This window comes from Canis lupus, chromosome X (genome assembly GCF_011100685.1).
Source record: "Canis lupus familiaris isolate Mischka breed German Shepherd chromosome X, alternate assembly UU_Cfam_GSD_1.0, whole genome shotgun sequence".
Lineage (NCBI taxonomy): Eukaryota > Metazoa > Chordata > Mammalia > Carnivora > Canidae > Canis > Canis lupus.
The window spans coordinates 41,613,068-41,685,156 of NC_049260.1; the positions used below are offsets into that span (position 1 = coordinate 41,613,068).

Below are 72,089 nucleotides of genomic sequence, written 5' to 3' on the forward strand. Positions count from 1 at the left end.
TTAGAATATCTGTCATTTGCAGAAAGCACCGTGTTGAATTCTCCCAGTATAAGTGTATTATTATCTAAGTATGTCTTTACTTTGGTTATTAATTGATTGATATACTTGGCAGCTCCCACATTAGGGACATAAATATTCATGATTGTTAGGTTTTCTTGTTGGATAGATCCTTTAAGTATGATATAGTGTCCCTCCTCATCTCTTACTACAGTCTTTGGGATAAAGTTTAATTTATCTGATATGAGGATGGCTACCCCTGCTTTGTTTTGAGGACCATTTGGATGGTAAATGGTTGTCCAACCTTTCATTTTCAGGCTATAGGTGCCCTTAGGTCTGAAATGAGTCTCTTGTAGAGAGCAAATAGATGGGTCTTGCTTTTTTATCCAGTCTGAAACCCTGTATCATTTGATGGGATCATTTAGCCCATTCGTGTTCAGAGTTACTATTGAAAGATATGAATTTAATGTCATCATAATACCTATTCAGTCCCTGTTTTTGTGGATTGCTTCTTTGGACTACCTCTTGCTTTTACAGAGTCCCTCTTAATATTTCTTGCAGAGCTGGTTTGGTGGTCACATATTCTTTCAGTTTTTGCCTATCTTAGAAGCTCTTTATCTCTCCTTCTATTGTGAATGAGAGCCTTGCTGGATAAAGTATTCTTGGCTGCAGGTTCTTATTTAGGACCCTGAATATATCCTGCCAGCCCTGTCTGGCCTGCCAGGTCTCTGTGGAGAGGTCTGCTGTTAACCTAATACTTCTCCCCATATAGGTTAGGGATCTCTTGTCTCTTGCTGCTTTAAGGATTTTCTCTTTATCTTTGGAATTTGCAAGTTTCACTATTAAATGTTGGGGTGTTGAGCGGTTTTTATTGATTTTAGGGGGATCTCTCTATTTCCTGTATCTGAATGCCTGTTTCCCTCCCCAAATTAGGGAAGTTCTCAGCTATGATTTGTTCAAATACACTTTCTGGTCCTCTGTCCCTTTTGGCGCCCTCTGGAACCCCAATTAAACATAGATTTTTCCTTCTGAGGCTGTCATTTATTTCCCTTAACCTATCCTCATTGTCTTTTAATTGTTTTTCTCGTTTTTCCTCAGCTTCCTTCCTTGCCATCACCTTGTCTTCTGTGTCACTCACTCTTTCTTCTACCTCATTAACCCTCGTCATTAGGACCTCCAGTTTGGATTGCATCTCATTTAATTGATTTTTATTTTCGGCCTGATTAGATCTAAATTCTGCAGTCATGAAGTCTCTTGATTCCTTTATGCTTTTTTTCCAGAGCCACCAGTAGCTTTTTAACTGTGCTTCTGTTTTTTTTTTAATTTATTTTTTATTGGTGTTCAATTTACTAACATACAGAATAACACCCAGTGCCCGTCACCCATTCACTCCCACCCCCCGCCCTCCTCCCCTTCCACCACCCCTAGTTCGTTTCCCAGAGTTAGCAGTCTTTACGTTCTGTCTCCCTTTCTGACACTTCCCACACATTTCTTCTCCCTTCCCTTATATTCCCTTTCACTATTATTTATATTCCCCAAATGAATGAGAACATATAATGTTTGTCCTTCACCGACTGACTTACTTCACTCAGCATAATACCCTCCAGTTCCATCCACGTTGAAGCAAATGGTGGGTATTTGTCATTTCTAATAGCTGAGTAATATTCCATTGTATACATAAACCACATCTTCTTTATCCATTCATCTTTCGTTGGACACCGAGGCTCCTTCCACAGTTTAACTGTGCTTCTGAATTGGCTTTCTGACACCGAATTGTAATCCAAATTCTGTAACTCTGTAGCAGAACGTACTGTTTCTGATTTTTCTTTTGTGGTGAGTTCTTCTTTCTCGTCACTTTGCTCAGTGCAGAGTGGCTAAAAACAAGTTGTACTGGATAAAGGAAGGAAAAGAAAGAGAGAAAAAAAGCAAAAAAAAAAAAAAAAAAACGAAACAAAAAACAAGGAGGGGTATCCTCTGGTTCTATATACTGTAAATCCCTTGACTTCCCCTGGAGGTTTCCAGTGCTGCTCAGTCAAGAACTTGCTCTTCCCCTATCCTTCCAGCTGGTCTTCTGGGGGAGGGCCCTGCTGTGCTGATTCTCAGGTGTGTGCACCTGGGGGAGCTGCCCCCCCACCACCACCAGGTGCCCAGCTCAGTGGGAGCTGTTTATCCTGTGAGGCCCCTGCACCCTGGCAGCCCCGACCCTCCCAGGCACAGGGTGACAGGAGGAGGAACAACAAGACTGGCAGCGGCCAGCCTTCCAGCCCTGTAATCACCTCCCACAGTGACTACCGCAGTCTCCCAGTCCACACTGGCCTGGATGCTCTGGGGGCGGGGGGTGCTGGTCTGCACAGCTCCTTCCTGTTTGGCAGCAGGAGCGTCCTCGGTGTCCTGTGCCCTCCCGGGCTCCTCCTGTCTTGTGGGGAGTGCAGGATCCTGGGCTGTGTCCCCCGGCGCCCTGGGATCTGGGGCCTGCACCCCTGGACTCGCGTTCCTGCGGCTGCGCAGTCCCCTCTGTCTGGAGCCACCGCCTGAGCTGCCCCCGAGGCCCCGCGGGCACGCTTTGCTTTCCAGCCCTTTACGGTGCTCGACCTGCGGGTTGCCACACACTCTCCCCAGGGGCACATTTCCTCTGTTAGTGACCCCGGGAACCTGGAGGCACCAGTGCCCCTCCTGGGATCTTGCCCGAGTTCCCTGCGAGTGCCTTTCCATCCGGGAAGATTGTTAAAGTTCCTGCTTTTCTGAGACTGGGCTTTTGTGTCATGGAGGCTCTTGCTGCCTGGCCTTAGCCCGGCTCCTCGTGGGGGGCCCCTCCGCCACTGGATTCTTTTTTTTTTTTTTTTTTCCGTCTTCTACCTTGTTAGAAGCGCGAACTCTTTTCTCTGTAGCATTCCAGCTGTTCTCTCTTTAAATCTCAGGCTGAATTCGTAGGTTTTTAGGATGATTTGAAAGTTATCTAGGTAAGTTGGTAGGGACAGGTGAGTGGGGACCCTACTCTTCTGCCATCTTCTGCTTCCTTGTGTTTTTTAAATTTCTTCTTTAATTTCTGGGTTAACTCATTCATTCTTTAGTAGGATGTTCTTTAACCTTCATGTATTTGAGGTCTTTCCAAATTTTTTCTTGTGGTTAACTTAAAGTTTCATAGTATTGTGGTCTGAAAATATTCATGGTATGATCTCAGTCTTTTTGTGCTGATTAAGGCCTGATCTGTGACCCAGTACGTGATCTATTCTGGAGAATGTTCATGTGCACTCAAAAAGAATGTGTATTCTGCTGCTTTAGGATGGAATTTTCTGAATATATCTGTTAAGTCCATCTGGTCCAGTGTATCATTCAAATCCATAGTTTCTGTGCAGCCTGGGTGGCTCAGCAGTTTAGCGCCTCCTTCAGCCCAGGGCCTTATCCTGGAGACCCAGGATCGAGTTCCACATCAGGCTCCCTGCATGGAGCCTGCTTCTCCCTCTGCCTGTGTCTCTGCCCCCCCCCCCTCTCTCTCTCTGTGTCTCTCATGAATAAATAAATAAAAGCTTTTTTAAAAAACCCTCAAAGCCATAGTTTCCTTGTTGATTTTCTGCTTAGATGATCTGTCCATTGCTGTAAGTGGGATGTTGAAGTCTCCTACTATTATTAAATTATTATCAACGAGTTTATGTTTATTATTAATTGATTTATATATTTGGGCGCTCCCAAATTAGGAGCATAAATATTTACAGTTGGTAGATCTCCTTGGTGGGTAGATCCCTTATCTTCTTAATGGGTAGACCCCTTAATAATGATATAATGCTCTTCTTCATCTCTTATCACAGTCTTTGTTTTAAAATCTAGTTTGTCTGATATGGCTACCTGGCTTTCTTTTGATGTCCATTAGCGTGATAGATGGTTCTCCATCCCCTCACTTTCAATCTGCAGGTGTGTTTAGTTCTAAAATTAGTTTCTTCTAGGCAGCATATAGATGGATTTTGGGTTTTTTTAATGCATTCTGATACTCTGTGTCTTTTGATTGGAGCATTTAGTCCATTTACATTCAGAGTGATTACTGAAAGAAAAGAATTTAGTGCCAGGGGTCTACTTATATCTCTGCCTATGTGTCTTGCCTTTTCCTGCGTGTGTCTCATGAATGAATGAATAAATAAATAAATAAATAAATAAATAAATAAATAAATAAATAAATAAAATCTTTAAGAAAAAAGAACCCTGTGTTCACCCTGCCTGTGCCCAAGCTTTTTTTTTTTTTTTTTTCCTTTTTTTTTTTTATCTCTGGCAGGTAACTGAGTTTCGAAACTCCAAATTTTAGGGACTCCTGCAGTGCAGACCCGTACATTCGGCAGGGTGGGTCTCGCCAAACTTTTGCTGTTTGCTGACCCCTTCCAGGAAAGCAGTCACACATGGTTTGCAGTGGTTTGCATTTTATGGCAAAAACAGCAGAAAGCCAGTACCACGACTCAGTGCTCTCAGCTGGCATTCCTGCTACAGTGCCTGGGAACAGTACAGCACATTGGTGCCACCCATTCTTCTTGTGACCCAGGTGATCCTCAGACCATAGTGTCATACCTGGAATCCTGCCACACTTCACCCCCTGAGCACCTTTAAGCCAGGCATGTCCCCCACTGTATTGGACTTCTAAAAGTTTAGATTTTTGTGATTCACTGCTTATAATACTTTGCGGTAGCCTCTATAAGTTGGGCTCACTCCCCTCTGCCCATACCCATAGTTGTATCTCCCTCAAGTCAACTGTCCACACCTCCTACCTTCCAAAAGGTGGTCGCTTTTCTACTTGTACACTTGTAGTTTTTGTTCTCCCAATGTCATGACAGCCTGTCTTTCTTGAGACACTTTTATGTAGATGAAATCTGATTGGTAGAGGTGGCAGTCTTCTTTCAAGAGGTCCTTCTAGGTTTTCATGACCTTTTGTCCGAGGTCTTCTAGGGAAGAGAGAAACCCCTTTTAAGTATTGAATATGATTATGAGAGAATTCAGCTAAATTAGGTACAGGACATCGTCTCAGACCAAAATTCATAGGCCTGCCAACCCTAAGTTCAAAGAGAGATTTTGCCTTTGCTAGCAGGGATTCTAATTTTTAACAAAGCCTGTGATAAAGCTGTAGGTAATTTTTATCCTAATTGGTCACTGAATTTTGGCCAGTGAGTCTTTTTAGAGTTTGATTCATTTGCTTTGTATGTCTACAGAACAAAGAATGATAGGGTATATAATAGCTTATAGAAATCATTTGCATAGTTTCTGAACGAGAGTATAAATAAATTGACTTACTCTGTCTGATTCAATATGCTCTGGTATTCCCAAAGTGGGAATTCTGTTTATTAAAAGAATGTTTACAGGGCACCTGGGTGGCTCAATTGGTTAAGCATCTGCCTTCAGCCCAGGTCATGATCCCAGGGTCCTGAGATCAAGCCCTACACTGGGCTCTCTGCTCAGCAGGGAGTCTGCTTCTCCTCCCTCTGTGTATTCACTCTCTCTGTCTCTCTCTTTCTCTCTCTCTCTTTCATGCATAACTCCCCCAAGTAAATAAATAAATAAATCTTTAAAAGTAAAATAAAATAATGTTTACCATTGCCTTAGCATTGGCTTTTTAAAAAGATTTTTATTTATTTATTCATGAGAGACACAGAGAGAGAGGCAGAGACACAGGCAGAGGGAGAAGCAGGCTCCATGCAGGGAGCCCAATGTGGGACTCTATCCTGGGACTCCAGGATCATGCCCTGAGCCAAAGGCAGACGTTCAACCGCTGAGCCACCTAGGCATCCTTAGCGTTGACTTTTGAAGAAAGGAAAAATTCAGGCCCTCCTGACATTATATATACCATACCTAGACAAAACTTCTTACCTTTTTTCTGCAAGCATTAATTTTGTGAAATCCGACTACCACCAGGTCCTGGTAAAGTTGGCTGGGGAAGACTTCTTGCACTTACCTTGGGAATGGCCTGGAAGAAACTTATGGCACTTACCTTGGGAATGGCCTGATGAATAGCACAGCTCTTTAATATGTTTTGAATAAATTTGTCTTTTTGGTGAGCATAGTAAGAATCTAATGTCTTTAAAATCCCTCACTGACTTGGCTGATTTTGTTGGTGAGTCAACAATAGCAAGCAGGTTTGTAGAGACTGTGGACCAGGAATTATATTGTTAGGTAATAATCATGGTACAGTTGAATTTCTTTTCAGTGCCTTAATCTGTTTGTACATTTCCTTTTGGAAGGCATCTGTTTAAAAAAGAATGAAAGTTTCCTGTTGTATTAGAAGTGGGGCTTCTAAAGTGAGTGTATCACATTTTAACAGTGGCTTTTGCAGCTCTGTCGGCAAAATCCTTTCCTTTGGAAGTTCAGTCATTCAATTCTATATGCGCTCTGCAATGGATTGCTGATACCTGAGCAGGCAGTTGGGAAGCTACTAACAACTCGGATGTTATTTTTCCATGAAATATTTTAGTTCCCATTGAAGTCAAGAATCCCCTATTTTTTCACATTTTCCCTATTACATAACAGACACCACATACATATTTACTATCAGCATATAGATTCACTTTAAGTCCTAAACCTAGAACTACAGCCCTAAAGCTGCTATTAACTTGGCTGTTACTGCCGATTTGATTCTAGGCAAAACGTAAGCTTCCAAGATTTCCTGAGCAGTTGCCACAATGCATGAAGCCTCAAGATGGCCCTTTGCCTCTCCTGTAAATGGTCCATCAGTAAGCATTATCAAATACGCATTTTGAACAGGAATTACCAGAAAAATCAGATTGCTGTCTAGTGTCTTCTATTACTGTTATACACTCATGATCATCCATTTGGTCAAGACCTGGTAAAAGAGTAGCAGGGTTTAGGAGATTACATCTTCTAAGCACAGGATTAGGACTGGATAATAATGTTTATTCATAATTAGATGGGGTACAAATAAATACTAGTCTTATGTACTTGTAAGATAGCTGTCATAGCATGTGGGACATGCAAATAAATCATGTGATCCAAAGTAAGGGCTTGAGTCTTTTCACTAAGTATGGTGGCTGCTTCCACCACTCCAAAGCATCTGGAACCTAAAAATTGCCACTGGTGTATAGTTTAACCCCATCTTTTGAGTTAAAGCTCCACAAAACAAGTGGAAAGGTTTTTCAAGGTTTGGAATCTCCAAAGGTGGAGGAAGGAGAGACTACCCATTTTCAGTTGTTTACAAGCCTCTGCAGGTTCTAGGGACCAAGTCAGAGAGTCTGTAGATTCACTTTGCCAGTGCTCCACTGGAGGTTCTGCTCCCTCCACAGAAACTGGGATCCACTGTGTACGGTACCCCACCAGTCCCTTTGATTGTCTGAGTGTCTTATTGTAATAGAGTCTTGATTTTTTTTTTTGGAAGATTGTATTTATTTGTTCGGGAGAAACACAGAGAGAAAAGCAGAGACATAGGCAGAGGGAAAAGCAGGCTCCCTGCAGGAAGCCTGATGTGGGACTTGATCCCGGGACCCTGGGATCACGCCCTGAGCCAGAGGTAGACACTCACCTGTTGAGCCACCCAGACGTCCCATAATAGAGCCTTTCATCTACTAAATTACAGCCTTTACCTAATAACAGAGACCCTAAATATTTTACTTCAGCATGGCAATATTAGAATTTGTCCAGAGAGGCCATATGGCCTAGTGAAGCAAGGAATTGTAACAAAGCCAAAGTACCAGTTTTGCATTGCTCTTCAGTTTCAGAAGCCACTAGCAAATAATCTACATATTGAATAATTATCACTTCCTCTAGTGGAATAGACTTCACTAAGCTTTCCTGCAAATGGCTGGAGTGAGTAGTAGGAGACCCCCTTGCCATAAAACTGGAGTGCTTAAGAAGTAAAAATCCTTGGGTGCCTGGGTGGTTCAGTGGTTCATCTGCCTCTGACTCAGGTCATGATCCCGGGGTCCTAGGATCAGTCCTGTGTCGGGCTCCCCAGGGGAGCATACTTCTCCCTTTGCTTATGTCTCTGCTTCTCTCTCTCTCTCTCTCTCTCTCTCTCTCTCTGTGTGTGTGTGTGTATGTGTGTCTCACATGAATAAATAAATAAAATCTTAAAAAGAAGGAAGTAAAATCCTTAAGAATTTAGACTCATAAGCTAGAGGAACAGAAAAAAAAAAGCAGAGCACAGATTATTTACAGAGACAAACTTTGCTGACTTTGGTACTAACATCAGAATAGTTGCTAAGTTAGGAACTATAGGGGCTAATAGGACAACAAATTTATGTCTCTAAAATCTTGTTACAGATCTATGTACATTGTCTATCTTCATCAAATTTACCTTCTTTCCTGGAATTATGGGAGTATTAGAGGGTGAACTCCCTTTTTAAATTATCCCTGGTTTTTCTAATTCTCTTATAATCAATTTTATTCTAATTCGGCTCTCAACAAAGGATATTGTTTTACACATGGCCAGAGCTTATCTTTTTGGTAAGTTTCTTTTATTGATTCTAGGTCTTTAATCAAACTAATATCATTTTCCAGGGCCCAAAGCAATGCATTGATTTGTCTCAGTTTGGGATATTTTTATAGCACAGAGTGAGACTGCCACTCTCTCCCACACCTCTTTTCTTTTTAAAGGCACAGAGCCACCAAATCAGGTGTCTTTTCTGTAGGGAAGCACCATAGAACTCCGTTCAGAGTACAGAATATGGTGGTTCTTATTTTGCACAACAAATTTGGAAGCTAATCTCTTGCCAGTAGGTTGGCAGGAGAAAGTAAGAAAGCATGTTCTTCATCAGATGATTTATCTGTATGGAAACCTTGAAAGAAAGGGAGCAAGTAGAAGGCTGACCTGAAATGTCAGCAGCATGTGTGGACCTACCACTAGATCAAAGTGACACATTTCTGAGGGAATTGCAGAATAAGTAGCATTAGTATTTACCAGAAAAGACAAACATAGTTTAGCCTGAGGGAAAGTTCTTGAACTTGTGGTTCACCAGTTCCCACCTCCAGGAATTCCTAGAGCTGTCAATTTTGAGCCATTTGCCTATTATTACCTGGCTGAGGGCTTTCTCCTGGGCTTTCCTGGTTCCCTCGTTCCTTGTTCTTATCACTGTCCTCTGGAGTCTCTATAAATCTTCTTCCGGTGTCTTGGCTTCTTGCAATAATGACATACACTTTTCCCATCTGCCTTGGCTCCCTTCATGTTGTCCAGAGTAGAAATATTCCCTTAGAAAATGGTTGTAACTGAGCAGTTAACACAGTGGTTTTTAGTTGCTTCTCTTCTTCGTCATCTTTCTCTAGATTGTCTTCAAATTCAGCAGCTGATGCTAGGATTTGAACAATGGTCTGTCCTAGGCTGAGACAAAGGTGGGTAGTACCAGCAGGTGACTTTGATCTGCCCCTGGATCCCTTGCAGTAAATTTTGAGAAAGCCTCAACAAACTGCTGATGGACATCAACAGGGAACTCACTCATCTCCTGGGTACACTGCTTTAATTTCTCTCAACTTACTTTTAGCAGAATGGATTCAAGTATGGCCATTTGCAGGCCCTTTAAGTGGGTCCCCCCCCCCAAAAAAAAAAGTGGGTCCCCAAAGCCCTAGGTTCTTCCGCAGTTATGGTAGGGGGGCAGTAGATAGTTAGAGTCTTTTGGCCATGATACCCCTTGATGCAGCAGCTTAATTCCGGTCCTGATAGGCTTGCTCCACCAAACAAGCAAAGCCTGCTGGTTGCAGAATTCTGCACATCCTCATGTGTGGGGTTGTAAGCTGAAAAAACCCTTGCCACGTACTTGTGCAAACCTCTATGGGTCTTCCCTGGGCACAGGAAGAACAGGCCTTTGGTGAGTAACATTGGCAGAGTAGAAGGGCATTCTTCCTTTTTCAAGGCTTTCTGGGGAACCCAGGTAGCTTCCTAATGACATCAGCTTTATGAGCTTAGGAAGGGCTTCCCGTCTTCTCACCAAATCAGGAAAAATGTAGAATTAGATGACACTTTGATGTCATGCATGGGAGATTTGGTATCCCGTGTTGGTATTTTTCAGCCTGCCACCTTTTTTACTGTGTCTTTTCCAAGTGACTGCTCTTGCTACTCTCTTAGCCTGTTGCCTTCACGTGAGGACATGGTCTTTTATCCAGGTTCCAAATTATTCCTTCATGGTGTTGCTTTATCATCTCTGTTTTCCTAGCTATGTGGTATGTGGTAAGAATGGACTCTTGGAGGTGGAATCTAGCTTCTAGGTTAATCATGAAATAGGAACGGAGCTAGGACATGAGGCACACAAGCCTCTCACAGGGCAAATAATTCATTACTGGCTCAAGAAAGTTGTGCCCTTGTCCCTCTTTGCAGGGAAATCTACTAATTAACAAAACTGCCTAGCTCAGAGATCATAGCTTCCCTCTTAGCAGGAGTTAGTTTGAGACAGGAAGGGATAAAGACATCTAAGGGAAGGGGAGCAAGGAAATGGGGACAGCAGAGAAAGGAGGAGAGTTTGGTAAAGAAAAAATGACTTTAATTATTTCATTTCTTCTTCTGTTTTGCTCATTGTTTCCAGGTAATTTTTACCTTTTCCCTGGAATGATAGTCATCCCATGAACACAAGTAATTCATTTGCTGAGGCTAGGTCCTTCTAAAAACTACCACAGATAGTCAATTCACTCAAACCAAAGGTATTGTCCTCAAGCCACTGTAATACTGGATTCTCATTCCAAACAGATCCCATTCCAAATGTTATATGGTGATACATTAGCTCTTTACAAGAAAGACCTGCAGGCAACATTCTTGGCTTACCATATTTTCCACCATCAAAGCTAGTGGTAATCCTGATGGATGTTAGGTCCTGTATTACACGTTTCCTCAAGGGTAAAATCTAGGATTTGGAGGGCATGATTTATCCAGCTAGTATTTTTTTTTTTAGAGAGCGAGATTGTGCCTGGGAGAGAGAGCAGAGGGCAGGGGAACGGGGAGAAGCTGAGAGGGAAGGATAGGGAGGGGGAAAGATCTCAAGCAGACTCTAAGCTGAGTGTGGAGCCTAATGCTGGTATTGATTTCAAAACCCTGAGATCATGACATGAGCCGAAACCAAGAGTCAGATGCTTAACTGACTGAGCCACCCAGGTGCCCCTCAGGTCAGGAACTTTAAGGCCATCCCATCCTTATCAGTAGATTGTTGGGGGAAATTAAAAATAAAATCTCCTGGCAACCTAGGAAATTCTTTCTACAAATGTAAAAAAAAAAATAAGGTAAAGAATTTTATTACTGAGTGTTAAACCAGACTGTGATTTGCCTTATGAGTAATCTGCTAAAGAGATTGTAAGGACAGAAAGAAATCTCACTCTCTTTCATAGCTGAGCAGTTACAGTCCATTATATGCATGTTTTCAAGATAAATGGTAACTAGTCCTCATGGAGAGGACTTGACAGCACCATTTGCTCTACATTCTTTCATAGTTCCTCCTAACTTCCCCTGGTAAGTGGAATGGCCATTTGTGCTAGTTAATTGTCTTTATCTAAAAGGCAAAATCAAATTTCCTCTGTGATAAGTAGATAGTACAGTTTAAAGCCAGGTGCCCAGGCTAAATTCCCAACGTGACAGGAACCATCTTCCTTGATGTTTACATTTCAAAGCGATGGCTTCTAGGCCCCTAAGAAAAACATTCGTGGGTTGTAATGCTGACAGAAGGCTTATTTCTGTCTACATACGTATGGCCAATAGACACACGAAAAAAGTGCTCAACATCACCCGACATCCGGGAAATACAAGTTAAAATCACAATGAGATACCACCTCACACAGGTCAGAGCAGCCAAAATTAACAACTCAAGAAACAGATGTTGATGAGGATATGGAGAAAGGGGAACCCTTTTACACTGTTGGTGGGAATGTAAGCTGATAAAAGCCACTCTGGAAAACAGTGTGGAGGTTCCTCAAAAAGTTGAAAATAGAACACCATTCAACCCAGCAATTACACGACTAGGTATTTACCCTAAAGATACAAATGTAGTGATCCAGAGGAGCACCTGCACCCCAATGTTTATAGCAGCAATGTCCACAATAGCTAAAGTATAGAAAGAGCCCATATGTCTATCGACAGATGAATGGATAAATAAGTTGTGAGATATATATATATATGCCATAAAAAAGCATGAAATCTTGCCAGCAGAGTCTGCTTCTTCCTCTCCCTCTGCCCTTTGCCCAGCTCATGCATGTGCTCTATCTCAAATAAATAAATAAAATCTTTAAAAACAGAAAAGACAGTTCAGAACAAAAGACAGTCAGTGAGGCTGCTTGCAAGGCATGCAGAAATGTGAGACCCCTTGAGAATTGTCCTTTAATAGTCTCTCGAATCCCCCTCCCTTTTTAAAAGATTTTATTTATTTATTCATGAGCAATGGAGAAGCAGAGACATAGGCAGAGGGAGAAGCAGGCTCCCTGAAGTGAGCCTGAGGCAGGATTCGATTCTAGGATGCCAAGATCACAACCTGAGCCAAAGGCAGATGCTCAACCACTGAGCCACCTAGGTGACCCTCTTGAGTTCCTTTTAATTTGTAACAGATCTGACACATTCTCTTCCCTTGTATTTTTCCCCTTACTATTTATTTGTTGAAGAAACTGGGCCATATGCCCTGACTTTGGTCCCATGTTTTTGAAATTTGCTAATTGTATTCTCGTGGTTGTTTATATAATAAATAGTTCCTGTATCTCCGTTTTAATTTGAACTGATGAATCTAGAGGCTTGATCAATTCGGATTTAATTTTTTGGCAAGAATACTTCATAGTGGGGCACCTGGGTGGCTCACTGGTTGAGCATCTGCCTTTGGCTCAGGTCATGATCCTGGGTCTTGGGATGGAGTCCCACATCTGGCTCCATTCAGGGAGCCTGCTTCTCTCTCTACCTATGTCTCTGCCTCTCTCTGTGTCTCTCATGAATAAATAAATAAAATCTTAAAAAAAGAAAAGAATACTTCATAGGTAATGGTGAATGCTTGCTGATTCACACCTCTAGGAGGCACAAAATGCCTGGTTATCTCTCTCAGTGTATTCAGGAGTCGTCATCCCCAGCCAGATTGTAAAGTTCCTTTAGTCTTTTACCTAATAGTTTTCCACTTTTTGAAGATCTCTGCTTTTATTAGCACCTATTAGCTGGAATACTTCTGCAAAGAATAAAGTTCCATAATCAACTATTTATCCTAAAGTACAGCCTTAGAGGAAAGATAGTCATTTTAAAAAATTTTTTAAAGATTTTATTTATTTGAGAGAGAAAGAGAGCACAAGCAGAATGTGGGCAGAGGGAGAGAGACAAGCAGAGTCCCCACTGAGTGGGGAGCCCAATGGGGGGCTCAATTCCAGGACCGAGATAATGACCTGAGCCAAAGGCAGATGCTTAATTGAGCAAGCTACCCAGGCACCCCAGAAAGATAAACATTTTAATATGAAACTCAAGTCATATCTCTTTCCTGGTATATAAAACACTTCAGTGGTGATCTACAGGCATATGCTGGAGGTATCTCAGGTTCAAATCCAAACCATTGCAATAAAATGAATATTGTATTAAAGCAAGTCAAATGAATTTTTTTAATTCCCTGTGCATATAAAAGTTATGCTAAACTATACTGTGGTTGGGCAGCTCCGGTGGCTTAGCGGTTTAGCGCTGCCTTCAGCCCCGGGGTGTGATCCTGGAGACACGGGATCGAGTCCCACGTCAGGCTCCCTGCATGGAGTCTGCTTCTCCCTCTGCCTGTGTCTCTGCCTCTCTCTCTCTCTCTCTCTGTGTCTCTCATGAATAAATAAAATCTTTTTAAAAAACCTATACTGTAGTTTATAGAGTGTGCAATACCATTCTGTCTAAAAAAAAAAAGTACCTTAATTAAAAAATACTTTATTGCTCAAAAATGCTAACCATCACCTGAGCTTTCAGCAAGTCATAATCTTTTTGTTCGTGGAGGATCTTGCCTCAGTGTTGATGGCTTTTGACTGATCTGGGTGGTAGATGCAGAAGTCTGTGGTGGCTGTGGCAATTTCTTAAAATAAGACAACAGTGAAGTTTGCTGTGTCGATTGACTCTTACTTTCATGAATGATTTCTCTGCAGTGTGTGATGCTGTTTGATAGCATTTTACCCACAGTAGAATTCCTTTCAAAATTGGGAGTCAGTCCTCTCAAACTCTGCCACTACTTTAGCAACTAAATTTATTTATTCTAAACCCTTTGTTGTCATTTCAGTAATCACAGCATCTTCACCAGGAGTAGATTCCATCTCAAGAATCCACTTTTTGGTGCACCTGGCTAGCTCAGCCAGTAGAGCATGTTATTCCAGATCTCGAGGTCGTGAATTCAAGCCCTATGTTGGGTGTAGAGCTTACTTAAAAAAAAAAAAGAAGCCATTTTCTTTGCTTATCCATAAGAATCAACTCCTCATCCATTAAAGTTTCATTGTGAGACTCTCACATCTTCAGACTCCCCTTCTAATTCTAGTTCTCTTGCTATTTCTCAGCATCTGCAGTTACTTCCTCCACTGAAGTCTTGAACCCTTCAAAGTCATCCATGAGGGTTGATTGGAATCAACTTCCTCTAAACTCCTGTTAATGTTGATGTTTTGACCTCTTCCCATGAATCATAAATGTTCTTAATGGCGAATGGTGAATCTAGAATGGTGAATGGTGAATCTAGAATGGTGAATCCTTTCCAGGTTTTCAGTTTACTTGCCCAGATCCATCAGAAGAATCACTATCTATGACAGCTGTAGTCTTACAAAAAAGGATTTCTTAAATACTAAGACTTGAAAGTTAAAGTTACTCCTATATCCATGGGCTGCAGAATGAATATTATGTTAGTAGGCATGAGAACAACATTCATTCATTGTACATCTCAATCAGAGCTCTTGGGTGACCAGGTGCCATTGTCAATGAGCAGTAATGTTTTGAAAAGAATCTTCTATTCTGAGCAGCAGGTCTCAAAAGTGGGATTAAAATATTCAGTTGACCATGTTATAAACAGGCTGTAATCCAGGCTTTGTTGTTCCATTTATAGAGCACTGGCAGAGTAGATTTAGCATCATTAAGAGCCCTAGGATTTTCAGAATGATAAATGAACATTGGCTTCAACTTTTAAGTCTCTAGCTTCATCAGCCCCTAACAAGAGACTCAGCCTGTCATTTGAAGCTTTGAAGCCAGGCACTGACTTCTTTTTAGCTATGAAAGTCTTAGATGGCATCTGCTTTCAACAGAAGGCTGTTTCGTATACATTAAAATATGTTTTTTAATGTAGCCATCTTCATTAATTCTGTGAGCTGGGTCTTCTGGATACCTTGCTGCAGCTTCTCCATCAGCACTTGCTGCTTCACCCTGCACTTTTATTATGTTAAGGAAATGGCTTCTTTCCTCATGAAGCAACCTCTGCTAGCTTCAGACTTCTCTTTTTTGTATGAATTTATTTTTTATTGGTGTTCAATTTGCCAACATATAGAATAACACCCAGTGCTCATCCCATCAAGTGCCCCCCTCAGTGCCCACCACCCAGTCACCCCCACCCCCCCACCTCCCCTTCCCCCACCCCTAGTTTGTTTCCCAAACAAAGTTAGGGAGTTAGGAGTTTCTCATGTTCTCCCTTTCTGATATTTCCCACTCATTTTTCTCCTTTCCCCTTTATTCCCTTTCACGATTTTTTATATTCCCCAAATGAATGAGACCATAAAATGTTTGTCCTTCTCCCATTGACTTATTTCACTCAGCATAATACCCTCCAGTTCCATCCACGTTGAAGCAAATGGTGAGTATTTGTCGTTTCTAATGGCTGAGGAATATTCCATTGTATACATAAACCACATCTTCTTTATCCATTCATCTTTCGATGGACACCGAGGCTCCTTCCACAGTTTGGCTACTGTGGACATTGCTGCTATAAACATCGGGGTGCAGGTGTCCCGGTGTTTCATTGCATCTGTATCTTTGGGATAAATCCCCAGCAGTGCAATTGCTGGGTCGTAGGGCAGATCTATTTTTTAACTCTTGGAGGAACCTCCACACAGTTTTCCAGAGTGGCTGCACCAGTTCACATTCCCACCAACAGTGCAGGAGGGTTCCCCTTTCTCCACATCCTCTCCAACATTTGTGGTTTCCTGCCCTGTTAATGTTCCCCATTCTCACTGGTATCTCATTGTGTTTTTTTTTTAATTTTTATTTATTTATGATATTCACACAGAGAGAGAGAGAGAGGGGGGCAGAGACACAGGCAGAGGAAGAAGCAGGCTCCGTGCACCGGGAGCCCGATGTGGGACTTGATCCCGCGGGTCTCCAGGTTCGCGCCCTGGGCCAAAGGCAGGCGCTAAACCGCTGCGCCACCCAGGGATCCCCTCATTGTGGTTTTGATTTGTATTTCCCTGATGGCAGGTGATGCGGAGCATTTTCTCATGTGCATGTTGGCCATGTCTATGTCTTCCTCTGTGAGATTTCTGTTCATGTCTTTTGCCCATTTCATGATTGGATTGTTTGTTTCTTTGCTGTTGAGTTTTCAGACTTTTCTTCTGCACCCTCCTCACCTCTCTCAGCTTTCACAGAATTAAATAGAGTTAGAGCCTTGCTCTGGATTATTAGGCTTTGGCTAAAGGGAATGTTTTTGCTGATTTGGTCTTCTGTCGAGACCATTAAAATTTTCTCCATATCAGCAAGAAAGCTGTTTCACTTTCTTATCATCCATGTGTGCACTGAAGGAACACTTTAAATTTCCTCTAAGAACTTTTCTTTGTATTCACAACTTGGCTAACTGGTGCAAGAGGCCTAACTTTTGGTTTTATCTCCAGTTTTGACATGTCTTCACTAAGCTCAGTTTTTTCTAGCTTTTGGTTTAAAGTGAAAAACATGTGACTTTTCCTTTCACTTGAATACTTGAAGGCCATTGTAGGATTATCAATTGGTCTAATTTCAATATTGTTGTGTCTCAAGGAATAGGGAGGCATAAGGAGAGGGAGAGAGATGGGGCAGTTAGATCACACACATTTAGGGACTCCTGGGTGGCTCAGCAGTTGGCCATCTGCCTTTGGCTCAGGGCGTAATCCCCGGATCTGGGATCAAGTCCCACATTGGGCTCCCTGCATGGAGCCTGCTTCTCCCTCTGCCTGTCTCTGCTTCTCCCTCTGCCTGTCTCTGCCTCTCTCTCTCTCTCATGAATAAATAAAATCTTTAAAAAAAGAGAGCACATACATTTATCAGTTAAGTTCACTGTCTTATATGGATGTATATCATGGTACTCCAAAACAACTACAATAGTAACATCAAAGATCGCTGATATCAGATCACCAAAAGAAATAAAATAATAATTAAGTGTGAAATACTGCAAGAATTACCAAAATGTGACATATAGATGCAAAATGAGTAAATGTTGGACAAACAGCACTGATAGATTTGCTCAATGCAGGGTCGCAACAAGCCTAAAATTTGTAAAAAAATGCAGTATCTGCAAAATGCAATAAAGTGAAGCCCAATATAACAAGATATACTTGTATTACGAAAAGAATTTGCACTGTTTTCATGATCAGACTCTAACATACTTCCTTGGATTTTTCTCTTAAAATCACCTGCCTCACATATTTTATAGTCTTCTCTCCTTTTTACAGAGCTATTCGTTCTTTCTTTAATTACCATGTATTTTCCTTTCTCCATACCTTTCTCTTTGTCTTTTCTAGAAAATATTTCCCCCATTTATCTCCATCATACTTAATGTTTCCCCTCAAGATTCTATTTAAACTATCCAAGTCTAAAGACCCTAAACCTATACCCCCAGTAGAACTATTTTCTCTTTGGGGCCCACAGTGTACCCTAAATATATTTCTAATTTGCACTTTTGTTTTCTGTGTTTTTTGAAACTGAGTTATATTAGAAAGACATTGGATTATGTATAGTTTGATGAGTTTTGACGAATATATATGTGTAACCATCATTCAAACTAAAATACGGAATAGGTCCATCACCCTTTTGACCAGTCAGTATCCTACCTCTGAGACAACCATTTTTAAGATTTTTAATCACTATATATTAGCTCTGCTTATTCTTTTTTAAAAAGATTTTATTTATTTATTCATGAGGGACACAGAGAGAGAGAGGCAGAGACACAGGCAGAGGGAGAAGCAGGCTCCATGCAGGGGGCCTGACGTGGGACTCAATCCTGGGTCTCCAGGATCATGCCCTGGGCTGAAGGTGGTGCTAAACCCCTGAGCCACCCAGGCTGCCCCTGCTGGTTCTTTTTTTAAAAAAGATTTTATTTATTAGAGAGAGAGCACAAGCAGGGAGAGTGGCAGAGGGAGAAGGAGAAGCAGACTCCCCGCTGAGCAGGGAGCCCAATATGGGACTCCATCCCAGGACCCTGGGATTATGACTTGAGCCAAAGGCAGAGGGTTAACCAACTGAGCCACCCAGGCACCCAGCTCTGCTTGTTCTTGATTGTCATATAAATAGAATCATTTGGTCTGTGTTTGGCTTCTATTTCTAAAATAACAAAATATTTTGGAGAGTAATTCAGGTTGTGTCTGTCACCAGCTCTTTCCTTTTTATTGCTGAATATTTCATTGTATGAATCTACCACAATTTGTTTATGCAGTCATCTGCCTTTGAACATTTTGAATGTTTTAGTGTTTGGCTATCATGCATAAAGCCTGCTATGAACATTATTGTAGAATTTTTCTGAGTGAATATGTTTGCAACTTATTTTAGTAACTACCAAGGAATGTAAACACTAGATTATAGGGTGGTTGTATATTTAACTTTATTAGAAACTGCTACACAAGGTTCTCCAGTGATGATTCAGTTTACATGACTATCAGCAATTTTTAAATTCTTTTTTTAAAAGATGTATTTATTTATTCATGAGAGACACAGACTGAGAGAGAGAGGCAGAGACACAGGCAGAGGGAGAAGCAGGTTCCTCACAGGGAGCCCAATGTGGGACTCGATCCTGGATTCTGGGATCGTGACCTGAGCTGAAGGCAGGCACCCAATTGTGGAGCCACCCAGGCGTCCCAATTTTTTAATTCATTACTAATTTTAGCTTGTCTAGTGAGCATATAGTGCTATTTTCAGTGTAGTTTAAATTGAATTTTCCTCATATTCTTTGAGTAAATACCAATTAGTGCAATTTCTAAGTCATATAATTCAATTTTTAATTTTTTGAGGAACCTCCATACTTTTTTCCAGTTATACACCTTTATGTTTATGGAAGTATTATTTACAATAGTCAAATTATAGAAGCAGCCCATTGTCCATCAATAGATGAATGGACAAGAATGTGCTATATACATAGAATATTACTCAGCCACAAAAAAGAATGAAATCATGCCATTTGCAGCAACATGGATGGATCTAGAGAGTATAATGATAAGCAGAATGAGTCAGAGAAAGACAAATACCATATTATTTCATTCCTCTGTGGAATTTAAGAAACAAGCAAAAAAAATAGAGATAAACAGAAAAATAGACTCTTAACTAGAGAACAAGCTGCTGGTTACCAGAGGGGAGGTGGGTGGGAGGATGGATGAAATAGGTAATGGGGATTAAGAAGTGCACTTGTCATGATGAGAACTGGATGATGTATGGAGTTGTTGTATCACTATATTGTACACCTCGAACTAATATAATAATGTATGTTAAATGTACCAGAATTAAATTTTTTACAAAATAAATACATTGCATTTTCTTCATAAATAATGATGTTGAACATCTTTTCATATGCTTTATTGGCCATTTGTAGATCTTTTTTGGTGTCTGTTCAAGTATTTTACCCATTTTAAAAAGTTGGGTTATGTTTCTTTTATTACTTTGTAGGAGTTCTTTCTACATTCTTACTATGGGTGTTTTATATATATATTACAAATATTTTCTCTGTGTCTTGATTTTTCATTTTCTTAATGGCATCTTTTGATGAGCAGAAGTTTTAATTTTGGTAAAGTCCCATTTATCAAAATTTTCTTTTACATTTGTTTTTTGTCCTATGTCAAGAATTCCTTGCTTGACCCAGTGTTGCAAAGATATTCCCTTGTTTTCTTATAGGGCACTTTTAGTTTTAGGGTTTTTTTCCTTTTTTTGATTAAAATATTTCTAACGTAAAATGTCATCTTAGTTTCAGGTGTGCACCATCTTGATTCAACAATTCTATATATTAGCTCTCAGTACAATAAATGTAGTCACCATACGTTATTACAGTATCATGGACTATATTTCCTATTCTGTACTTTTCATCTCATGATTTATTTATTTTAAAACTGTAAATTTGTATCTCTTAATCCTCTTTATCTGTTTCACCTATCCCCTCTCACCTCCCCTCTGGTAGGGAACAAACACCAGTTTGTTCTCTGTATTTAAGAGCTTGTCTTTTCATTTCTTCGTTCATTTGTTTTGTTTTTTAGATTCCACATGTAAGTGAAATCATATGGTATTTGTCTTCTCTGACTTATTTTACATAGCATAATACCCTCTAGGTCCATCCATGTTGTCACAAATGGCAAGATCTCATTATTTATTATGGCTAAATAATATTTCATTTTATATATCCCACATCTTCTTTATCCATTTATCTATCAATGGACACTTGGATTGCTTCCATATCTTGGCTATTGTAAATAATGCTGCAATAAACATAGGGGTACATGTATCTTCAAATTAGTGTTTTCATTTTCTTTGGGTAAATACTCAATAGCGGAATTGCTGAATCATATGATATTTTATTTTTAAATTTTTGAGGAACCTCCACACTGTTTTCCACAGTGGCTACACCAATTTCCATTCCCACTAACAGTGTACAAGAGTTCCTATTTCTCCACATCCTCACCAACACTTATTATTTCTTTTTGATTCTAGCTATTCTGACAAGTATAAGGTGATATCTCACTGGTTTTGATTTGCATTTCCCTGTTTATCAGTGATGTTGAGCATCTTTTCATGTATATCTTTTTTGGAAAAATTTGTATTCGGGTGTTCTGCCTATTGTTAAATAAGATTATTTGGGGGTGTTCTTTTGGTGTTTAAGTTCTTCATATGTTTTGGATATTAACCCCTTATCAGATATATCATTTGCAAATATCTTCTCCCATTCACTAGGCTGCCTTTTTGTTTTGTTGATGGTTTTCTTTGCTGTGCAAAAGTGTATTTTGGTGTATTCCCAATAGTTTATCTTTGCTTTTGTTTCCCTTGCCTGAGGAGACATAACTACAAAAATGTTGCTAAGACTGATATCAAAGAGATTACTGCCTATGTTTTCTTCTAGGAGTTTTATGGTTTCAGGTCTCACATTTAAGTCTTTACTCCATTTTGAATTGATTTTTGTGTATGGTATAAGAAGGTGATCCAGTTTCATGTTTTGCATATAGTTGTTCACTCTTCCCAACACCATTTATTAAAGAGATTTTCAGGATGCATGGGTGACTCAGTGGTTGAGCCTCTGCCTTTGGCTCAGGTCGTGATCCCGGGGTCCTGGGATCGAGTTCCACATCAGGCTTCCCTCAGTGTCTGCTTTTCCCTCTGCCTGTGTCTCTGCCTCTCTCTCTTTCTGTGTCTCTCATGAATAAATAAATAAAACCTTTAAAAAAGGAGAGAGTTTCCTTTCTCCATTGTATATTTTTTGTCTCTTTTGTTGTAAATTAATTGACCATATGGGTCATTTTATTTCTGGGCTCTCTCTTCTGTTCTGTTGAGCTATGCATCTGTTTTTATCCTAATAACATACTGTTTTGATTATCATAGCTTTGTAATATAGTTTGAAATCTAGGTTATGATACCTCCAGCTTTGTTCTTTCTGAAGATTGCTTTGGCTACTTAGGGTCTTTTGTGATTCCTAAATGTTTTAGGTTTGTTCTGTTTCTATGAAAAATGCCATTGGAATTTTGATAGGGATTGCAGGGAGTCTGTGGTTTGGTTTTGGTAATATGGACATTTTAACAATATTAATTCTTCCTATCCATGAGCCAGAATATCTCTCTATTTTCTTGTCTTTCTTAGTTTTCTTCATCAATGCTTTATAATTTTCAATATATAGTTCTTTTATCTCCTTGGGTAATTTATTCCTAGGCATTTTATTCTTTTTTCTTTTTCTTTTTTTTAACCTAGGTATTTTTCTTAGTGCAATTATAAATGGAATTGTTTTCTTAATTTCTTTTTCTGGTACTTCATTATTAGTGTATAGAAATACAACAGGTTTTTATATATTGATTTTTATGTCCTACAACTTTATTGAATTCATTTTTTAGTTCTAACATGTTTTTTAGTGGAGTCTTTAGGGTTTTCTATATGTAATATGATGTCATCTGCACATAGTGACAGTTTTTCTTCCTTTTTGATTCAGATGCCTTTTATTTCTTTTTCTTGCCTAATTGCTCTGGCTAGGACTTTCAGTACTCTGTTGAATAAAAGTGGCAAGAGTGGACATCTTTGTCTTGTTTTTGATCTTAGAAAAGCTTTCAGTTTTCCACCATTGATTATGTTGTTAGCGGTGGGCTTGTCATATGTGGTTTTTACTGTGTTGAGATATCTTTTCTCTATACCTGCTTTATTGAGTTTTTATCATAAATGGATGTTGAACTTCATTAAATGTTTTTTCTACATCTATTGAGATGATCATACAATTTTTATCCTTTATTTTGTTAATGTAGTGTGTCACATTGATTGATTTGCAGATGTTGAACCATCCTTGTATCACTGGAATAAATCCCACTTGTTCATTTTGTATGGTTCTTTTAACGTATTGTTGAATTCATTTTGGTAATATTTTGTTGAGGATTTTTGCATCTGTATTCATCAGGGATATTGACCTGTAATTTTCTTTTCTTGTGGTATCCTTCTCTAATTTTGGTATCAGGATAATTTTGACCTCATTAGATGAATTTCGAAGTGTTTCCTACTCTTCTGTTTTTTGGAAGATTTTGAGAAGGATTTGTATTCTTCGAATGTTTGGTAGAATTCATTGGTGAAGCTGTTTGGTCCTGGACTTTTCTTTGTTGGGAGGTTTTTGATTACTGATTCAGTCTCCTTATTAGTATTTGGTCTGTTTAGATTTTCTATTTCTTCATGATTCAGGCTTGGTAGGTTGTGTGTTTCTAGGAATTTATCCATTTCTTCTAGGTTGTCCAATTTGTTCACACATAATTGTTTATAGAATTCTAATTGGTTATTTTTATAGTTCTTCTCAGTTGAACTATCCTATTATTCTTTCACTGTGAACATATTTTTCTTTATGTTCTTGAGCATACTTATAGATAACTGGTTTAAAATCCTTTACTGCTGATTCCAGCATTTGAATCAGTTCAGGGTCATTCTGATTGCTTTTCCTCTTGAGCCTCTTTTATTTCTCTTGATACCTTTCTCTCTCTTTCTATGTTGATTATTTTCAGTTGTATCTTGGTTATTGTGAATAATATATTGTAGACCTTTTGAATTCTGTTTTAGTTCCCCTGAGGATCGCTGAGTTTTTGTTTCATTTGGTTTAGCAAGCACTTAATTTGGCTGGACTCAAACTGGAAACTGTCTCCTCTGTGATGTGATAAATCAAATTTTAGTTAATCTGTGTAGTCAACCAGAGATTAGGAAGAGTTAACACACAGAATTTATGTACCTTTTTCTGTCTAAATTCTCCCTTGACTTTCTGATGGTCATGATGACTGCAAAACTCCCTGATTCTTCAAGTAGTAAGAGTGAAGTTTTTCTATTGGAATTTCAGTTAGCCTGCATAGCAGTGACTAGGTCTATTTACAAGTAAAAGGCTGTAAATTTGGTAATCACATCCAGTTCCATCTCTTCTTCTAATTATCAGTTCTCTTCCAGTAAATAGCTGATTTTTGTTGCTATTCAGCATCTCCAGATAGTTTTTTAAAAATACTTTGTTCAGAGTATAGTTATTATCTATATGAAAGTTGGCCTGATAAAATTAATCCAGTCATACTGGAACTTAATTATTGTTAATTTTTTATGTGGTGTAAAGTATTGGTCAAGGTTTGTTTGTTTTTTTTCCTCCAAAACTTCTGTCCATTGTTCCAGCATAATTTTTTGAAAAGACTTTCCTTTCCCCATTGAATTACTTTGGTGCCTTTGTCAAAAACAGTTGTCTATATGTGTGTGGTTCTGTTTCTGGACTCTACCCTGCTCCATTGATATATCTGTCCGTACTTAGGTCAATACAACACTGTCTGAAGTATTGTAGCTTTATAGTAAGACTTAACATTACATGTAAATCCTCCATACTATTCCTTGCTTTGGGTATTCTAGGTCCTTTGCATAGCCATGTAAACCTTAACATTTCCTTGCCTGTTTTTACCAAAAAGTTGACAAATAATTGAAGAAATAGAAGACAAATGAGTATGGTGATAGAAAATTTCAGCAACACTCAGCTGCTTTGATTTATATATTATAGAATACTACAGCCATCCACAGTTGAATATAGTTCTTTTCTAGGGACACATGAAACATTCTCCTAGATAGACCATATGTTAAAATCATACAGAGCATATTTTCTGACCACTATAGGATTAAATTAGAAATAAGCAATAAAAAAGCATCAAGAGAAAATGCCATATTTTTAAAGAATTAATTAAAGCAACAGTAGAGGGAGCTATGTAAAGTTAAAAGAAAAAAAGTATGCATGCTTCCTTCTAGAAGTTATAGAACACAGACAGATGGAGTCTTAGCTGCTGCCTTGGTCCTCCGCACCCCCGCCACTGCTGCCTACCACCAGCCAGCATGTTCTCTGCTCACTTCAACCAGGGCCCTGCCTATAGGTTGTCTGTTGAGGCCAAGAACAAGCTGGCCCCAGAAGTATGACCACCAGTGTGAGCAGGAGATTCGAGAGTGCATCGAGGAGGTGACAGGGCACTGCATCAGCAACAACTTGATGGACAGCCTCAAAGATGGCATCATTCTTTGCAAATGCATCAGTAAGCTCCAAGCCAGGCCCCATGAAGAAGGTCAGTGAGTCCACCCAAAATGGGCATCAGCTGGAAAACATCGGCAACTTCAAGGCATCACCAAGTATAGGGTGAAGCCCCATGACATTTTTGAGGCCAGTGACCTGTTTGAGAACACCAGCCACACCCAAGTGCAGTTCATCCTGACAGCCCTGGCTAGCATGGCCAAGATGAAAGGGAATAAGGTAAACATAGGGGTCAAGTATGCAGAGGAGCAGGAACTAAAATTTGAACTAGGGAAGCTAAGAGAAGGACAGAGCATCATTGGGCTACAGATGGGCACCAACAAGTTTGCTAGCCAGCAGGGAACGATGGCCTATGGCTCCCAGCACTACCTTTGTGACCCCAGGCTGGGCCAACACCAGCCTCTGGAGTAGGCCGCCATCACCAGCAAGGGAGCCAGCCAGGCCAGCCTGACTGTACTTGGGACCAAGTGACAATCTTCAAGTCAGGGTTAGGCATGGAGCATTGTGACATATTCAACACCAGTCTGCAGATGGGCAGCAACAAGGGGGCCTCGCAGCAGGGCATGACAGCGTATAGGCTGCTGTGCCAGGTCTATGACCCCTATGGCTGCCTGACACCTGAATACTTAGACCTGGGTGAGCCTGCCCACAACCACCACCCACCAACTACTACAATTCTGCCTGGGGCCCTGGGCCCTGGGCCCCCTATTCTGTCTTTCCTCCAGGGAGGCTGGCTGCTGCTCTCAGCAGGGCTGAGCAGGCCCCACCAACCCCCTCCCCCTGCATGGCATCCTCCAGCCCCCTGGCACCTGCCTACAGGGTTATCACTGGGAGGCCCCCTGGCACCTCCCTACAGGCTTAATACTAAGGGGCCCTCCTCCTTAGAATGCTTCAGAGTCCAACATCCAGCCAGGTATTCCCAGCAGCACCCAAAGGACTCACTGAGCAAAACTACCCCTAGCTGTCCCCTGACTCCCTCACAGGTGGGTACCCAGGACAGGAAGTTCCCCCTAAGCAAAACCCTCAGAACCCAGGCTCAGCCTGCCCCCACCCCATTCCTGCAGTGAAAGCAAACTGCATGCTCAGACACCCTACAGACACACATGGTTTGGTTTGCAATGACTGGCATTTGTGGATGTGACAGTGGCATTTCTAACACTAGCACTTTTTTTTCTCTTTCACTAGAGCACAATAAATGGCTGTAAAGTAAAAATAAAAATAAATGAAAGTTCTAGAATACAAACTTCCTATTTAAATGAACAACAAGGAGCACCTGGATTGCTCAATCAGTTAAGCATCTGCCTTTTGTTAGGGTCATGAACCCAGGGTCCTGGGATCGAGCCCTGCATCTGGCTCCCTGCCCGGGCAGAATACAGGCAGATGGAACCTGCTTCTCCTCCCTCCCTCTGCCTGCTGCTCCGCTGCTTCTGCACTCTTTCTCTGTCAAATAAATAAGATATTAAGAAAAAAAACTTAAAAAAATAAATAAAAATAAAATGAACAACAAAATAGGATCAAGGTCAAATCTTGTACAAAATTATTATTTTTAAAAAGAAAGACTGACTCAATGTATACAATGAATGGCAAAAATGTACGATGAGATATTTGTAGCTACACATTGCCTATACTAGGTATTTCATAGGCATACGGTATAAGCATGTTCTGGCAGAAAATCATTAAAACTAATTTCTTACTGATCCTCTCCCTATCCCCAGTGCTGACCATGTCACCCTGAACAGGATTGTATTGTTACAGCTCTCAGTGTCATTCGAGGATGTGACTGTGGACTTCAGCAGAGAGGAGTGGCAGCAACTGGACTCTACTCAGAGACGCCTGTACCAGGATGTGATGCTGGAGAACTACAGCCACCTGCTCTCAGTGGGTAAGCATAGCCCTCCTAAGAATCTACAAGGAGCACATTACAGGTAAAATTGTATCCTGCATGTAAAATAATGTTGGAAGTCCTAACCTCCAGTACCTCAGGATGTGATCTTTTTTGAATTAGGGTCTTTACAGAAGTAATCAAGCTTAAACGAGGTCTTTAGGGTGGGTCCTAACCCAGTATGACTGGTGTACTTAAAATAAGAGAAATCTAGACACAGAGACGGACATACACAGAGGAAAGACAATGTGAAGACACATAAGGAGAAGAAGATACCATGTCACTGGAGTGATGCATCTATAAGCCAAGAGATGCCTGGGGCCACCAGGAGGTCAGAGAGAAGCATGGGACAGTTCCTTCCTATTTTGAAGGTTCTGCTTCAAAAAGAGCATGGCCCACTGACACCTTGATTTTGGACTTCTGGCTTCCAGAACTGTGAGACAGTAAATTTCTGTTATTTCGAGCCATCTTGCTTGTGCTACTTTGTTATAGCAACCCTAGGAAACTAATACAGATTTTTGCACTTGGGAAGTGGGAAGCTGCCATAACAAATACTGAGAAAGAAATGGAGGTGGCTTTGGGATTGGATAATAGGTAGAGGCTAGAAAGGTTTTAGGTGCTTGATTGAAAAAGCCTAGAATGCCTTGAAAAAAAAATCACTGCTAGAAATAATGAACATTAAAGGGGCTTTTGGTGAGGTCTCAGATGGAGTGAAGAGCATGTTACTGGAAGCTGGAGGAAAGGAGATCCTTATTACAAAATGGGAGAGAACTTGACTGAATTGTGTCCTGTTGGGTGGAAAGTAGAAATTATAAGTGATAAGCTTGGATATTTATTTTTTAAAAGATTTTATTTTTTTATTCATGAGAGACAGAGAGACGTAGAGACATAGGGAAAAGCAGGCTCCCTTCGGGGAGCCCGATGCAGGACTCAATCCCAGGACCCCGCAATCAGGACCTAAGCCAAAGGCAGACACTCAACCACTGAGCCACCCGGGCATCACTAAACTTGGATATTTAGCTGCAGAAATTTCTCAGCAAAATGTTAAAGGCATGGCCTGTGCTTTCCTGTGCTGCTGACAGTAAAATGTAGGAGGAAAGAGGAACATTGGAGAGGAATTATTAGTAAAAAGAGAGAGAGAGAGAACCAGAACTTGAAGATTTGGAAAATGCTCAGCCTATCCATATTGCAAAAAATGAGATGGACTCTGAAAAGAACCCCAAAGATGTGGGCAACTAATTGCTAAAGAGATCAGATGTATGATTTGTGGATACCATCAACCATGTCATTAGAAATGCTGCCAGCTTAGACTGAAGAAGACAGGAAAAAATGAGGGGGCTGGAAGACATCTGGGATTCTACAGGTAGAAGATAGGCTGGGAAAAGTGTTTGGCTGTGCACACACATCAGCCTTCAAGAAGAGGGATGGGGATCCCTGGGTGGTGCAGCAGTTTAGCGCCTGCCTTTGGCCCAGGGCGTGATCCTGGAGGCCCAGGATCGAATCCCACGTCGGGCTCCCGGTGCATGGAGCCTGCTTCTCCCTCTGCCTATGTCTCTGCCTCTCTCTCTCTCTCTCTCTCTCTCTGTGTGTGTGTGTGACTATCATAAATAAATAGAAATTTTAAAAAAATTTAAAAAAAAATAAGAGGGATGAATGATTGACTCCAGGGAGGGTTCTGATCTTGATCTAGATCATGGATTACACTATACCTCACCCTTTGTACCCTGATGGGACTCGAGTCTAGTTCTAGGTCTAGAAGCAAATAAGGGTAGTAGGGGTAGGTCGTGAGAGAAATCACCAGTACCTTGCAAGGCAGGTACCTCAGAGAAGGCCACTGAGGGGTCCTTGGGCAAGGTAGGGGTTAATCTTCTCAGATGGGGGTAGGAGGGCTGCTTCTACTCATGAAGAAGGCTCATCAGAATTTAGAAATTCAGTGTCCTCATATGTGTCCATTCCAATTTTCTGGATCCCATTTCTTTTCAGTCAATTCCCTTACCTTAATAGCAGACACCTTGTAAGGTTGGGAATTCAACTTACGTTGTAATGTAGCCACCCACAGAATGAGACTCTAGATTTGCTTTTCAGCAGTATCAGTTCTGTAGCTACAGAAGCTAGGGGTTTCTTTCAGGACAGATGTAGAAATTTTCAGGTTGTTTATGCAGTGCTTGAGCTGGGAAATCATATCCTCTCACCACCCCAACCCCTTTGTCCAGCATGATTAAGAACAACCTGGCAAAAAAAGAACAACCTGGCAATCTTATTATGCTTGTAAGTTTGACAAAAATTTCTAAGGTGTCAAATACAAGGTCACCCAGAACCATGCCTCTCACAAGCATTTGATTAGGAGTATCAATGTGGTGATATTTTACACATCTCTTTTGCCACATCACTCCATGGACTATCTGGGCCCTCATTACTTATGGGAAATAGAGTCATTAGTGCCTTCAAATCTAATCAGAGTAGAGAGCCAATTCTAGAAACCCCATAACCCATTCAAAAAACTCAGTATTCTATTCCTCTAGTACTATTCTTCAAAATCTGTATTATGGTTCTCCAGAGAAATGGAACCCAGATATGGGTATATACATATACAGAGTGTATACACACATACACACACATATACATACACACATATGTAGAGAAAGACAGAGAGAGAGACAGAGAGGATGAATACAAATACAGAGTCCGAGGAAGAGATTTATTTTAAGGAACTGGCTCGCCTGATTGCAGGGACCAACAAGTCTGAGATTTATAGCGCAGGCCTGCAGGCTGGAAATTCAAGTGAGTTGATGTTGTAATCCTGAATGTGAAATCTGCAGGGCAGGCCAGTAGACTGCAAACTGAGACAAGGTGTCTGTGTTGCTGTCTTAAGGTAGAATTCCTTCTTTCACTAACCATTTCTTTTTTTTATTTTTTAATTTTTTTTTCTGTCTTCTCTTTTATTTTTTTATTTTTTTAATTTACTTTTTATTGGTGTTCAATTTACCAACATACAGAATAACCCCCAGTGCCCGTCACCCATTCACTCCCACCCCCCGCCCTCCTCCCCTTCTACCACCCCTAGTTCATTTCCCAGAGTTAGTCTTTATGTTCTGTCTCCCTTTCTGATATTTCCCACACATTTCTTCTCCCTTCCCTTATATTCCCTTTCACTATTATTTATATTCCCCAAATGAATGAGAACATATAATGTTTGTCCTTCTCCCATTGACTTATTTCACTCAGCATAATACCCCCCAGTTCCATCCACGTTGAAGCAAATGGTGGGTATTTGTCATTTCTAATAGCTGAGTAATATTCCATTGCATACATAAACCACATCTTCTTTATCCACTCATCTTTCGATGGACACCGAGGCTCCTTCCACAGCTTGGCTATTGTGGCCATTGCTGCTATAAACATCGGGGTGCAGGTGTCTCTGCGTTTCATTGCATCTGTATCTTTGGGGTAAATCCCCAACATCATTAACCATTTCTTTGTTCCCTTTGCCCACAGCAAACACCTCAAAAGACTGTGGTTCTTTACCTACTTCATTCTTTTTTTTTTAAGATTTTATTTTTTTATTTGAGAAAGAGAACACATGTGTGCATGCAAGAGGGCAGGAGGGGCAGAGGGAGATGAAGAAGCAGACTCCCCTCTGAACAGGGAGCCCGACACGGGGCTCGATCCCAGGACCCCGGGATCATGACCTGAGCCGAAAACAGATGCTTAACTGGCAAAGCTACCCAGGCACCCCCCAAAACTTCATTCTTAAAGGATCTGGGCCACTAGTAGTCCTGCTTGAATTGGATTGTTATAGATCCTATTGACTTTAATCACAGGGCACAAGTAGGGATTTCATGTATTCCAGACTTCCTTATTTCCATTGTGGGGTAGCAGTCTGATTTCCCCTGAGTCATCAGGATCACTCACCCCAGTAGTCAGCACAGTAACTCCTCTCTTTGCCTTTTTTTTCCCCATTAACAACATCCCCCACCAGAGGGTTACATTTATTGCAATTAACAAACTTACATTGATACATCATCATTTACTCAGTGTTGAACATTCTATGGATTTGGCTTTTGATTCAGAGACATGAGGAGCCCAAAGCATCCGGGTGGCAGACTTAACTTCCAGTTCAGTGGAATCACTACTGTATCTCCTGGCGGAAACATTCCTCCCTTTGGAACTAAGAGAACAGCAGAGTGTAAGGTCACAGGAACAGGAAGCAAATATTTTGCTAGTGGACCAGTAGAGGAGGTAGTGAATGGTGCCACTCCTGGCCCTGGGTCAATAGGGTGGGGGTCACCACTGGTAGGCTTTTGGAGGACAGAACATCAAGCCAATAAGAATTAGGAGAAGGGAGGGAAAAATAAAACAAGACAAAATCAGAGAGGAAGACAAACCATAAGAGATTCTTAATCACAGGAAACAAACTGAGGGTTGCTGGAGGGGAGGTGAGTAGGGGGGATGGGATAACTGGGTGATGGGCATTAAGGAAGGCACTTGATGTAAGGAGCACTGGGTGTTATATAAGACTGATGAATCACAGGGACACTTAGGTGGCTCAGTGGTTGAGCATCTGCCTTCGGCTCAGGGTGTGATCCTGCGGTCCTGGGATCGAGTCCTGCATCAGGCTTCCTTGCAGGGAGCCTTCTTCTTCTGCCTGTGTCTCTGCCTCTCCCTTTGTGTGTCTCCTATGAATAAGTAAATAAAGTCTGAAAAAAAAGACTGATAATTCACTGACCTCTACCTCTGAAACTAATAATACATTATATGTTAATTAATTTAATTTAATTTTTTTTTAAAGAATTACTCTCAAGCCTTAAAATTTTATGGAATTTACCTTGCTAGGTTTTGGACTTTCTTGGGATCTATGATCCTTTTTTTTTTTTTTTGAAGGAAAATGTAGAGGTTTTTTTTTTTTTTCATATAGCATAACAGCCAGTGCTCATCCCATCAAGTGCCCCCCTCAGTGCCCGTCACCCAATCACCCCCACCCCTCACCCACCTCCCTTTTCACCACCCCTTTTTCGTTTCCCAGAGTTAGGAGTCTCTCATGTCTCCTCTCTGATATTTCCCACTCATTTTTTCTCCTTTCCCCTTTATTCCCTTTCACTATTTTTTATATTCCCCAAATGAATGAGACCATATAATGTTTGTCTTTCTCTGACTTATTTCACTCAGCATAATACCCTCCAGTTCCATCCACGTCAAAGCAAATGGTGGGTATTCGTCGTGTCTGATGGCTGAGTGATATTCCATTGTATACATAGACTACATCTTCTTTATCCATTCATCTTTCGATGGACACCGAGGCTTCTTCCACAGTTTGGCTATTGTGGACATTGCTGCTATAAACATCTGGGTGCAGGTGTCCCGGCGTTTCACTGCATCTGTATCTTTGGGGTAAATCCCCAGCAGTGCAATTGCTGGGTCGTAGGGCAGATATGATCCCTTTTTTCATTCAATTTCTCCCTTTTGAAGTGGGAATGTCTAGTTTATGCCTCTTACCATTGTGTTTTGGAAGCAAATAACTTGTCTGCTTTCACAGGTTTGTGCAGAAAAAAGCTGCCCCAAGATGACTAACACTCACATCACACCCATAATGAATTTGGGTAATTTAGATGATAAGATTTGAGACTTTGAGTTGGTGTTTAGATAGATTTTGAACTTCAGACTTGATGCTAGAATGATGAAGACTTTGGGGGATATTGGGATGGGGTTAGTATAGTTTGCACGTGAGAAGGACATGAATTTGGTGGGGAGGATCAGAGGGCAGATTTTTTTCTAAGATTTTATTTATTTATTCATGAGAGACATAGAGAGGCAGAGACAGAGGCAGCAGGAGAAGCAGGTTCCCTGCAGGGAGCCTGTTGCAGGACTCAATCCCAGGATCCCGGGATCACCACCTGAGCTGAAGGCAGACCCTCAACCATTGAGCCACCCAGGTGGCTTAGAGGGCAGATTTTTATGGGTTGAGTTGTGTCCCCCTGGAAAAAATATATGGAAATCTGAACCCCCAGTACCCCCAGAATATGACCTTATTTGGATATAATGTCTTTATAGAGGTAATCAAGTTAAAATGAGTCTCTTGGGGTGGGCCCTAATCTAATATGACTGCTGTCCTTATAAAAAAAAGAAATTTGGGCATAGAAATAAACACATATAGAGGGAAGAGTATGTGGAGACACACAGGGATATGATGGCCATGTGACTGGAGTGATGCGTTTAGAAGCTAAAGAACATTAAAAATTTCCAGCAAACAAGCTAGAAGATTCAAGGGAGAGTCTCCCTTATATCCGCCAGAGAAATCATAGCCCTACTAACACTTTGATTTCAGACTTGAAAGGCTCCAGCTGGAGACTGACTTTCTGCTGTTTTGAGCCGCCCAGTTTTTGGCATTTTGTTACAGCCACCCTAGGAAACTAACACAGAGCCTCCATGAGAGTATTTCCATTCTGAGCTGCTGAGTAATCTGAGCCATCTGAAGGGTGTGCTGGTGGTGTCCTTTGATTAGCCTGAGATCCTTCAGTCCATTAACTTCTGTGATGACTACTCATTTTCCCAATGAAATGTGGTTACTTCTTCAAAAAAAAAAAAAAAAAAAAAAAAAACAAGTGGAAAGCAGTTAGCCAGTCCCAATTCTATCATGTCCTATTAACAGGGTATGAAGTTCCCAAACCAGAAGTCATCTTCAAGTTGGAACAAGGAGAGGAGCCGTGGATTTTGGAGAGGAAAACCCCACATCAGAGCTGTTCCGGTGAGTGAGTACAACCCAGACAGATGGGGGACATGGAGACACTTTTCTTTTCCTAAAAGGCCTATGCCTTTAAAATGCTATTATTGCTACCTTCTTGAAGGATTTCAACTTTGGAAACTGCTGAAGAAGAGTGAACATTGGCCTTTTAGGTACCCGACTGCTCTCTCCCTTTATTTCCTGTGATCAGCTGTCTTTTTTGGCTGGCTTTCCTCCTGGGGAATTGCTACAATTCCTGCACTCAGGATCATATGCCAGGCTTCCTCCCTATAGATCTTGTTTCTTTGAATGTTCTTTCCTTCCATCACATTTTTATGCTTCATTACCTAAACCCCACCCTCAGAGTCTTAGATTTTTACAATATATACTGTCAGGTTTTAATGGTTTTGCCTTCTCTGAAAACCAGTTGATTGCCCCATTCCTGTTCCTCCAAGGACCTTTTCACTTTCTTCCTCCTCATTTTCTTCTTAACTCTAAGATACCAGTAAACTCATCCACAACCAGCCTCACTTCCTCTTCTCTTTGAAGGTACTACTTTCAGATACCTTACTCCTCTCCACCTCCCCTATTGCCCTGCCTCTCTCCCATCTTCTGACTTTAGGATCACTGTCACTTAGCATTTTTGTCTTTTTTTTTTAAGATTTTATTTATGTGGGTGCCTGGGTGGCTCAGTTGTTTGGGTGTCTGCCTTCGGCTTGGGTCATGATCCCAGAGTCCTGGGGTTGAGTCCCACATTGGGCTCCCTGTTTAGCATAGAGTCTGCTTCCTCTGGCCCTACCCCTGCTCATAATTTCTCTCTTTCAAATAAATAAAAGCTTTAAAATTTTTTATTTATGTATTTGAGAGAGAGAGAGAGAGAGCAGAGCAAGCACAAGCAGGGAGAAAGGCAGATGGAAAGGGAGAAGCAGACTCCCTACTGAGCAGGGAGCCCAACTCAGGGCTCGATCCCAGGATCCTGGGATCATGACCTGAGCCAAAGGCAGATTCTTAACTGACTGAGCCACCTAGGTGCCTCAGCATTTTTGTCTTTTAAATAAATTAAGTGTATTGAGGTCTAGTTTATGTACAGTAAAATGTATCTATTTAAAGTATGCAGTTTGATGAAAGCACATACTGGTTTAACCACCACCCTAATCACAATATAGGGAATATTCTGTCTCATAAAAATGAACCTCTGTGTCCCTTGCAGTCAGTATGCACCACCACTTTGGCCCCAGGCAAACCATTAAATGCTTTCTGTCACTATAGGTTAGATTTGTCTTTATTAGGGTTTCATATGAGTGAAATCCTACTGTAATACCCATTCGGGTCTGGCTTCATTTGTTCAGCTTAATGATTTTGTGATTCATCCATGTTACTGAGTATATTGAGAGTTTATTCCTTGTAAATGCTGAACACTATTCCATGATATGAATAGATTGCAATTTGTTTCTCTCCATACCTGTTGATGACAGGTGGTTATTATTTGGTTATTATGAATGCAGCTGTAGTGGACATTCTGGTATGTCTTTGACCATATGCTTACATTTCTCTTGGGTAAATACCTAGGAGTGGCACTGATGGGTCATATAATTGTATGAATGTATGATTGTCTTCGTAAGAAATTGCCAAACTGGGGCACCTGCGTGGCTCAGTCAGTTAAGCATTTGCCTTCAGCTCAGGTCATGATCCCAGAGTCCTGGGATCAAGCCTCATATCTGGCTCCCTGCTCAATGGGGAGTCTGCTTCTCCCTCTCCCTCTGCCCCTCCCCCCAGCTGGTGCTCGCGCTCTCTCTCTCTCTCTGTCTCATATAAATAAAATCTTAAAAAAAGAAATTGCCAAACTACCTTCCAAAATGGCTGTATGATCTTACACTTTCAGCAGCAGCACACGAGAATTTCTGTCACTCCACATCCTTGCCAACACTCACTGCTATAGATCTGTTTAATTTTTGCTATTATAGTGGATGTGTAATGGTATTTCATTATTATTTTAAGTTGCATTCCTCTGATGAGTAACGATAAGTATCATTTCATGTGCTTATTGACCATTTGTTCATTTTTGTTTGAAGCATCTATTCTGATATCTTTCCCATTTTTTAATTGGGTTATTTTCTTAATGAGTTTTCAGAGTTGTTTATATTTGCTGGATGTAACTCCTATGCCAGATATATACATTGCCAATATTTTGTTACAATTTATGGCTTTCACTTTTCTTACTGGTGCCTAAACAAAAAGCAAACATTTTGATTTTGATGGAGTCTAATTTATCATCTTTTTTTAAAGGATTTTATTTATTCACGAGACAGAGAGAGAGAGAGAGAGAGAGAGAGAGAGAGGCAGAGACAGAAGCAGGCTCCATGCAGGGAGCCCGATGTGGGACTCGATCCCGGGACTCCAGGATCATGCCCTGGGCTGAAGGCGGCGCTAAACCGCTGAGCCACCAGGGCTGCCCTAATTTATCATCTTTTAAAATTTTCTAGTGCTTTCTGTGATCTGTTTAAGAAATCTTTGCCTCCCATAGAGTCACAAAGATTTTCTCATGTTCCATAAGTTTTAGCATTTTATCTTTCTCAGTTTAGACCTACAAATCCATTTTTATCAGTACAACATCCACTTGTTCCAGAACCATTTGCTGAAGAGATTTTTTTCCCATTGCATTTCCTCGTCGTGCTTTTCAAAATCAATTGACTTTATATATGTGAACCTATTTCTGGACTCTTTATTCTGCTCAATTGATCTGTATGTCTTTCTGTTTTAAAATGTAGGTTTTAGGGGCACCTGGGTGGCTCAGTCAGTTAAGCAGCTGCCTTTGGGCCAGGTCATGAGACTGGGGTCCTGGGATCAAGCCCCAAGTTGGGCTCCCTGTTCAGAGGGGAGTCTGTTTCTCCCTCTGCCCCTACCCCCCATGCTCACATGCTCTCACACACACTCTCTCTCTCTCTCTCTCAAATAAATAAATAAATAAATAAATAAATAAATAAATAAATAAAATCTTTCAAAAATGTAAGTTTTAATATTATTTGGGTCTGGTGAGACCAACAGATCCAGAGATGACTGCCATTGAAAAGATAATTTGTAATTCACAGTTCCCAAGAGGAGGAGACCTGCCACACCATGCAAGGCCACACCAGGAAACACTAGGGTCCATCAGGAGGCCAAAGTTTTAAGGGGAAAGCATGAACAAGAGCCTTTATTGTTATTTTCATGGGAAAGAATGGGTGAAGCAGAGTAAGCAGGCTGGGGAGGCTGAGTATTGACTAGTTTGAGTCATTTCAGTGGGGCACCAGAGATGTAGGGACTGTCTCTAGTTACCTGATACCTGATACTGAGGTGAGGGCAGGAGGATGGTAGCTCAACCTGTGAAAGCTTAACAAAGGAGGAGAGTTGGTGACTGTGGGCTCTGGATTAGTTTGCATATGAAAGATGTGCTGTAACGGAAGTCATTTGCTATCTCTAGGAATTAACTAGCACTGAGAAAGGCAGTTTCTTCAGGATGAACAAGGAAGGCACCAGATGGTAGAGCATCAAGAATACAGAAATTACATAAAGAAGATGTGATATATAGAAAACGGTATATTACTCAGCTATAAAAAGGAATGAAATCTTGCCATTTGCAAGAACATGGATGAAACTAAAGAGTATTATGCTAATGTTACAGAAAGACAAATACCATATGATTTCACTCATATGTGGAATTTTTTAAAAAGATTTTATTTATTCATGAGAGACACAGAGAGAGGCAGAGACATAGGCAGAGGGAGAAGCAGGCTCCCTGCAAGGAGCCTGACGCAGGACCAGATCCTAGGACTCCAGGATCATGCCCTGAGCCGAAGGCAGAAACTCAACAACTAAACCACCCAGGTGCCCCTCAAGGTGGAATTTAAGAAACAAAACAAATGAACAAAGGGGAAAAAAAGAAACAAACCAAGAAACAGACTCTTAACTATAGAGAACAAACTGATGATTCTCAGAGGGGAAGTGGGTGGGAATATGGGTAAAAGAAGTGATAGGAATTAAAAAATTCACTTATGATGAGCACTGAGTAATATATAGAATTGTTGAGTCACTATATTGTACACCTGAACCTAATATATAACACTGTATGTTAACGATGCCGGAATTCAAATTAAAAACTTTTAAAAAAAATACAGAAAACAGTTAATATACTGTCCTTTTGGCAAACCCATATATTCTTTATTACTATAGCTTTTATAATGAGTCTTGAAATCAGGCAGGATAAGTTCTCCAACTTTACATTTTTTTTAAAAAAATGACTTTGGCTTTTCTAGGTCATTTGCATTTCCATATAAATTTTATAATCAGTTTGCTTTTTTTTTTAAAGCCTGCTGAGGTTTTGTTTGGAGTTGACGCTATAGATTAGTTTTAGGAGAATTGATATTGTTGCAATATTGAGCCTTCTAATCCATAAGCATGGCATATTTTCTGCATTTATTTAGATGTTTGATTTCTTTCAGCAGTATTTTATTTTTATTTTTATTTTTTAGCAGTATTTTATAGTTTTCTTTTGTTGTTGTTGTTGTTGTTGTTGTTGTTGTTGTTTTATAGTTTTCAGTGTAGAAATCTTCTGCAGGAATGCCTAGGATGCTCAGTGGTTGAGCATCTGCCTTCGACTCAGGGCATGATCCCGCAGTCCCGGGATTGAGTCCCACATGGAGCCCAGCATGTCCCAGCATGGAGCCTGCTTCTCCCTCTGTCTGTGTCTCTGCCTCTCTTTCTGTGTGTCTCTCATGAATAAATAAATAAAATCTTTTAAAAAAATCTTCTGCATCCTTCATTGAATTTATCCCTACATAGTTTTTTTAAAATATTTTATTTACTTATTCATGAGAGACAGAGAGAGAGAGAGAGGCAGAGACACAGGCAGAGAGAGAAGCAAGCCTCCCACAAGGAGCCCGATGCAGGACTCTATCCTGAATCCTGGGATCAGGCACTGAGCCAAAGGCAGACGCTCAACCACTGAGCCACCCAGGTGTCCCTATTCCTACATCTTTGATGCTTTTTGACACTGTGGTAAAATGACATTGGTTTTTTTAGTTTATTTTGGATTGTTCATAACTAGTATAAATTGCTCATGATAGATTTTTGTACATTGACTTTGTATCCTGAGACATTCCTACATTCACCTATTAGTTTTCTTGTAGGTTCTTTGAGGTTTTTTATGTAAGTAATCATTATCACTTTAGAGACACTTTTACTTTTTCCTTTCCAATTTCATGCTTTTTATTTCTTTTCTTATTTCACTAACACCTTCAGTTTGATGTTAGATAGAAGTGGTGAGGGCATGCTTGCCTTATTCCCAATATTAGAGTTAAAAAAATCATTCCATTCTCTATTATGTTTTTTGAAGCTGCCCTTTATCAGATTATGTGAGTTCTTTTTTAATCCTAGCTTGTTGAAGAGCTTTTTTTTTTTTTTAAATCACGGTTACATGTTGAATTTTGTCAAATCCTTTTTCTTCATCTTATTAATCATATGAATTGTTGCTTTTATTTTGTTAATATGTGAGTTGATTTTCAAATGTTAAATTAACCTTGTATTTCTGAGATATTAGTTGATTATAATGTATAACCTTTATTTTGTATATTGTTGGATTATATCTACTGATATTTTGTTTTAAAGTATTTGCATTTTTATGAGTGATACTGGTTTAGTTTTTTTTTTTTTGCAGTGTGTTTGTCAGGTTTTGGTGTTAGGACTATGTTGGACACATAAATGGTTGTGAAGTGTTCCCTTTTCTGTTTTCTGTAATAGTTTGTGTAAGATTGTTATTTCTTCTTTTACTGTTTCATGGAATTCACCAGTGAAACCATCTGGGCCTGGAATTTTCTTGATGGGAAAGTTTTATTTTATTTATTTATTTATTTATTTATTTATTATTTTTTTGGAAAGTTTTAATAATAAATTCAATTTCTGGAAATAAATAAATAAATAAATTCAATTTCTGGGATGCCTGGGTGGCTCAGTGGTTGAGCATCTGCCTTTGGCTCAGGGCATGATCCTGGGGTCCTGGGATCAAGTCCCACATCAGGCTCCCCGCAGGGAGCCTGCTTCTCCCCCTGCCTGTGTGTCTCTGCCTCTCTCTCTCTGTGTCTCTCATGAATAAATAAATAAAATCTTTTTTAAAAAATCCACAAATTCAATCTGTCATAGACATAGAGTTACACAGATTTTCTCTTTCATCTTTTGTCAGACATAGTTGTATTTTTCAAAGAATTTGTCTATTTACTTTATGTTGTCTAATTTAATTCTGTTGTAGTCTGAGAATACACTCTGTATGATTTCTGTGTATGGTCTATGTAGGGGGATGTTCTATGTGTCTCTGAAAAGAATGTGTGTTCAGCTGTTCAGTGTTGTATTCTATAGTGTATAAATCGAGTTGGTTGCATGTTGTTGAAATCTATTGCTTAATGAATTGTATTCTACTTGTTCAATCAATTATTTATAATTTTAGGGAATAAAAACTGACAGATTTTAAAGTTGTTATAAGAACTTTATAAGTTAAAGTTATAGGATAAGAAAAGGCCCTAGAATAGCCAACATAGTCTTTAAAAAGAAGTGTTAAAGGATCCCTGGGTGGCACAGCGGTTTGGCGCCTGCCTTTGGCCCAGGGCGCGATCCTGGAGACCCAGGATCGAATCCCACATCGGGCTCCCGGTGCATGGAGCCTGCTTCTCCCTCTGCCTGTGTCTCTGCCTCTCTCTCTCTCTCTGTGACTATCATAAATAAAAAAAATAAAAATAAAAATAAATTAAAAAAAAAAAAGTAAAAAGAAGTGTTAAGATTTACTGTAAAGCTACAATGATCCAGGTAGTGTGGTTTTGATGTAAGGACAAACAGATACATAAATGGAATAGAAGAGAAAATCCAAAAATAGACCCACTACATATATGGACAACTGAGTTTTGTTAGAAGTACAAATACAATTCAGTGGGGGGAAAGGAATTTTGTTTTTGAACAAATTGAGCTAGAACAAATGGATATCAGTATTGGAGGAAAAATACCCTTGAACTCACACCATATAAAAAAATAACTTGAGTTTAATATGATTGAATCATTTCTATTAGACCCACCTATCTAAAAGATATAAATCCTGTTAACTATGAAAAACATACTTTAAAAACTACTGAAAGAAAGACAAATATCATATGATTTCACACGTGTGTAATTTAAGTAACAAAAGAGATGAACATATGGAAAGGGGCAAAAAAGAGAGAGAAGCAAACCATAAGAGACTCTAATGATAGAGAACAAACTGAGGGTTGATGGAGGGAGGTAAGTGAGGAATGATACCCATGGATGTTGGGTATCAAGGAGGGCACTTGTTATGATAAGAACTGGGTATTGTATGTAAGTGATTTCTCACTAAATTCTGCTCCTGAAACCAGTATTACACTATACCTTATCTAACTGGAATTTAAATAAAAATTTGAGGAAAAAAAAAACAACTGAAGACACTGGATAGTGACCAAACAAACATTTTTCTGGGTCATCTTATATTGAGTAATTTTGGATTGTTATCCCAAATATTATCAAGATTCTGCTATAATAACACCATTTTCTGTGATATTCTTCCGTGTTGTTGTCATAGTAGTCAGTTAACTCAAACTGGAGATGCTGCCTCACCTATGGTGGGTAGCAACTTAGATCTCTGTTCAGACTTCTTCTGACTTCTAACTCCTCTTCAAAATCCACTTGCTTTTGTTCACTCTACCATTACACGTTTTGTTTTGTTTTCCTAGAGAATACAGTTACTATCCATAGAGGACTTTTTTTAAGGAGCCTACTTCTCCATACTAGAGGTGGAAATTTTTTAATTGATTCTTGTACATTGATCCTGTATTCTGACACTTGCTGAATTCACTTATTAATTCTAGTGAATATTTTTGTAAATTCCTTACAAAGTTTTTGCATCAATTACCATGTCTTTTTATCATTTCCTTTTTAGTCTGCGTGCCCTTTATTTTTATTTTATCTTAAGGGCAAAAGCTTTCACTCTTTCAGCATTGAGTATATTAGCTGTGGTTTTCCTTAGATGTCCTTTATTAATTTGTGGCAATTTCTTTCTATTTCTAGCTTGGTGAAGGTCTTTAACATGAATGGATATTGGGTTTTCCAGATGCTTTTTTTTTTGCCTTTATTAAGATGAACACTTTATTCTGCTGATATGGTGAATTTCACAGATTTTCAGATGTTAAACTGACTGCCTTACTGGGATAAACATTACTTGATCATGATTATATTATCTATTTTATGTTTCTTGATCAATTTGCTAATATTTGGTAAGGATTCTTATCTCTCTGTTTAAATGAGGTATTAGTCTTTAGTTTTGGGGGATATTTTGCTTATAATATCTTTGACTTTTAGTATCATGTTAATGCTAGCCTCATAAAATGAGCTGTGAAATTTCATGCCTGCTCTATCTTCTGAAAGACTTTATGTAAAACCGCTATATTTGCTAGGATTTTTAAATCTTCACTCCTCTGTTTTTTTATTTTGTATAAGATTGCTTTAAATTTTATAATTTTGGGGCATCTGGGTGGCTCAGCAGTTGAGTGTCTGCCTTTGGCTCAGGGCGTGATCCCAGGTGCAGGGATTGAGTCCCACATCAGGCTCCCTGCAAGGAACCTATTTCTCCCTCTGCGTATGTCTCTGCCTCTCTCTGTCTGTCTCATGAATAAATAAATAAAATCTTTTAAAAAGATAAAAATAAATTTTATAATTTTTCTCTAAATATAAGATAAAAATACACCAGTGAACTCATATGGGTCTGAAGTTTTCTTTGTGGGATCACTTTTAATTTCAAATTCAGTTTTTTGTTTTTTTTTTAATTTATAATAGTCACACAGAGAGAGAGAGAGAGAGAGGCAGAGACACAGGCAGAGGGAGAAGCAGGCTCCACACACCGGGAGCCCGACGTGGGATTCGATCCCGGGTCTCCAGGATCGTGCCCTGGGCCAAAGGCAGGCGCCAAACCGCTGCGCCACCCAGGGATCCCCTCAAATTCAGTTTTTTAAAGATTTTATTTATTTATTCATGAGAGACACAGAGAGAGATAGGCAGAGAGAGAAGCAGGCTCCATGCAGGGAGCCCAACGTGGGACTCGATCCCAGGACTCCAGGACCAAGCCCTGGGCCGAAGGCAGATGCCTAACCACTGAACCATCAAGGGATCCCCAGATTTTATTTATTTATTGGGAGACAACCAGAGACAGGCAGAGAGACAGGCAGAGGGAGAAGCAGGCTCTCTGCTGGGAGCCCAATGCAGAACTCGATCCCAGGACCCTGGAATCACACCCTGAGTCAAAGGCAGATGCTCAACCACTGAGCCACCCAGGAGCCCCTCAAATTTCTTCAATAGATATAGAAATATTCAGATTTTCTAGTATTCTTCTTGTTTTGATTATTTGAGTTTGTACATTTTATCTATGTTACCAAATTTTTGGCATGTGGTTTTTTCATAATATTCCTCTATCATTGTTTTAATGTTTTTTGTATCTTCCACAATGTACTGTCTTTCTCTGAAATTGATAAAACTTCAGTTCAACAGGAATATATTAAAAATCTATATTTTTGTGCACTTAATAATGTAGCTTCAAAATATATAAAGTGAATATTGACAATGCTAAAAGGAGAGATAGACAAAATGCATAATTATAGTTGGAAAGTTTAACATACCTATCTCTATAACTAATTTTTGTCTATTTACAGACGAAAGAATCTTTAAGGATATAGAAGATTTGAGGGCCACCTCGGTGGTTCAGTCGGTTGAGTGTCTGACTCTTGATTTTGGCTCAGGTCATAGTCTCAGGGTCATGGGATCTAGCCCCACCTTGGGCTCTGCACTCAGTGGGGAGTCTGCATGAGATTCTCTCTCTCCCTGTCCCTCTGTCCCTCTCCCCCCATTCATACTTTATCTCTCTCTCTCTCAAATAAACTTTAAAAAAGATAGAAGATTTGAACTTGATAAACCAATATAACCTAATTGACATACCATAAGTCACTGCATCCCACAACTATAGAATATACATTTTTTCAAGTGCATGTGCATACTGAGCAAAATAGACTCAATTTTAGGGTATAAGACTTATTGCAACAGATTTGAAAGGATTGAAATCATATGCTAAATGTTCTCTAATTACTATTGAAATAAATTAAAACTGAACAGAAGACAACCAGAAAATATCCAAATGTTTGAAAAGTAAGCAATACACAAGCAAATATCCCGTAAGTCGAAGAAGAAACCACAATGGAATTAGAAAATGTTTTGAGCAGAATGATAATGAAAATATCAGGAGTATCTAGGTGGCTCAGTCAATTAAGTGTCTGAGTCTTGGTTTCTGCTTGGGTCATGATCTCGGGGTCAAGGGATCGAGCCACTGTCAGGCTCTGCACTCAGTGCAGAGTCTGTTTGAGCTCTCTTTTTCTCCCTCTGCCTCTCCTGACTCTCTGCCCCTCTCCTGACTCTCTCTCCCCCCCCCATAAATAAATAAAATCTTTAAAATAAATAAAATCCAAAAATAATAATAATAAATAAAATAAAATAAATAAAATCTTTCTACAAACAAGCTCCCAGCCCGCATGTCTTCATCAGTGAATTCTTCCTCTTATTTAAAGAAAGAATAATACCAATATTATTCAAGTTCTTTTGAAGACAAAAAGAGAGAGAGTGCACTTCCCATCTCATTTGATAGTAAGTGGAACTATATTAGATTGAAGAATTACACTTCTCCAAAAGATATTAAGAAAGTAAATATGAAACCACAAACTGGGAGAAGATAATTACAATACATAGATTTGATAAATGACTTATATTTAGAATATATAAAAAAACTCTTAGAAATCAAAAAGAGAAAGGCAGGGATCCCTGGGTGGCGCAGCGGTTTGGCGCCTGCCTTTGGCCCAGGGCGTGATCCTGGAGACCCGGGATCGAATCCCACGTCGGGCTCCCGGTGCATGGAGCCTGCTTCTCCCTCTGCCTGTGTCTCTGCCTCTCTCTCTCTCTCTGTGTGTGACTATCATAAATAAATAAAAATTAAAAAAAAGAGAGAAAGGCAGACAACCCAGTAGAAAAAGAAATGGATAAGAGATATGAACAGGTACTTTTATTTTTTTTAAGATTTTATTTATTTTTTCATGAGAGACACACAGAAAGAGGCAGAGACACAGGCAGAAGGAAAAAAAGGCAGCCTGTGGGGAGCCTGATGCAGGACTGTGGGACTCAATTCCAGGACCCCGGGATCATATGTTAAGCTGAAGGCCGATGCCTCAACCACTAAGCCACCCAAGTGTCCCGAACAGGTACTTTTAAAAGAAATATCCAAATAAATGGTCATTATATATGAAAAAGTGCTGGGGCAGCCCGGGTGGCCTAGCGGTTTAGCACCACCTTCAGCCCAGGGCCTGGTCCTGGAAACCCGGGATCGAGTCCCACGTCAGGCTCCCTGCATGGAGCCTGCTTCTCCCTCTGCCTGTGTCTCCGCTCTCTCTCTATCTGTGTGTGTGTGTGTGTGTGTGTGTGTGTGTGTGTGTGTGTGTGTGTCTCATGAATAAATAAATAAAATCTTTAAAAAAGAAAAAATGCTGTGCATCGCTGCTTATCAAGGAACTGAAAATTAAACCACAGTGGGACAACCCTACACAGATACATACATATAAAAGAATGGATAAAATTAGAAAGACTTAACAATATCAATACTTACTCGAGTATTTGGAGCCACTGGAATTTACATACATTGATGGTAGGAATGTAAATACCTTCAACCACTTTGGGAAACAGGCAGTATCTACTAATGCTAAATGTATGGCTTTCCTGTATCCCAGCAATGCCACTCCTAGGCATTTACTTAAATGAATATATATGTCCACTAAAAGAAATGTACAGAATGTTCATATTGGCATTGGCATAATTGCGAAAAAATGCGAAACACCCCAAGTGTCCATCAGCAGGAGAATGGGTTAATATTGTGCTATTTTCTTATAATATGATAATACATGGCAATGAAAAAGAAAGAGCTACTGACACACACAAGAACTTGGATGAATCTCAGAAAAGTGTATTGAACGGAAAAGCCAGGTATACAGATGAATACTATATATATATATATATATATATATATATATATATATATATATATATGTGAAGTTCAAGGACAAGCAAAACTAATCTATGGTGATAAATGATTAATGGCCTATGATCAGAGTGGTGATTATCTCTGAGAGTCAGTTATTGACTGGGAAAAGCTGCAAGGAACTTTGTGGGACAATTAAAATGTTTTATATTTTCATTTAGGTAGAGGTTACATGGATATATACATATTAAAAACTCATTGGTCTCTACAGTTAAGATCTGCATTTTACTATGTAGAAACTATACCTCAATTTAAAAAAAAAACAAAACAAAGAATTTTTTATACACATCTTACAAGCCATTGAGATTTTTCCTTGGGGATATTTATATAGAAATGGTACTACTCGATCATTGAGATATACATGAAGTACACAAATATGCCCATTTCGTTACATCTATGGCAACACTTGGAATTATCCAGATTTCTTATTTTGTGGCCAATCTAATGAATGTGAAGTAGTATTGTTTCTTGTTCTTTCTAATATTGGTTATCCATTTGGGTTTCCCCTTCTGTGAATTGCTTGTTCCGATTATTTTGTCTTTTCTAACTATATCATTTTTTTCTTCTTGATTTGCACCTAATTTGCTCATTTCCTTTTCCATGGAGGCTTTACCCCCATTGAGATACCCCTGGTTATGGGTGCTGTTTACTATCTTCTGGGTATTTGTTCCTATAGTAATTAACTCAAAGGAGTCTTCCATTCTGAACACTTAAGCTTTTTATTTGTATTCTGATGACTTCTATATTGACACCACTAGTTGGTATATTATAAGTGGGTTCTAGTATGACATTTACCTGCATATTAGACAATTCTCATAGAATATTCTACTTTATTCATCCTTACTAGTATGTGAAAAATTGGCATCATCATTGCCCAAACCAGGAACCCTCATGTTCTAAATTCTGTCAGATTCTGCTGTTTTCTTGTTTGTTCCCTCTTAGTTATCTTCTCTAATTACTCTGCAATTCCTATTTTTTTTTAAAGAATACTATTCAGATGTACTCTCATCTTAATTCCTATTAGCACCACCCAAAAACAGATGTATATTTTCTTATGCTTGGATTATTCTGTTCCTAATGAGATTTGCAGATTCTATTCTTGTATCTACTTCATCTTAAATCCTCCTGCTATATTTCATTACCTAAAACATTGCCATTATCTTTGGCATCAGCTTAATAAAGTAAACTTACAATTACTCTGTATTATATAACACATGACCAGTGTGGCCATGTATTTCCATTTAAAGTTGTATCTGTTTGTGATCCTGGGGTCCTGGGATCAAGTCCTGAATCGGGCTCCCCACAGGGAGCCTACTTCTCCCTCTGCCTGTGTCTCTGCCTCTCTCTGTGTGTCTCTTATGAAAAAATAAATAAAATCTTTAAAAAATAATAAAAATAAATAAATAAAATTGTATCTGTACAGTTCCTTAATTCATGCTTTCCTCAAATTTTCACCTTGCCTTTAATGCCTACCATATATGAAGTTTATCTCTGCATCTAGGATCTTTATCTTGTGTTCTGCCTAAAGTAATAGACGCTTTAATTTTGTTTCATTTAAAGTTATCATCTATCCCATGGAATGGCAAATTCATTGCTCTTCTCCATTTCTCTTCCTCTATCTCTCAGATACTTCTGCCCCTAGTAATTTTGAAAGTCCCTGAAAACAAGAGCCTCTATCTTATTTTCATTATTTGAACACTAAGCATGAAGGAAATACTTAGCACTATTAACTAATTGAGTTTGTGGGGGATAAGATCTTAAGAGTTTTTTGCTATATTTCAGAGTGTTTTTAAAAACTTGACTGAGAGGTTTCAATTGGACATAGATTATAATTGGAAAGTAAAAATAATGAAAAGTCATACAAATATTAAAAAAACAAATATTAAAAGTTTACTGCTTGTGTATTGTGTTTCTATTATAACAGAAATCTATTAAAATGATTGGCAAAATGAATAGCACAGAAGGTGTCTGCTTTTGAAATTTAGGGGAAAAAAGTCTCAGTAGCAATATGATCAGATTAATTTTCAAAGTAAAAGACTCAAAAATGCTTAATGAAGCATGAATACCTTTTAAGGGGCACAAAAAAGGCACAAAAGAAAATGCTAAGCAGGCTAAATGGAGGAAGAGGGCATGAATGTGTCTTTTGATTTAAGAATAAACGGGACTTTTGGAGTGGTAAATAGAATGCAAGCTTGCACACACAGCTGTTATCTAGACTGTTGACTCTCCATTTATATACTGTTCATTGAATCTGTGGGCTCAGGAAAGGTGTAGAGGAGCTTATTTTTGCAGGAGCAGATTTTTCTTTGGCTCCCCGCCCCCCCCCCCCCCCCCCCCCCCCGCAGGAGCAGATTTTTTACAATGAAAATTGGTACTGGTGATCTAAACATTGTCTGATACATGAGGGGTTTAGAAGTTAACTTAATTATCCATAAGTTATACTTTCTCTATATATTTATAAGTTAAAGTGAAAAGCAGAACCACTTTTGAAGCCATGCCTAGGAATCCAGTTCTTAATATCTACAGAATAAATTAAAGCCAAGTGCATGAGAATAAAAATGCAACTTAAAAATAAGAGGATGAGATTTTGGATGGGATATGTATCTAGAATACAATATCAAAGTGACCAACAGGGGAAAACTGGATTTGATGACTCAGAACATTCTCACTATCTCACATCTCTTGCTAATGAAATAATGTGTAATTTCTCCACTTTAAAATTATCGAGAATCTAATACACCTCATGCATTATGCTGGTAATGGAAATAATCTGTGATCCCCACTCTGGATGAAAATAGTATATTAATTAAAACTTATTTGCAGTAATAAGGAGATTATAAGATGGTGACTTAAATGCTAAAGAATTTTACTTCTCTCTTATATAAAGTTTCTAATATCACAGCCTTTGGAACACTTCGTTGCTCATGTTTATTCCAGATTCTGGGTTCCTTCCATTAACATAACCCCACCATCTCTTTGGGGTTGTGTGTGTGTGTGTGTGTGTGTGTGTGTGTGTGTGTGTGTGTGTGGCATCTGCATATTTGTATCTGTGTTACTGCCAAATCCAGCAAGAAGGTAGAAGAGGGTGTAGAGAAAACATGCCTGCTGTCTCCATGCTCTGGCTTGAAAATGGCACCCATCATTTTCTCTCACATTCTGTTGATGATAACATTGTCATGTGGCCATACCAGTTTTCAGAGGAGGCTGAGAGATGTTATATGACTAGGCAGCTATATGCCTGGCTACTACTCTGTTAATACAAAAGGATGGTGGAACAGATTCTAGTGGACAGCTTTTAGTCTACCACAGATACCTTGTTTTTTCTCTGATTTCATGCTACTTTATTAAATATAAATATTTTCAGGTCCAAGAAAACAATTGTACCTAGATGGAGAGTTGGAGTATAAATAGCTATTTATTGTTTGTATAGGTCAGGATGGCTATGACTACAGTATTTTCCTATAGACATGAATAAATTAGTTTTTTCTTGGTTTTATTGAGATATAATTGACATATATCACTGTATACGTTTAAGGTGTACTCATAGTGGCTTAACTTAAATACATTGTGAAATGATTACCACAAGAAGCTTAGTTACAGGGACACCTGGGTGGCTAAGCTGTTGAGCCTCTGCCTTTGGCTCAGGGCGTGATCCCAGGTAATGGGATCAAGTCCCACATCAGGCTCCCCATGGGGAGCCTGCTTCTCCTTCTGCCTATGTCTCTGCTTCTCTCTGTGTGTCTCTCGTGAATAAATGAATAAAATCTTTTAAAAAAGGAGAAGCTTAGTTATAGTCCATCTCATAAAGATACCAAAAAAAGAAAAAGTGTTTTTTTCTTTGTAATGAGAACTTTTAGAATCTACTCTGTTAGCAAATTAAATTGGTTGTTTGATCGCATTAATTTGGTATTGCTGCTAACAAGTAAAAAGGAACAAGATTAATGAGGATTTAGAATCAAAGGCTAATGAGAACTTAGACTGAATCATCCCCTCCAAACCTACTCTCTCCACAGATATTCTCCCTCAAAACCTTTGTCTTTTTAATCTTCAGTCTATGTTATATCCAAGCCTCCAACCAAAATAGAACTAGATTGCTTATGTTGAACTCCAGCCTTCAACACTTAATAACTATGTTTTAGGGCAAATTATATAAATAATTATTCTGAGCTTCACTTTCCTTATCTATAATAGGTGGATTAATAATAGAAAATACCTCAAAGGGTCTTTGAAAGGATTGAGTGTGTGTGTGTGTGTGTGTATTAGAGTAATACCTGGAACATCATAAATGTTATGCAGGAACTTGGCACACTGTATGTGCTATATGTGTTTTTCTTGTCATCACTGAGGTCATCATCATCATATTTACCAGTTTCCCTGTATTCAATTTTGATTAGCTTATGTGTACCTTTTATTTTTTTTTTAATTTTTATTTATTTATGATAGTCACAGAGAGAGAGAGAGAGGCAGAGACACAGGCAGAGGGAGAAGCAGGCTCCATGCACCGGGAGCCCGATGTGGGACTCGATCCTGGGTCTCCAGGATCACGCCCTGGGCCAAAGGCAGGCGCCAAACCGCTGCGCCACCCAGGGATCCCCTTATGTGTACCTTTTAATCCTCTGTTATCTATTCTTTGTGTCAATTTTACTTTTTCTTTCTCTTTTTAGATGGGAGGTTTGGGATTAAGACCCCACAAAAAAGAATTTCTGGAAAAGCTTCATTTCATAATGAAATGGACGGTGAAGATACAAGAGACGATTCATTGTATTCCATTTTAGAAGAACTGTGGCAAGATTCTGAACAGATAGAAAGATATCAGGAAAAACAGAGTAAACCTCTGAGTCATTCTGCTTTCATCAATAAGAAAGTATTGAATACAGAGTGGGATTTTGAAAATAAGGACCATGGAAAATTTATTCATCCAAGCCCAAATCGTATTCCTTCACAGAAAAGACCCCAGAAATGTGACTCATTTGGAAAGAGTTTTAGGCATAATTTAGACTTACATATTCCTAGTAAAAACAATGCAACAAAGAACTTTGATAAAAATATGGGGCATGGTCACGTTTTCACACAGGGCTCTTCTTATACTAACCATGAAAATACTCGTACAGGAGTACAATTCTGTGAAAGTGATCAGTGTGGAAAAGTCCTCAGTCTCAAACAAGCATTCAGTCACAATCTGAAATTTCCTGTTGGGGAGAAGGCAAATATGTGTACTGATTTTGGGAAGATCTTCACCCAGAAGTCACACCTCTTTGCACCTCAGAGAATCCATACTATGGAAAAACCTCATGAACTTAGCAAATGTGTAAATGTGTTTACACAGAAGCCACTACTCAGTATATATCTGAGAGTTCATAGAGATGAAAAACTATATATATGTCCTGAATGTGGGAAGGCTTTCATCCAGAATTCAGAATTAATCATGCATAAGAAAACTCATACTAGAGAAAAACCCTATAAATGCAATGAATGTGGAAAATCATTTTTCCAGGTGTCCTCTCTACTTAGACATCAGACAACTCACACTGGAGAAAAACTCTATGAATGCAGTGAATGTGGGAAAGGCTTCTCCCTGAACTCAGCCCTCAATGTACATCAGAAAATTCACACTGGAGAGAGACACCACAAATGTGGTGAGTGTGGGAAAGCCTTTACCCAAAAATCAACGCTCAGGATGCATCAGAGAATTCATACAGGAGAGAGATCTTACATATGTACTGAATGTGGGCAGGCCTTCATCCAAAAAGCACACTTGATTGCCCATCAAAGAATTCATACTGGAGAGAAGCCTTATGAATGCAGTGACTGTGGGAAATCTTTCCCTTCTAAGTCACAACTCCAGATGCATAAGCGAATTCACACAGGAGAAAAACCCTATATATGCACTGAATGTGGGAAGGCCTTTACCAACAGGTCAAATCTCAATACTCACCAGAAATCTCATACTGGAGAAAAGTCTTACATATGTGCCGAATGTGGAAAGGCCTTCACTGACAGGTCAAATTTCAATAAACACCAAACAATTCATACTGGAGAGAAACCCTATGTTTGTGGTGATTGTGGGAGGGCCTTCATCCAGAAGTCAGAGTTAATTACACATCAGAGAATTCATACTACAGAGAAGCCTTATAAATGTCCTGAGTGTGAGAAATCTTTCTCCAAGAAACCACATCTCAAAGTACATCAGCGAATTCACACAGGAGAGAAACCATACATGTGTGCAGAATGTGGGAAGGCGTTCACTGACAGGTCAAATTTCAATAAACACCAGACAATCCATACTGGAGATAAACCCTATAAATGCAGTGACTGTGGAAAGGGCTTCACTCAGAAATCAGTTCTGAGTATGCATCGCAATATCCATGCATGAAAGTACCCGTTTCTTAAAAATGAGAAAGCCTTATCCCAGAAGTCAGGTCTTAGTGTATATTATAAAGTCCATCCAAGACAGATCCTATATGAATACACTGCATGATAAAAAGCATTCATCAGGCTCTCTTACCTGACATGAGAAAAATTATTCAAAAGAGATCCTCTCAAAATGCACAGAATAAAAGGGACTTTTCATATTTACATGCCTCACAAAAGATAATAGAACTCATACTGGAAAAAATGCTGTCAGTTTGATGCATTAGGAAAACCTTTCCTGTAGAAAGTATTATAAGGCAAATTGTTATCAAATTCTTTATAAATGGAGTGAGCAAAAGTATATAAATGACAGTCCTGTGTACTGTGTTATATTAAGCAATTTAAAGTGGCAACAAAATGAAAGAACAGAAGAATGTATTTGATGTGTAGACCAACTCTCAGTTCTGTAGGGTGTTTGTGGCAGAAGACATTGCACCACAGGAGGGATAATTGAATTGAAATTATTGTTTTGAATTTAATATAATTGTGTCTGTCAAATATCTTTCCACAGTTTTAAAGCCATTATGGTTTCATATATACACACACATCTACAAATACAATCTTACTTTAATACATAACTCTAATCCTATTATTCATACTGGTTTCCACAACATTGTTTATCTTTTTTTCATTGTGCTACAATGCAAAAGAGCCACAGACCTCTCCCAACCTTTTATGCATACCCCTTTGAAATGTTACTTTTTTTTCTTTTATTAAGAGGTAGAGCTCTCTCTATTCCTTGACCCTGAGCTTGGCCATGTGATTTGCTTTGGCCAATGTACATTAGCAAAGAGATTCAAGAAGCTGGAGAGAAGTGTGTCTTGAGGCTTGTCTTCCCTTGCTGCTCTTTCTGAGATCTTCATGTGAAGAAACTCAAGAGTGCTCTGCTGGAGGATGAGAAACCACATGTAAAAGAGATAAGCCAGCACAGATGAGGCCTCTTAGATCAACTTCCAGACATGAGAGTGAGACCGTCCTCAACCTCCAGCCCCAACCAAACTGGCCCACACCAAAAGAGCCATACCAGTTACCCCAGCCAACCTGGAGAATCATGACTTAAATAAAATGATAATTGTTTTAAGCTACTGCTTTGGGTAGTTTGTTGCACAGAAAATGCTAAGTAATACCTAAAAGTGTATACTTGTGTGTGTGGGGGGGTATTATACAAAACATAAGACATGTGGCATTAGCTTTGGGCCTGGGTGGCAGATGGAAACTGGAAACAATGAGGAAAACTGTTAAGAAAGGCTGGAAAAGATGGCAGCTCATGTTTTTTACTAAGGAAAGAATAGCAAAATAGTCACCATGCTCTGTGAGAAGATAGAGAATATACCAAATGAACTTGTGGATCTGGCTAAGGATATCTCCAACAGAATGTTGGAAATACCAATTTGCTTCTAAAAAGCCGCATATGGCAAGGTACCAAAGGAGAGATGAACTACAGAAATAACTGTACCATTTACAAGCAGAGAATTAAAAAGAAATACAAAAAAGCCAGGACTTGCTGGGTTGGAAAATAACTATTCCTCACACCCTCCAGTCTCTCCATTCATCAGAATATTCTCAAGGTGAAAAATGGTCTCAGGTTAGAGATCAAATCATGGATGCGGCTCTAAGACCCTTTGTTAAAATGTGTGAAATATTTAAGTTGGTGTTTGGGAGACTCTCTCAGCTAAACCAAATGGTTTCTAAAAACTTCATGACACTGTCTGTCCAGCACCCTGATACATTGCTGATGTAGAGAGGGGCCTGTCTTAAAAAGAATTGTTAATGTGGCATTTGGGGCATGGAGTAAATACAAATGAGATTCACAAACACCTATAAAGTTTCTAATAGAGTTTTACTACCTCCAAGTTGGACTTAAAGGAATTGAAACAGTCCAAAATGAAAAGCAGCCTTGGACTACCTTCTCTAACGTCTATGAACATGAAGCAAGCAGAGAAAGTTACTCAGCTGCCGTTTCTTATGGGAAAAGACAGATGTCTCAAAGAGAAAACCCAAGAACAATATATTAAAATGGACTGGGAAGCTGTTCCCAGATAGAACTGTGACCCAATCCAGAAACATCTGCCCCTGGAGTGGGCAGGGGAAACCTGACAACATTAGCTCTGTGGGATTTCAGAATTGTTATGGAACAGTGATTAACATGTGCCTCTTATTCTTCCCTTCTTTTAAATGAGGGTATCTACTGCAGTTCACCAATCCTTATGTCACCATTGTGTGTGTGTGTGTGTGTGTGTGTTGAATGTGTGTGTGGGGGGGTGGTGATAGTCATATAACTTGTCATTTAGCTCACAGGTCTCTGGATCAAGAAACTGAGAAATTACACCCAATTTCTGCTTCAGCCACATCTGAACCTTGATGCAGGTTCAGACTCGAGGTCCTGGATTTGAGCCTGATGCCAATTTGGGATGAGAAGTTTGGAGGTCTTGGAATGAGGGTGAACATATTTTTGCATGGTGTGGTAATATAAATAATTAATGACCAGAAAATAGATTGTGTTAGATAGAAAAATGTTACAAATTTCTACCATCCCTCTATGTGTGTCCCTTTTCAATCTTTATTTTGCTTTGTGTTTCAGTTGGAATAATTTCTGTTAACCTATCTTCAGGTTCATGGATTTTGACCCCTACCCTGTTCAATCTGTTTAACCCCTACTTCTGTTAGGTCTACTGATGAACCCATTAAAGGCATTCTTCATCTCAGTTATGTTTTGTTTATTTCTAGTACTCCATTTGACTCTTCAGGTTTTCATTTTTCTGATGAAATTCGCCATCTGTTCATACCTGTTGTTCACATTTCCCACCATCCTCCCTAACATATTAATCATTGTTAATTTAAATTCCCTATTTGATAGTACTAACAACTGGGTCAGCTGAGTCTGGATTTTTTTTATTATTCTGTCTCTTTACAGTGGACTGTTTTTTCTTTCTGTTTTGCATCTAATAATTTTTGGCCAAATTTCAGATGTTGTATGTAGGAGAGTAGAAACTGAGGTAAATAATATTTATTCCTGGACATAGTTATGACGGCTCTTCTTATAAATCATTAAGGAGGGAGGGGGTGAGTTCATCTAGTCAGAATTTGGTCTGGGTTTAGGTTTTGTTGCTGCTATGGTATCTTCATTGTACCATAGATGTCAAATTTCTCAAGTATTACCTTGGGCTTAGAGCAGGCAATGGTTTTCAAGATAATTTTTCTCAATATTCTTATACCACACTTGCCTTTAGGCCTTTCCTGTGTGCCTGCAACTCAGGGAAGATCTCTCTCTATGCCCTTGTCTCTCTCTTAGTAGTAGACTGCTGTTATTACTTGGTTCTTGGTGACCAGATGAGTAGGGGGTCAGGAGTTGTCCTGGGCCAACCTCACTTTTAGACAGGCCTTATATCCCTAGGTCTTCAGGGTGGGGGTTTTTCAGTGATCTTGCTCCTCCCCATTGGTATAAGGTCTTTAATGGTTTCAACTCAGGATGATTAACTGCCCTTCCCCCATGAATGGAAGTTGTTTTTTTTTCCTTTTCCCTTTTCTCTAGCCACAATGGATCTGCACCTGTGTCCTGGAGGCAACTGGGTTTACATCACTTCCCCCAGTGGCTTAAGGCTTTTGCTCTGTAAGGCAGTAGGGTCCCACTGGGGCTTTGTGCCATTTCTTTATCTGCAGCTGTCCCCTTGCAGGCCTACATCACTGAGAGAGGCTTTCTCCTGTCTCTTTCCCTACCCCTATTATTTCTTGTAAGCATCCAGTGGAGGTATGTAGAAAAGAGCCTGCAAGTGAAGGCCAACTACTCTTAGGTTTCCAGCTCTCAGGTGTTCTCTATTTTCGTACTATCTCACACTCAGCCTTTAGAACTTCATTAAACTTCATGCTGAAATCTTAATGCTGGTATAGTGGACCCATCTTCCTTCTTGCTTTGCCACAAGTGACCCAGTGACAACTTCCTGTTGAGGATTGAAGCAGTTGTCTTATGTATCAAGCTAATTGGTTGCTTTGTGATCATAGTTCTCTGATAAGTTCAAAAATTATGATTTTGTAGATTACCCATTTTTTTTATTACAAGAATGGGACCTATGCTCTTTCCAGATATCTACATCCTGGGCAGAAGCCAGGAATCTAGATTGTCTCCTTTAGACCACTAACATCAGAATATATGCTCCCCTTTCAATGTGACTCTTCTACTTCATCCATCAAGAGATAGAGTCCACTTCTCTAACCCTTAAAACTAGGTTTGGCCAGGGGCACCTGGGTGGCTCTGTCTGGTTTTTGTTTTTTGTTCCCTCCTCCCTTTTTTTTAGCCCCCGCTCTGTTAAGTGGCTGCCTTCAGCTTGGGTAATGATCTCAGGGTCTTGAGATCAAGCCCCTCATTGGGCTCCCTGCTCAGTGGGGAGTCTGCTTCCACCTCTTCCTCTGCTGCCCCCTGCTTGTGCTCTCTTGCTCGCACTCTTTGTCTCCCTCAAGTAAATAAATAAAATCCTAAAAAAAATACTGGGTTTGGCCATTTCTTTGGCCAATGGAACATTAGCAAATATGATACAAGCAGATCTTTGAGAAGTGCTTGCACATTGAGGTTTGCCCACTTTTGCTCCTCTTTGGAATCCTAAGGACAAGTGTGAAAAGGCCTGGGCTGTGCTATTAGATAATGGCAGACTTCATGGAGCAGTGATGGAATAGAGATGAACCATCCCAATTGAGGTTCCCTACACCAACCAGATTTTCATCTGCCAGACATGCAAATGAAGCTATACTAGCCATCCAACCCTGTTAAAGCCCATTGTGGTCAGTAGCATCTGAGATGACCCTGCATGATCCCCATTTCTTGGTATCCACACCCTTTGTATAATCCTCTTCTCAAGCTTGAGCTGGATTTGGTGAATTTGGTTCTAATAAATAGAATGAATTAATGAGATGTCACTTCCAAGGTTAGGTTACAGAGAAACTGTGGCATCCCTTTTGGGTACTCTCTCAGATGCCTCACCCTAGGGGAGGCCAGCTGCCATCTCATGAGGCAGATCTATGGAGAGACCCAAGTGAATAAGTTTGGTTGCATATCCTCCCAGTCTAGCCTTTGTATGAGACCATAGCCCTAAATAACAGCTTGGCTGCAACCTTATGAAGACCTTCAACCAGATACACCCTTCTGAACCTCACCTGAATTCCTGACCCACAGGAACTGTGAGAGAATAAATATTTGTTGTTTTAAGCTGCTAAATTTTAGGCAACTTGTTACATAGTAATAGATTAGTAACACACTGGCCTGGGCTAGAAAAGCTCTGCCTTCCATCCCACCCATCCCAGACAACTGGTAGAATCATGAATTAAGTATTGTTTGTTTTAAGTGCTAAATTTTGGGTGGCTTGTAACCCAGAAAAAGCTAACTAATATATTTATTATTTATTGAATTTCCTCCTCCACTATTCATCTCCAACAGATAACCAGTACTAATCAACTACTATGAACACTTTAATGTTTTAATCTGTGGTCTTAATTATATATATAGACATATATGTTCCCATGTTATAATCAGATAGAAGCTATATATGGATTGTTTTCTTCCTTGATTTTCTTTTTTTAAAGATTTTATTGGGATCCCTGGGTGGCACAGCGGTTTGGTGCCTGCCTTTGGCCCAGGGCGCAATCCTGGAGACCCGGGATCGAATCCCACGTCGGGCTCCCGGTGCATGGAGCCTGCTTCTCCCTCTGCCTGTGTCTCTGCCTCTCTCTCTCTCTCTCTCTCTCTCTCTCTCTCTCTGTGACTATCATAAAATAAATAAAAATTTAAAAAAATTAAAAAAATAAAAATAAAAAAGATTTTATTTATTCGTGAGAGACACAGAAAGAGGCAGAGACATAGGGCGAAAGAGAGGCAGGCTCCATGCAGGAAGCCCGTTGTGGGACTTGATCCCAGGACTCCAGGATCACACCCTGGGCCGAAGGCAGATGCTCAACCGCTGAGCCACCCAGATGTTCCTCTTCCTTGATTTTCAAATACAGGATCATGTCATACAACTGTTTCTGCATCTTGCTTTATTACTCAACAAGAATTTTGTTGCATGATAGTTCATAGGGATGGATATACAATAATTTATTCAACCTTTTTCTTATTAAGATTTATATACACACCTTTTTATTTTTAAACTTTTTTGTCACAAGGAGCAATGTTGTTAAAAATATGAAAAGGTAGTTTTCATAGTGGTTAGGTAGATGGGCCCAGGAACCAGTCTGCTAAGGTTTTAATCCTGGCTCTACTAGTTACTGGCAATGTTTCCTTAGGCAGTTTAGTTAACCTTTTTGTCCTAATTTCTTCAGCTGTAAAGGATGTTCGCAGTAGTACCTACCTCACAGATTTGACATGAGAAGTATATTAGCTCAAAACAATAGAAATTGCTTGGTCTCACAGTTACGGAGGCCAGAAGTCTGAAATCAGGGTGTTACAGGGCCAGATTCCCTCTGAAAGCTCTAGGAAATGAACTGTTCCATGCCTCTCTTCCAAATTTCTGGTAGCTCCAAGGCATTCCTTGGCAAGTAGATGCATTATTCTAATCAAATGGCAGGATCTGAGAGCTCGTCTGTGGTATCTTAGTCTCATCTAGTTACCTGAAGAAAATTTATTCGGTAACTGGAAACACAGGCCTAGGACCAAGGTTTGTGCTACCAACATTTGAGGACCAGGTTAAGAGGGATTCATCTATAGAGGATAATGGGAAGAAGCAGCCAGAGAGGTAAAACTTACAGGTGAGCAAGAGGCTCAAAGAAGATAGTGTTGGAAACACTATGGAAGCAATGTCACAGTGGAAGAATTGTCCAGACTGGAGATCAATTCATATGAAGATGGAAAACTGATTCCTGGAATTTGTAACAAGGAGTTCACTGTTAACTTTGATGAATATTATTTTCAAAGTTAATTTAACTAAAGAAAAAAAACTGAGCAAATCTGAAGAAATTGCTGAACTTAGTATTGTTACTTCACTTCAAAACTTTTTCGATAGAAAAATACTAGATCATTTGGGCTGTATTACTCTGTTGTCTGGGCGCATATCAAAGAAATGCATTTTCAAGAATTCTATTTGACTCCAGGTTAGAGTTGGCCAGAAGTAGAGATTGCATGAGATTTGAGAGTTCAAAGTGAAGGAGCAATCATTATTCTACAAGTTTAATGTTAGATACAGTGAAGGACAGATGCAGAGGTACCCAGAAAGTTTTAATTTTTCCTTACTCGCTTCCATTCAGTATTCAGCCCTTCTTTGTATCTCCCAACACTGTTGACCACAGTGGTCAGGCCAACCACCAGATGCTTGGCTGAGGCCCACAAAGGCAACAGTTTTTCACAGACTTCTCTATAAGCTCTCCCTTGACAGTCTCACTTCAGCAGCTGGATGTGCCTGGCTTCTCAGATTTGCCTGCAAGCTGGGATTTACCTATCCATGCCAGCATTTCAAAAGGGCTGGATTAGTGACTTCTCTAATCTTCCATCTCCCCTTTCTATACCTTTACTTTCTTAGCTATTCCCACAATTGTGCATGGTCGAATTTATATAAAAATTACTTATTCCATAATAATTATAGTGAATCCACTTCCTTGATTGAACCCTGATTGATAAATTACTTCCTTTTCCTGAAAATTTGGTAAATATTGCTCTTTTAAAATTGAGTGATGCCATTGAGAAGTCTTAGACTAATCTCTCTTTTTTTCTTGTACCTTTCTGCCATATAATTTTTTATGCTCGAAGTTAAGGATCTTTAGAGACATATGCCTTGGTCTTGATTTTTGTGAATTAATTTTAGTTACAATGAGCTGTTGCAATCATGATTCAAGCTTTTCATTTCAGTGAAGTTTTATAAACTTTTTTTCTGATGCATTTTTTTTCTGATCCAGTTTTCTTCAAGGGCATCAATTATTGCATATATAATATGTCTTTGTCATCTCCATCCATTTCATACCAGTCGAATTTCATTTCATATCGTTATTCTTTATAGTTATGAGTGATTGTCTCTGGCCTTGTGTTCAAATATAGTTCTCCATGAATCTCTCATGTTTCTTATTGTCTGGACATCAACAGACAGTGTGCTCAGATTTATTTATATCCCTGGGCAATAAAGATAGAGAATGTTTTTTTCCCTGGAGAAATTCCCAGAAAAGATTTGCCTACATTCCAGTACAATAAATTTAATGTTTCTCTCTTTGAAGAGGAGGATGGGCAATAAAACAATATAGCAATATTATTTTTCCCAAATTTTAATTACACAAATTCCTAATCATGTAGAAATACTAAGAGAACAGTACAGTGAACACACATATAAGTTTTACCTTGATTCAACAATGTATATGTACATTTTTCCTAAAAAATTGATGGTAAGTTTATAGACATAGCATTATACTCATAAATACTTGAGCATCCATTTCATAAAAATAAGGACATTCTCCCATATAACTGGATTATCATTATCAACCTAATTCTATGATATTTTTTAGCCAACCTATTTTCAAATTTCTCCCATTGTCCTCAAATGTATTTTCCAGCTTTACTGAGGTATAATTAGCACACAGTAAATAGATTTTGATGAGTTATGTCATATATATGCACCTTTAAAACCATCATTACAAAAGAATAATGAACATTGTCATTACCCCCAGAAGTTTCATTATGCCCCTTGTCATCCAACTATCCCTCCCTACACCCTTCCCCTATCCACAGGCAACCATTGATCTGTTTTCAGTCATAGATTAGTTTCAATTTCTACAATTTTGTATAAATGGAATCATACAATAGGCACTCTTGTCTTCTTTCATTTAGCTAATTATTTTGTGATTTATTTGTGTTGCTATAGGTATCTATATTCATTTCCTTTTATTACTAAGTGGTATTTCATTGTATATATAATAACCAAATTTGTTTATCCATTCATGTGTTGATTAAAATGTATTGTTTCTATTACAAATAAAACTGATATGAACATTTATATGTAAGTCTTTGTGTGGACATAGCTTTCATTTATCTTGTATAAATATCTAGGAATGAATGATTTGGTCATATGGTGAGTGTATATTTAACTTTTTAAGAAACTGCTAAACTGTTTTCCAAAGTGGTGTACCAATTTTATATTCCCACCAGCAGTATGTAAGTGTTCCATTTGCTTCATATCTTTGCCCTCATTGGGTATGATTATTCCTATGAATTTTATCCATTTTAGTGGGAGTGAAGTGGTATCTCACTGTGGTTTTAAATGTACACTCTCCTAATAACTAATGCTGTTGAGAATCTTATGCTTTTCTGCCATCTATATATCATCTTGGTTGATGTTTCCCTTAAAATATTTTGCCCACTTTTAAATTGGGCTGTTTGTCTTGTTATTGAGTTGGAAAAGTCCTTTTTATATCCTAGAGATAAATCGTTTGTTAGATATATAATTTGCAGACATTTTCTTCCAGGTTTGCCATTTCATTCAAATAACAGAATAGCAAAAGTTTTTAATTTTAATAATTCCAATTCATTTATACTTTCTTTTATAGCTCATCCTTTTGAGTAATGATAAGAAATTTTTATAGAACTCAAGGTCACTAAGATTTTGTCTTATGCTTTCATATAGATATTTTATAATAATGACTCTTTTAGTTCTATCATCCATTTTGATTTAATTTTCTATATGGTCTTATTTAGGAAAAGATTTAAGTTAAATTCATTTTGTTTTGCATATGGCTGTTCAGTTGTTCAAGAACCATTTGTTGAAAAAGATTATTCTTTCTCCACTGAATTTCCTTCTCATCTCTGTAAAAGATCATTTGGCAGTATTTCTCAAAGTACTTCAGTTCTGTTTTTCTCTTTGTCTATCTTAATGCCAGTACCACTCCTGATATTGCATAGCTTCTGTATCACTATAGCATTACTGCATACTGTAGCTTCATAATAAGTCTGAAATCAGATAGTGTAACTCCTCCAACTTTATTCTTCTTGTCCACAGTTGTTTTGGCTATTCGAGCTCTTTTGAAATTCCATACGAATTTTAAAATCAGTTTATTGGTTACTGTAAAAAAGCCTGCTTGGGTTTTGATTGGAATTGAATTGAATCTATAGATCTATTTGGAAATAATTGACATTTTAACAATATTGAGCTTTCAGATCCATAAACAGGGTTTATTTAATTATAAATTTATATAATTTATATAATTAAATAATAAATATAATCCACTCCATTTTTTTCCTTTTGATTAATTTTTAGTAAGTATGTCTTTTCCCATGATATATATTGTCTTTAGCCCTCCAGAGGCTGGCTAAGTTGATACCACGGCCCAAAACCCATACCATAAATTATATAGTTAGTATAAATTGTCCAGCATGGCTCAAGCCTTCAAGTAAACAGATTCTCTTATCAAACAAGACACTCCAAAGGCTTAGAGGTACTCCTAGGAGCCAGGGCAAATAGCCAAACCTTTCTTTGGGCAAGGTTAATCCTTTACTAAGCTTTTTCTATTCCAGGATCTAGTCTAGGATATCACATTCTTTTTATTTTTTTAAGATTTTATTTATTCATGAGAGACACAGAGAAAGAGAAGCAGAGAGAGAGAAAAAGAAGCAGGCTTTTATGTCCGGGAGCCTGATTCGGGACTCGATCCCAGGACTCTGGGATCAGGATCTGAGCCAAAGGCAGACACTCAACCACTGAGCCACCCAGGTACCTCTCACATTCCTTTAGGTGTCATGTTTCCTTAGTCTCCTCCAGTCTGTGACTTTCTTGGTCTTGGTCTTTCTTTGTCTTTCATGAGCTTGACACCTTTGAAGAGTAGTCATGTATCTTGTGTTTGACGTTTTATCATAAACAGATGAGATGAGATTATGGATTTGGGGGATGGATGAAATCACAGAGATCCTGTGATGATATCAGTATGATTTATTACTGGTGATATTCACCTTGGTTACTTTGTTATAGTGGTATCTCCTAAGTTTCTCTGTCATAAAGTTACTATTTTTCCTCTTTCCATACTACTCTTCATTAGAAATGAATCAAAATCCTCAATAGTAAAGGAGAAGGGGAATTAAGCTCCACATCTGGATGGAGGGGTATCAACGAGTTTATGGTCATATATTAAAACCACCACAAATTCAAAAAAATAAAAAATAAATAAAACCACCACAAAGGGGACGCCTGGGTGGTTCAGCGGTTGAGTTCAGCGGTGAGTTCAGCTCAGGGCATGATCCCAGAATCCAGGATCAAGTCCTGTGTAGGGCTCCCTGAGGAGGGGGGAGCCTGCTTCTCCCTCTGCCTATGTCTCTGCCTCTCTCTGTGTGTCTCTCATAAATAAATAAGATCTTAAAAAAATAAGAAAAAATAAAACTACCACAAGGAATTATTTTGAAGTTATGAAAATATCTTGTTTCTCCTTAAAGTTTTATTCAGTAATTTTAGCATTCATCAGTCGATCTTCCCTTCAGCAATACTCCTGTCTTGTTTTAATAGTGATTTTCTGTTTCTCTGATTGCTTCTACATTTATTAATAGGGATTCCTCTGTTATTTTTTTTGGCGGGGGGGATTCCTAGAAAGATTTGCCCCTGGGGCACCTGGGTGGCTAAGTGGTTGAACATCTGCCTTTGGCTCAGGTCGTAATCCCAGGGTCCTGGGATCGAGTTCACCATCGGGCTCCCTGCAGGGAGCCTGATAAATAGTCTTTAAAAAAAGATTTGCCGGGGATCCCTGGGTGGCTCAGCGGTTTAGCGCCTGCCTTTGGCCTGGGGTGTGATACTGGAGTCCCGGGATCCGGTCCCTTGTCGGGCTCCCTGCATGGAGCCTGCTTCTCCCTCTGCCTGTGTCTCTGCCTCTCTCTCTCTCTGTCTTTCATGAATAAATAAATAAATAAAATCTTTTAAAAAAAGATTTGCCCTTTCCATCCTCCATCTATTTATTTATTCATTCAATTATTTCTTTATATCAATATGAATGGACATTTTATTCTGTGTTATAATCCAATACTGCATTTTTTATTATGACTGTGTGGCACAAACAGGTTTGGCCATGTTAGGTCTTTGAGGTTGGCTCCTGCATCCCTCTGACATGCCTCCATCCTTCTACTGTAGAGGAGAGCACTTCCTTATTTACTAGAACAATAGGTTGGTCCAGGTTTATCTTGTATTTTCCCTATTCCAGATCTAGAATCAGCTATAAATTTCTCCAATGAGATCTGATTCCTTTCCTGGAAAGTAGCATTAGAAACCAAGTTCTTGGTATTAGATGCATTCATTGCTACTGGTATATCACTGCTAGTGATGTCAAACAGCAAGGAAATACATATATATATATATATATATATATATATATATATATATATATTTTATATATATATATATATTCTAACCCATGTATACTTACATATTTATTTTTACTTCTTTATCTATATATTTTTTAAATAAACATGAGTTTATACTGATATTTCTGACTCAAACCCAATACCACAGGTTTCCTTTGGCCCTTTGCCTTTCCTCGCTTATTTGTACTTTTTTCTCTGACAGGAAAGAAAAACAATTAACTCCATTTGTGTGGCCAATTTTAGGGTTCTCTATATTGTTCTCCATTCTCTATCCTGTTCCATCAATCTGTGTTTCTTGCAGTGTCAATACCACACTGTCTTGATAATTGAGGCTCTATAGTGAGTCTTGAAATTAAATAATGCAAATACTCCAACTTTGCTTTATTTTTCAGAATTGTTTTGGTTATTCTTACTCTTTTATTTTACTATATTAGTTTTAGAATTAGTGTATTGATATCTAAAAGGTTTTGGAAAAAAAAAGAAAAAAATAAAAATAAAAGGTTTTGGGACGTCTGTGTGGCTCAGCAGTTGAGCATCTGCCTTTGGCTCAGGGCATAATCCTGGAGTCCTGGGATTGAGTCCTGCATAGGGCTCCCCACAGGGAGCCTGCTTCTCCTCTCTCTTCCTCTGCCTCTGCCTCTTTCTCTGTGTCTGTCATGAATAAATAAATAAAATATTTTTTAAATTTTTAAAAATTAAATAAGGTTTAAAAAGGGTCTGTTGGGTATTAGACTGGAATTATTTAGTATCGATAGGTCAAATTGGGGACAATTGGCATCATAATTTTTTGAGTCTTACAATTTTTAAGCATGGTCTACCTTCCTATTTATTTATTTATTTATTTATTTATTTATTTATTTATTTAGAGAGGGAAAGAGGGGAGGGGCAGAGAGAGAGAGTGAGAGAATCTTATGTAGGTGCCACACCCAGCACAGAGTCTGACCTGGGGCTCAATCTCTCAACTCAGATCATGGACCTGAGCCAAAATCGAGTTGGAGGCTTAACTGACTGAACCACCAGGTGCGATCTCTTTTATTTAAATGAAGACCGGTTTCTTTCATTGATGCTTTTTACTTTTCAATATACAGATCTCATACATATTTTGTTAAATATCTACCTAAATAGTTCATTTTTGTGGTGATATTATATGTTATATTTTTAAATTTCAAATTCCTCTTGTTCATAACCGGTATATAGTATATAATTGACTTTCGTATACTGACAGTGTATCCTGAAACTTTACTAAACTCACTAGTTCTAGTTGTAGATTTTTAAATTATTCCTACATAGACAACAATGTGTCTGGAAATAGAGTCTTATTTCTCTCTAATATGAATGCCTCTTATTTCTTTTTCTTATCTAACAGCACTATTTAGGGCTTCCAGCAAAATTATTGAATAAGAGTAGTCAGAGAAGACATCCTTACCTTTTCTCTGATCTTAGGAAGAAAGCATGCAATTTCTCACCATTCAACATGATGTAACTTGTAGGTTTTGTGTAGATGCCATTTGTTAGGTTAAGGAATTTCCATTATATTCCTAGTTTGCTTTAAGCTTTTATAATAAATGGATATTTAATTTCATAAAATGCTTTCTCTGCATCTACTGAGGTGATTATATGGTTTGGCTTATTATTCTGTTAATATGGTAAATTAAAATGATTGATTTTCATATGTTGAAACAGCCTTGCACTCCTGGTATGAATCCTCATTGTTATGATGTATGAGATATATACATATGTGTGTGTCATCTTTTTATAAGTCTCCTGTATGTTTTTATATTTTTTAATAAATTTAAGTATATAAAATATATTTACATATATGTAGCTAATATTTTTTAAAGATTTATTTTTTAAGATTTGTTTTTTTAATAATAAATTTATTTTTTATTGGTGTTCAATTTACCAACATACAGAATAACACCCAGTGCTCATCCCATCAAGTGCCCCCCTCAGTGCCCGTCACCCATTCACCCCCACCCCCGCCCTCCTCCCCTTCCACCACCCCTAGTTCGTTTCCCAGAGTTAGGAGTCGTTATGTTCTGTCTCACTTTCTGATATTTCCCACACATTTCTTCTCCCTTCCCTTATATTCCCTTTTACTATTATTTATATTCCCCAAATGAATGAGAACATACAATGTTTGTCCTTCTCCAATTGACTTACTTCACTCAGCATAATACCTTCCAGTTCCATCCACATTGAAGCAAATGGTGGGTATTTGTCGTTTCTAATGGCTGAGTAATATTCCATTGTATACATAAACCACATCTTCTTTATCCATTCATCTTTCGATGGACACCGAGGCTCCTTCCACAGTTTGGCTATTGTGGACATTGCTGCTAGAAACATCAGGGTGCAGGTGTCCCGGCCTTTCATTGCATCTGAATCTTTGGGGTAAATCCCCAGCAGTGCAATTGCTGGGTGGTAGGGCAGGTCTATTTTTAACTCTTTGAGGAACCTCCACACAGTTTTCCAGAGTGGCTGCACCAGTTCACATTCCCACCAACAGTGTAAGAGGGTTCCCCTTTCTCCACATCCTCTCCAACATTTGTGGTTTCCTGCCTTGTTAATTTTCCCCATTCTCACTGGTGTGAGGTGGTATCTCATTGTGGTTTTGATTTGTATTTCCCTGATGACAAGTGATGCAGAGCATTTTCTCATGTGCATGTTGGCCATGTCTATGTCTTTCTCTGTGAGATTTCTGTTCATGTCTTTTGCCCATTTCATGATTGGATTGTTTGTTTCTTTGCTGTTGAGTTTAATAAGTTCTTTATAGATCTTGGAAACTAGCCCTTTATCTGATATGTCATTTGCAAATATCTTCTCCCATTCTGTAGGTTGTCTTTTAGTTTTGTTGACTGTATCCTTTGCTGTGCAAAAGCTTCTTATCTTGATGAAGTCCCAATAGTTCATTTTTGCTTTTGTTTCTTTTGCCTTCGTGGATGTATCTTGCAAGAAGTTACTGTGGCTGAGTTCAAAAAGGGTGTTGCCTGTGTTCTCCTCTAGGATTTTGATGGAATCTTGTCTCACATTTAGATATTTCATCCATTTTGAGTTTATCTTTGTGTATGCTGCAAGAGAGTGGTCTAGTTTCATTCTTCTGCATGTGGATGTCCAATTTTCCCAGCACCATTTATTGAAGAGACTGTCTTTCTTCCAATGGATAGTCTTTCCTCCTTTATCGAATATTAGTTGACCATAAAGTTCAGGGTCCACTTCTGGGTTCTCTATTCTGTTCCATTGATCTATATGTCTGTTTATTTATTCATGAGAGATACACACAGAGAGAGGCAGAAACATAGGCAGAGGGAGAAGCAGGCTCCCTGCAGGGAACCCAATGTGTGACTCGATCTTGGATTCTGGGATCATGCCCAGAGCCAAAGGCCCAACCACTGAGCCACCCAGGTGTCCCAGATTTATTTATTTTGGAGAGAGGGTGGAGAAAGGGGCAATAGGGGAGTGAGTCTTAAGCAGACTCCTCACTGAGCACAGAGCCCAATGCAGGGCTCGATCCCACGACCTAAGATCATGACCTGAGGCAAAACTAAGTCAGACGGTTAACTGAACCAGCAGGCGCCCCTATATTATCAATATTTTAATGAAGACTTTTGTGTCATGTTTGTGAGAGGTAATGGTCTTCAGATTTCTTTTTCTGTCATATTTTTTTCTTATTTTAGTATTTGGTAATGCTGGCCTAATAAAATGAGTTGGGAAGTATTCCCTCCTTTTTTCTGAAAAAAATTATGTATTCTGAAATTTTGGCAAGGATATGGAGAAAATACATGCCTTGCTTATGGGAATGTAAAATTGAACCACCTCTGTGGAAAATAGTTTGGCAGTTCCTCAATAAGTTAAACATAGAATTACCATATGATCCAGCAATTCTACTTATAGGTATATACCCAAAATAGTTGAAAACATGTGTTTGAATAAAAACTCGTACACAGATATTCATAGAGGCACTATTCATAATAGCCAAAAGGTGGAAATAACCCAAGGGTCTATTAGCTGTTGAGTAGATAAACAAAATGTGGTATATTCACATGATGCAATATTATTCAGCCATAAAAAGGAATGAAGCATAGATGCGTGCCACAATATAAACTTTGAAAACATTATGCTATGTGAAAGAAGCCAGACACAAAAGGCCACATATTGTATGATTCCACTGAAAGGAAACGTCCAGAATAGGCAAATCTGTAGAGACAGAAAGTAGTAGTAGTAGACAGTCCCTGTTGTCAGGGACTGGTGAGAGTGTGGAATGAGGGGTGACTGCTTAATGGATAGGTTTCCTTGTGTGGTGATGAAAATATTCTGGAACTAGATAAAGGTAATGGTTGTTGAACATTGTGAATATACTAAATGCCACCATATTGTGCATTTTAAAATGGATAAAATGATGAATATTATGTATATTTTACCATAAAAAAAGTGGACCATAGACCTAACTGTGAAACATAAAAATAAAAAACTTCTAGAAGTAAACATGGAAGAAAACCTTGTGACCTTGGGTTAGCAAAGATTTCTTAGATATAACATGAAACCCGCAATCCAGTAAAAAAAAAAAATTTGATAAATTAGACTTCATCAAAGAAACTGTTCTTGAAAGGATAACAAGCCAAAGACTAGGAGAAAATAATTTCAAAACACGCATCTGACTTGTATCCCGAATGTGTAAAAAAAAAAAAATCAAAAGTTTATAATAAGACTTTATAACAAACCACCCATAAAAATGGGCAAAAGACTTGAGCAGACACTTCACCAAAATGGCAAATAAGCACATGAAAATATGTTCAACATTATTTGTCATTAGGAAAATGCAAATTAAAACCACAACGAAATACCTCTATATACCTATTAAAATGACTTTTAAAAAGGGCTGACAGGGATCCCTGGGTGGCGCAGCGGTTTGGCGCCTGCCTTTGGCCCAGGGCGCGATCCTGGAGACCCGGGATCGAATCCCACGTCGGGCTCCCGGTGCATGGAGCCTGCTTCTCCCTCTGCCTGTGTCTCTGCCTGCCTCTCTCTCTCTCTCTCTCTCTCTCTCTCTCTGTGACTATCATAAATAAAAATAAAAAATAAAAATAAATGGGCTGACAAGGGCAGCCCGGGTGGCTCAGCAGTTTAGCGCTGCCTTCAGCCCAGGGCCTGATCCTGGAGACCTGATCCAGTCCCACATCGAGCTCCCTGCATGGAGCCTGCTTCTCCCTCTGCCTGTGTCTCTGCCTCTCTCTCTCTCCCTCTCTCTCTCTCTCTCATGAATTAAATAAATAAAATATTAAACAAATAATAAAAATAAAAAGGGCTGATGATAACAACTGCTTTGAAAAATGTGGACCAACTAGAGCTTTCATACATTACATAGTTTCATATAAAATTAAACAGCAATCTCACTCTTAGGTATTCACCCAAGATAAACTTATGTTCACACTAAAACCTATATGTAAATTTCTAAGCAGCTTCCTTTATAATTGCCAAAAACTGGAAACAACTTATGTTCTTCAACTGGTGTATCATGAAAGTGGTAGTGCACAAGTGACTCTGCACTTGTCAAAACCCATAGAAAACCCATATACCACTGAATGTGAATTTTACAATACATAAATTTTTAAGTTGGATGTGGGGGAAACCAAAATGGATCACAAACTTTTAAATATGAACCTAATTACTTTACAAATTAATAAAATTACACTGCAGAGGATGGAGAAGAAAAGACATAACCTACATAAATTGGAAAACAACATTTTCACTGGATGTAAGTGAAAAGAACTGAGCATAAATACTATACTATAATAAATTTTTTTCTCCCAGGGGTATGTGTTGGCAATTTTGTTTTTTTTTTTTGTTTTGTTTTTTTTTGTTGTTGTTGTTGTTGTTTTTATGTGTTGGCAATTTTGAAATTTCCTTATGTGAATACTATAGTTGAACAAACAGGTAAATATACTGTAGTTAATGAGAACCAGATTTCTCACTGTGAGTGAAAGAAATTATAATTAAGGAAAAGGTAAAGCTGGAATGAGCCCTGTGGTGTAGGTTTGGAATCAGAGCCTGGTAGGTAGGTAAGTACAGAAGTAGGTAGGTAAGTACAGAAGTAGGTAGGTAGATGGAAGACAGAGGGAGAAAGAAAGAAAGGAAAGAAAGTAGGAAAGAAGGAAGGGAGAGGAAAGAGAGAAAAAGACAGAAAGAAAGGAAGACGGAGATGCCTGGGTTTTCAGCGGTTGAGCCTTTGCCTTTGGCTCAAGTCATGATTCTGGAGTCCTGGGATTGAGTCCCAAATCAGGCTTCCTGCATGGAGCCTGCTTCTGTCTCTGCCTCTCTCTCATGAATAAATAAATAATTTTTTAAAAAGAAAGACAAAATGTGTATGGCATGGGTTAATAATACATTCATATAGGGACACCTGGGTGTCTCAGTCGATAAAGCCCTAAGGTTAGGAACAAGATCAGGATGTCCCTTCTCACCTCTTTTATTTAATATAGTCCTCAAAGTCCTAGACACAGCAATCAGAAAACAAAAAGAAATAAAAGGAATCCAAATCAGTAAGGAAGAAGTAAAACTGTCACGATTTGCAGATGACATGATACTATATGTAGAAAACCCCAAAGACTCCACTAAAAAATGCTAGAATTGATAAATGAATTCAGCAAAGTTGCAGGATACAAAATCAGTTTGCAGAAATAGATGTTTCATTTCTATACACTAATAATGAAGCAGGAGAAAGAGAAATTAAGAAAACAATCTGATATACAATTGAACCAAAAATAATAAGATACCTAGGAATAAACCTAACCAAAGAGCTAAAAGACCTCTACTATGAAGCTATAAAACAATGATGAAAGAAATTAAAGATGACACAAAGAAATGAAAAGAATTACCAACTCATGGATTGGGAGAACAAACATTGTTAAAATGTCTATACTACCCAAAGCAATCTACACATTTCATGCAACCTCTATGAAAATAACTACGGCATTTTTCACAAAACTAGAATTTTAAAAAGCCTAAAATTTATATGAAACCACAAAAGGCCCAAAATAGCCAAAGCAATCTTGATAAATAAAAGCAAAGCTAATGGCATTACAATGCTGGACTTCAAGTTATATTACAAAGCTGTAGTAATCTAAACAATATGGTACTCCACAAAAATAAAATCGAATAGAAAATCTAGAAATAAGCCAATAAGAGACATTTTTCCCAAGAAGACATCCAGATAACCAACAGACACATGAAAAGATGCTCAACATCACTGGTATCAGGGAAATACAAATCAAAAATACAATGAGATACCACCTCATACAGTCAGAATGGCTAAAATTAACAACACAGGAAACAATGGATGTTGGAGAGGATGTGGAGAAAGGGGAACCCTCTTACACTGTTGGTGGGAATGTGAACTGATGCAGCCACTTTGGAAAACAGTATGGAGGTTCCTCAAACAGTTAAAAACAGAGCTACCCTACAATCCAGCAATTGCACTACTAGGTTTATCTCAAAGGACACAAAAATACTAATTTGAAGCAATACATGCACCCTGATGTTCATAGCAGCATTATCAACAATAGCCAAACTATGGAGAGAGCCTAAATGTCCATTAGCTGATGAATGAATAAAGATGCGGTATAAAAAAGGTGGGGGCAGTGCCTGGGTGGCTCAGTTATTTAAGTGTCCGATTTTTGATCTCAGCTTAGGTCTTCATTTCAGGGTTGTGAGTTCAAGCTCTACTTTAAAAAAGATCAGGGGATCCCTGGGTGGCTCAGAAGTTTAGCGCCTGCCTTCAGCCCAGGCCATGATCCTGGAGACCC

General features: G+C 39.0%; 1 protein-coding gene across 1 annotated transcript; it reads left to right on the top strand.

Annotated features, from left to right (window-relative positions):
- Nucleotides 1-24,643: 24,643 nt before the first annotated feature.
- Nucleotides 24,644-54,700, top strand: ZNF81 (zinc finger protein 81). The gene is given in 7 exon segments (XM_038587320.1): nucleotides 24,644-24,712; nucleotides 24,714-24,848; nucleotides 24,850-24,916; nucleotides 24,919-25,052; nucleotides 26,589-26,715; nucleotides 33,362-33,457; nucleotides 50,249-54,700. Coding segments are annotated over 7 exon segments (2,337 nt in total). The 3' UTR covers nucleotides 51,958-54,700.
- Nucleotides 54,701-72,089: the final 17,389 nt, after the last annotated feature.